The following is a 72,089-nucleotide window of genomic DNA, read 5'->3' on the forward strand; positions in this document are numbered from 1 at the left end:
TTGTTCCGATAAAATGACTTCTGCAAGCTATTATCATAATACACTGATGATATATTGATGCAAATACTCACATACAACATACTGATGATATATTGATGCAAATACTCACATACAACATACTGATGATATGCTGACACACTACTCGCATACGTAACCATTCTAAAAAAAATGCATTATAATACCTTGCAAATGGAATGTTATTCTTGCCATGAACTGGCTAGCACTGTCTTGCTAATATATAGTAGAATGATTCAATCACTGCAAAGATCAAGAATGGATTATTTTTAAAGTTTATTTACCTCTGGGGTATATTCTGTTTAGAATTCTGTTGGGTTGGGCTGTTTAGAATATATGCCAAGGAAACTTAAGCCACGATGCGTCAATATATCATGCAATAAGTTGCGCACGCTATGTGGTGGGTTAGTCAGGTTTTTTATCTCTGTTTTCAGGGATAAAAAACCAGAATTTCGGACAGGAAAAATCCAGAGAACTCTTGTCTAAGTGTCAATAACATGATACCACTAAACACAGCAGTCTTTTCGTAGTCTTTAACATGTAAACTTTTCTCATGTTAGTTGCTTACATGTCAAAAAAAAAAAAAAAAAAAATATATATATATATATATATCTATAAAAGTTCCTCCCATCAAACAGAAAGTATTATTTCTTCTGGCATTTAAAATTCTGTAAGCATTTATTCGCCGAGTGATTCAAAAGAAAAACCACTTCTTTTGTATCAATCTTCCAATGTTCATTCTCAACTCAACGTATTTAGCAAACAGTGCACTGGATAGATTCTTTCTAATGGCACAAATAAGGCAATGACTAGGTTACCTGGAAAGCTCTGGATTTTGTCATCATTAAATCTGAAGAACTGAATTCTTAAAAGCAGCGAAGTGGTGTTATCCACCACGATGCGAATGATAGATTATTATTTTTAGTCGAGACAGCTGGGTTATTGACTATTCCTATAACTGTCTAAATGGAAGCATGAACCATGCGTATTTTTGTGGCTCTTTTAGGGATCGAGCAGTGAGTGGTGAACGGAATTCCTGCAAATAATCATAACTCCACCATCAACCAATGGGCAAGCTTGCATTCTTGTTGTGAGCAGGAGATCCACTGTTGAATTCTCGCAGTATCATCACAAAATTGTATGGTAAATTTGCTAAGGTTATTCCACTCTGTCAACACTCAGTCGGTGTGAACAGCGCTGCTAATAATTGAGGAAGGATTCTTCTTTTCTTTTTCCTCGAAAAAATAAAATTTCAGTTTATGCTCTGGTAATCATTAAGTCACGTAGAGTCATACAACTTATATGTATTCCGAGCTTTCGCTAGCTGATGAAGAGTATTTCTTTGTGCAAGATATCGGGAGTGAGACAAGCTGAAACCAGAACTCGACATACTGTCAGGCATGCTTGAGTCCTTAGAGACTCGGGTTGATGTCCTGGAGTTTGGCATGTACGTAACATGCCAAATAACTCTGAGAAATAGGACAAAGATATCTTGATGCAGAATGAATGGGCTAATAAGTATGATTGGTTCATTACGGACGACTGCAACCTACCTCGTATGAAGTGAATATTCGAACCAGATATACACTGTATGGTAACAGGTTTATGACTAGATGATTGCTATTTCTCCCAACAAGTCTGAGAGAATACAATGGAGCCCTAATATCCTAGATCTGTTTCTTGCTAAGGAGCCTAACTGTAACAAAAAATTGACAGTGGACGAAAAACAGTAGACATTGACCATAAAATGTTTTTTTTTTTTTCTTTATCTAAAGAAACCTATGTGATGAAAGGTAAAAGCGAGGCGAGAGCTGCAATTTCAAGACAGAGAACTATAATGAAATGGGATATTTCTTGGGCTCAATTAACTAGAGTATGTTGTCAAATACAAATATGCTATGCGACATGTTCAAGGGATTTATCTTCGAAGCTACAAAAGTATTCGTATCAGTCGTCAAGTTTTGTAAGCGTAAGATGCCAACCTAGATGACAAGTGAGGTTAAGAATTTAATTGAACCAAAGAAACAAGCTTGTGGAATTTACAAATATGTAAATATTACAGGCGTGAATTCGATTTGTATGAGCATTATAAGAATATATGTAACAAAACCACTCATGGGCGAAAGCTGACTACGAGAAAACACTAAAGAAGAGAACTAAGAATAGAGATAAGGAATTCTTCTCATACGGGATAGATGAGAGCTATTCAATCATATTCTTTAACAGGCTTTAGCGGAAGGTCCAAAGACAGCTCAGCAAAAATGGCAAATGAGTTGAGCAGATACTTAAAGATATTTAGTATAAAGCAAGCTCGAATCTCTGTTAACGAATCAGATTGCTGTAAAATAAATGATATAATAAATGATCTCAGACAAGCGTTTGTTAGAAAAGCTGCTGAGGTTAAAGAAATGCATGACTCCAGGGGAAGACAATATATGGTCCGTTGTGCTTCCAACGGCTGCATGTGAGACTATCAAACTGTTGGAAGTGTTATTGTGAGCACTATTAGATTCCAGGTAGATTCCCTTGAAGTGAAGCAATGCTAATATCTCTGGTGGTACTAAAGACGAGTTGGATAACTATAAACCAATGAGTTTGGTTTCTGTGATAGGAAAGGTCGTCATTTATAGTTAAGGGACCATCATATTCAGGACCATCTCGACAAGAATGATGTCTTGAATAGATTCCCCATGGATATGTTAACGGAAGGTTATGCCCAACCAATAATGTGGTAAATTACTATAGTCATTAAACAGTTGGATGCAAAAACAAATTTTGACATACTTTATATACTTTACTTTAGTAAAGTTTTTGATACTGTATCCTCACGGAAGGCTACTATAAAAACAACTGGAAGAAGTTGAAGGGCCCTTACGAATTTGGATATATCCAAATATATCCGAATTTGGATATATCCAATTTTCAGTTTTCAGAGTGGACCAATGTAATAAGTGGGGTTTCTCAGGATTCTGTGTTCAGCACAGATTCCTAAGAAATTCTGTCATGTTTCTAATTTTCATAAACAATATTGATGAGGGTATACAAGGGAAGCTGTCAAAGTTTGCTGATGATCTGAAGGTTGTAAGGGTGGATAACAATTCGAGCAAGGCCATTTTGCTTCAGAACGATTTGGATCGGTTGCACATGTGGTCTGAAAAATGATAAGTAAATTTTGATTCTTTTAAATTTTTAATGGTATTCATTTGAGGAACAAAAATCCTAGAGGAACGTATAAGCTAGTGGGGGAGGAGGATTCAAGACATAAAAGTGATTCAGGATGAAAAGGACTTAGATATTACGATTCAGTCTGATACAAAATTTTCCATGCAGTGTAAACAGGTGGCTAGGAAGGCACATGGTATCAAATGGAATCTTATCCATGATTTATAGGACATTTACCAGTAGTAGGGTGAATATCGTCATTATCCGTCTATAAGATACGAAGGTTAAATTCTATGTATTTGGAATATTGTGAATTTGGAATGACTGCACCTAGAGGGTTCAAAGAAAAGTGACCAGATTACTGATAAGTGCAACTCAATACACATATTTGGAACAGCTTAGAGGATGTGACCCTTTGACAACTAAATATCTAAGACAGATTTGATTGAGATGTATCAGGCGCTGACGGGATTGAGTAAAATGAACAACGGATATATTCATTCTTCTTCGTATCTTCGTAGGTGAGACATGAACCAGGGGACACCTAAAAATCACGGGGAATAACATATGAGATTTCAAGAAGTTACCCACGGGCAGAGATTATCGAACACTGGAATATGTTGAAAGAGGCCATGAGATTGAATAAGCTCAAAGCGAATTTGAATGGTTACCTTGTGGGAATGGGAACAGAATGAACTTTCTGTTTTTATTATTATTTTATGGATGATTTATTTTTTGGCCGAGGTAGAAACATTCCGCTTCCTTGCACATGATTTGGCCTTAATAATGCTAATAAATAAATTTTCTGTTTATACTCCGGCACGACAACCAAGTCAGTAGAGTTTACAATAAATCGTCAATACATATATTTATCGTATTTAGTAGTCACGGGCTTGAATCCCGGTCCACTCAAGGAACGCGTGCTATGCATCCTCGCTCCTGACCACTGGGCTACGTCAGGCCTTTTACTAGTACAAAAAATAATAATTTACCTTCTTCTGAAGAAAGAACGAACTTTCGTGTCTTGAAATTACTTCTAGAATCTGCTTAGTTCTAGAACTCTAAAGTAGTATTCTTTTTGAAAAGGAATACTAATTTAGAGTTCTTGAGGGTGATAAAACTTGACACACACATTTAACCATTTCGTGCCTTTCTAAATTCAGAATTATTTTTTCATCAGATAAAGAAGTCTAAGTGGCAACAACAACAACAAGTCTATACACGTTTTAATTTGTTATATGTCGCATTATGCATCATGTTAATATTTATTTGCTGATTGCGATAATCGTTCATCAATCGCGTAGTGGCTGGAAACTTTTGATGTATATGAGATAGGGATGCCAGCCGAAAAAGGGAAGGGGAAGGTGGTGAACGTAAATCGTTGAATTCAATGATTAGCGACAGCGCAGATCAACCTCACGATCTTGGTATTTTATTAAGAAGTTCTACATTTTTTACCCGCGTAATTTGAACTTTTAACAGATCCTTGACCTGTAGTCAAACATGCGTAACAAATAAGAATAGAATTGATGAGCCGCGAATACTTATAGAGGCTGTTCATATATTCTGTAGAATAGGTGTACATGTATTGCTAATTGACTCTCTTTATTAAATACATACTAAGGAGATGTTTATTGACATTAGGCCTTCACGTTGGCGGTTAGAAAACACAATAATAGAACGTAAGCAAATACTCCTTAAGTCGGACTGTCGTGTCCACGTGCTCTGATGTCGCGTTAATCGTATTAAGCTTCTTTTTTTTTTTTTTTTTTTTTAATTCTGGTTGTCGACTTCTCTGTCGTAGCATTCAATCTGGCGTGACCGACACTAGACTCCCTAGAGCGACGCTAAACGACCTGCCAATTTTTTTCACAGCACAACCGTCAGTAAACATGTTGTAGAAGGGAGAGGGGAGGGAAGCAGCGCATGGAGTAATAGGAAAAGTGGAAAATTACCGGTTTGTCTCGTTGGCAGTTTGTTGGTGCGTTCATCGACGACATCGCAGAGCCTCGTTCTCGCTTGAGTTGCGGCCTACTTAGTCTGTCTGAAAATAATAGTCTCGCGCTTCAACGAGGTGTTCGCCTTTATCCCCCCCCATCCTAATTTTTTTTTTTCCTCTCTCTCTCTTTTTCCCCTTCTCGCGCTCTCCTCCCCGACTTGCTCCAGCCATTCTCCCTCTGATTCTTCGACTTTTGGTCACGGGGATTACTGCAGCAGGTTCGCCGTTTGACTTGTACGGTCGTAAGTGGGACAATTACGGACGTCAGGTCAAGGCATGATTACTAGACGCAGCATGGTGTCGAATGATGGAGAACATGTTGACTTTTTGCCACGGAATCCTGCAAAAGTATCGGACTGCGCGGCCCTGTTTGTTGATTTTGAATGAATTGGAAGTGATGACGTAATGGTTGAAAGCGAAGAGGCACTTTTGATTGACTGAAAGAAGAACTTGTCATTGCAAATAAACGACGGATGCTGGAATTCAAAGGCTTTCTGTGTGATCACAATCCTAATCGAATTTGATTAATTCAATTAGCCAAATAAACAATTATGTAGTAAACATTCTACTCTTAAAACTTCTAATTCAAAGAAGATAATGCATTATTCATATTTAAATTACAAATTTGGTTGTTGTATTTATAATGTTGTATAAAATAATCAGATATATTCTATGAAACTATAAAACATTGCTTAGAAGCGGAAGAAACTCCAGTTTCAAAGCTTTCTGTTTGTTAAACATTACTAGATGCAGTCTCCCTGAAGGACCTGTTTTCGAAATGAAGAAAAAGACAGAATATTGAAACATTCTGTCTCTTAATTTCAACTATCCTTCCTAATATTTACATAAAATTCTGCACGAAAATCTTTAGTGACATTAAATATCTTTTAACCCAAACTTGCGTCGATGACTTGTTGGCTTTCTTTCATTTGTATTTTTGAAGCATGCCAGTCTTGCAAATAATCATGGATATCTTGGACTGATATAGAAAGTGTTTCATCTAAAAGTGAAGTTGCAAAACGTGCGAAAAAATCTGAAGGAAATTGAAAATCTTATAAATTTGTTTGATGAGGGAGATGAATTAAACTCCCTCATCAAACAGGGCAGAAATAATAAAATTTTATTTTTGAGACGAAAACTTTTGCAACCCTCTCCTGAGACCGACTAAGTGGGCCATAAAATCTTAAAAAAGCCCATAAAACTTGTAATCGTAATCGCTGTGCTAAATAAACAAAGAATGAGTCAGCATGCAATCTGTACTGTAGTTATTTTCAAATACCGTCTTTACAACTGAACAGCTAGAGTCCAAATAGAGTCAAATGAGGAAGAACTGGTGTTCCATAATTCGCGATATCTCCCAGTTTTTAATTTATAGAAGTTTCAAAAGATGGTGGCCGGTACATCACCCCCAAGAAAATGACACACACTTGGGCGATAAGCGTACCAAAATCTATTGAATGTATTAAATCTATTGCATGTACTATTAATTTGATTTGGAGATGAGTTCAGTGGCCCAAAAATAGTTGAAAAGTGCTTCTCTAGACTACGTGAAACAAACGCAACTGAGTTTTTCCTAGATTAAGTGGAAGGAAAAGCAAAGTATTTAAGGAAAAGCAAACACAAGGATAGTGTAGGTCTCTCATACCCAAAATGCTACTGATGAGTCTGCCTAGTACTTAATTAGAGATAAGATTAATAGTACACAGATGCAGCTGTGAAGCCGTTAGGAAATTGGGGCCCATGGGAACAGGAAATAGGTAATATTTCATCCATTCATTCATTTCGGATGTCAGAAAGAGAAAGAGGTAAGAATGATGGACAAAGGTTCACGTTGTTTACGTTTCCATTAAAACGCTAACTCATAAATGACACTAGAAAAAATAGAAACCAGAAGTAGAATGTTCGAAATAACCGAATGTGGTACATGCGATAATAAAAACAGAAAAAATATGAATAAAAATGTTTTTCTCCATTCCGTAATTATATTTAAATTTTGGTTTTAATCTGTTGATTCGAAAATCAAAAGACACAAACAAAACAAGATGAAATTGATATTTATTTACACAATATAGACATATGTGTGAAAGGAAATAAACTTCTCAGAAATTTTACGTTACATACACTCATTCCACCCTATACCTGTCTGGCAGATACACACGTTGTAACGAATATATTCCATTTACCTATCTACAAGTGGCTAAGCTGATGTCTCAATGATTTGGAGCATAAATTACAGATGAATAGCAGATGGCACAAATCAACCAGAAGAATGCTTCATTTCAAGCAGCCATTCTCATTTAGTTTCTTTATCGAGATCGGTCTCTGTGATAACTTTTTTTAAACTGTCCTTTTTGGTCAAACTCAATATCCTTTCTGTACATTCCCTTTCTGTCTAAAAATCTCTTTCGCGCAAGATTTGCTGAGTTTTAATTGGACGACATTACAGAATTTAATTTATTTTTTATTCTTGAAACCAGGTGGAAGGACAAAAATTATGTTTCATTTGAGACATTTCCAAAATCTCGTTCAGATTCTTCAACGGAATGGTCGAATCGTTTTGTTTACACAAATACGCAGTCACGCTTTCCCCGGGCCGCTGATGATGGTGTGGCTTTTGGGATTACTCTACCTCGTGACGGATTTCTCGTATTGTTGGTGTTGGCTGCGAATTGCCATTCTGTTTACATGCACAGGGATAGGCACTACAATTTTCGGAGCATTTGGATTGACGGTCGAGCGTCCAGATGTAAGCCCTGCTTTAACGCGCTTCCACTTGGCCCTACGATTCTGAAACCAAATCTTTACTTGAACTTCGCTGAGTTTCAACGAGTGCGCTATTTGCGAGCGTTCCGTCAGCGACAGATACTTCTTGGAGTGGAACTCTTTCTCCAACTCTAGCAGCTGCTCGCTGGTGAATGCCGTCCTCCGCCGCCTGGCTTTCACACCACCCGCACCTTCCTTCGGCTGATCTTCGTCACCACTCTGCCTCGAGTCTTTGGGATCTGCGTCACCAGAGATACTGTCGGAGGGCGATACGGATCTGCTTCGGACATCGATGACCGTAACTTCGGGACTTGGATGGTCGTTGAACTCGTGGTGACTAGTCTTGGCGTCCCGGACTCTTGTCTTAGCACCTGCGAAATGGAATACACAAAGGATATTAACAAAGAAACGATATTCAGTAGTAAGTTAAGATTTCAAACAAACCAACAAAAATAGTTTCTTGCGTAATTTATCTATCTATATCTGTGAAGTCCATTATTTAGCTGGAATTTAAAACAAATTAGTTACATTTCAGGCGTGTTTGATTTTTTTCCTTAAATTTATTGATTTTTTTTTCTTTTTCTCTGATTAATGGAAGTGATTATTTTTTCATCAGATTCTTTAACGTTACATACATTCATTCCACCTGTCTGGCAGATACACACGTTGTTATCTCTTGATCAATTAATTACTAAGATTATAACTATGATTTCTTAATAAAACGTCAAAGTTCTAGAAACATAAGATGTTCAATTCAACTGTATAATATTTAGTGATCTTTTGACACCACCATCACGAGTTTTACACAATACACGCGAAGCAAGCTAATAATTTCATTTTTTCCATATGGAAAAAAAGAAATATCAATTTCTGGATTTATATTAGAACGATTTTTATTAAATTTGCCATGGATGGACAAGTATTTTTAAAAGGCTCAAATATCAAATTTTATGAAAATCCTATCACTGGAAGTCAAGTTGTTATATGCAAACGGACATTATCAAGACATTCGCAGATTTATATGCGAATGTCCCTAATCACAAATATCAGAACTATTCCGTTCTAGTTCGCGCATGCTAATTTCGCGAACAAAATTGTTGCTAGTGGCATTTTGATTTTGGTTGCCTTCGGAAGTAGTAGTTGTAGTAGGGTTTTGACAGTATCAGCGACTAAGCCCATATTTCTCCCTGTATATTGTCTGCAAATTGTGTGTGTGTGCTGTAGTCAGTTTTCATTTTCTGTCTGCTGTCAAAAAAACATGCAACCCTCGGCTCTCTGCGCGTGTAGCACAGTGGTATCGTCACGTCCTCCCCACATCGGTTGGAAAAGGCCCGGATTCGAATCTCATCGATGACGCGAGGAACTTTAATCGGCTTTTTTCACTCCGTGACTGAGTTAGTCGGTCTCTGGTGTAGATAGCAAGGTTCCCCCCCCCCCCAGAAACTGGGGTTTTTCGTCAGCAAAACAGGCAAATCGACCAGAGAACACACGAAATTTACAGAATTTACAGACATACCCATGGGTATATGAAATAACTTCCCTGGTGACCCTAACGTAATAGTTTTCTCTGCTATCTTGGCTGAAACCGACTAACTCAGCCACGTGAAAAAGGGCCTTGAAAATTCCTCATGTCATCGACGGGACTCGAACTAATGTCTTTTCCGCCCGGTGTGAGGAGACGGCGATTCTACCAACTGTGCTACTCACGAGGACATTGCCTTCGGTACCCACTCCAAATGTCACTCTGCAAATTATAATTTTGTGTATTAAAAATTTATAAATTACGGAGTTCTTATTTAAGTAAAATATCATGAAATTTGTAACTAAAAGGGGCATCTATTTATTTTGAATTTCAATGTTAAATTTGGGGCTTCTCTTGGGCATATTATAATATAAATTAGAATCGAGAAAGAATTTATGCTAGCAAATTCGGCAGAATTCAGGATTATAGTACACATCAAATAACAACAAAAAACATCGTGATACAATATAGTGTCACACATTAATATCCTAAAAAATATCACTGATATCTTAATAAAAAATAAAATAAAATAAATGATATTATTTTGACATTCTTTAGCAAAGTGCAGTTAAAACATTAGGTCACTGTATACCTTTATATTCCACTTTTATTTGGGCATACTGTATTTTACTTTTCAACTGATTTACAATTTTATAATTAAATTAGAGTCTTCTCGCCAAACCGATTATGGGCATATATTAAATAATAATAATAATGGTAACCGGACACAATCAACCATCCTATGCACTTGGTTCTAGCACCAGTCAGGGGGCAGGAAAAAATCACATAAAGGTAAAAAGTTGTTTTTTTTATAAATAATAATAATACAGACTGACACAATCCCATATTCTCTGGCTCAAGGAATCACCTATCTGAAGGCTAAAGACAAAGAAGACAACAAACCTGGTGAAGTATATATCGATCACCTGTCTTAGAACAATGTACAAAATCCTGACCAGCTGCATAACCAAGAGGATATTAGACCACTTGGAGAGCTAGAACATCATGCCCTAGCAGCAGATGGGATGTAAACAGATGAATAAGGATGCAAGGAGCAATTGATAATTGATGAGGAAGTTATGGACTAAATCTATAAGAAGCACTGCAACCTGTACAGGGCCTACATCGACTACCGCAAGGCCTTTGACTCCGTGCCCAATAGTTGGCTAATAGAGACAGTGAAGATCTACAAAGTCAATCCGGTACTGACACACTTCTCAGAATAAACGATGGCGAAATGGAAGATTACCATGAAGGTCGAAAACACCATGACAGGACCGTCGCCATCAAAAGAAGAACCATCCAGAGAGATGCCCTGAGCCTACTGTGTTTCTGCCATCATTCAACCCACTGTCCACTATGCTCAATAACAGCAAGTACGGGTATACTCTAAAATGAAGGAGGAAGACCCTGTACATCCTCTCTCACCTGATGTACATAGATGCCCATCAAATTCTATGCAGCAACCGAGAATCAACTTTAAGACCTATTCCGGATTAACAAAAACCGATGAAAATTCTTTCTGTCATCGACGGGACTCGAACTTGGGTCTTTTTCCACCCTTTGTGGAGCGGACGGCAATCTGAACTGTGCTACCCACGAGGACTTGTGTACTAGTTGCAGTGGAAACCGATTATTAAGAAATGCGCAGACTTTCAAAAATATTTCCTGTTAACCGAATATCATGGTAAAATTTTTGATGAGCGATTCGAAGCATGGAGAAAAAAAAAGGAAACTGGGCACATTACATAGGTGGGGATTAGTTCGTTTAAAATAATTAGTTTACCGGTAGATGCTGCGAAAATCCCAACTATCACAGTCGCGATAACAAGATGCACCTGCAAACTCTTCTCTTTCTAATCATTCTTTCTAGAGAGGATGGTAGTTCTACGAATTTGTGTATTGTGACCAAGATGCCTCCCTTCTTTCATGCAAAGATAGTAATTCCTGGAATTTGTTTATCATAACAAAGATTCCTGGTATAAAGGAAACCCCTTCCACGAATGCATGCGAGCTGCCATGAGATCGGAAGATCAGACATCTTAGTGGATTTCTGTAAGAATTCGTACAAACACATAGCTATCAACTTAGTCTGTAAGTCACATAGCCAATGAAGAGTGGATGACTGCGCGGAGGGTTATATGCGTGCTATCAACATTCTCGTTGTTATCACTGAGGTTCTCAATGAGTTAAATTCAGACTTAGGGCAATAATAAGTTTGTTTCTAATCTTTTTGATTATGTGAAGGCTTCAACAACTAGTAGATAACAATTTATTCCATTTTGCAGCATGTAAGATTCTTTCGGATGAATTAACGGAGTTTTTAAATATTCTGTGGTCAGAAAAGTAAAACAAAATCATTCACTGTCTATTAGAAGAATTTGACAGGCGCTTCTTAGATTTTATAAACCGTGAAAACGATCTAATTATTTTTCAAGATCCATTTACATATGATCCAGAGAATGCTCCTGTAAATATTCAATTGGAATTGATTAGGAGAGGACAATAGAGGACCGAAGCAAAGGCATCTTATAGTGATAAGAGTTCGGTGGATTTTTATAAATCACTATCACTAGAAGAATGTCCAGAAATACGAAATCACGGACATCGAATGGTTTCGTTATTTGGAAGTGCTTAATATCTGGGAAAAAACATTCTCTACTATGAACTTAAACAAGTCTAAATTAAGATCCAAATTAGCGGATAGTCATCTGGCATATGTTTTAAGATCCACACAACATCTTTAGAATCTAGGCTGATGGAAATAATCTCAAACAAAAATCAGTTCCCTAAATCACATGCCAATTTATGGAATCTTGTAACTTTTATACTTTTTTTTAACAATTCATAAATATTTCTTTGATATTATTTAAAATTTCGATCATTTAAATCAATATTACATTTAATTGTTTTTCATTTTGCTTTATAATTACCATAACATTTTGTGTGCTTAATTTAAAAAATACCATTCAAGCTTCCATGAGAAAATTTGATAATCTTTTGTACATTTTTTCCAATTATATCGAAATTTATTGAGAAGTGTTGTTTTCTAATATGCATGTTGTGTAATGTATATACATATCAGTGATATTACAGCATTTCATGAATCCTAGACAAATGCAAGTTGGATTGCATCAAGAATTAGTCGGCCGAAACTACCAGCTGAAAACCGGTGAAGAGATTGAAGCGATGATAGAGGGAGATACCTACAAATATCTGGGAATAATGCAGGCTCAACAGCTAGAACACAAGGAGATCAAGGCTCGCCACACTGAGAAATATCATCAGAGACTAAGAAACCTGCTAAAATCAAAGCTGAATAGCGGGAACATGGTCAGAGCCATAAATACCTATGCATTCTCACTACTAACATACTGGTTGGGGATCAAAGACTGGTCCAACATCGAACCGGAGATTATAAGATCGACCAGGATAATGATGACTAAGAGCAACCAAGACCATTGGAAGTCGGCTATCAAGAAACTGATCGTAGCCTGGAAAGAAGGAGCGTGGGATTGACAGACCTCACTGAACAACAGAAGTCGATTAAGAACTTGAGGGACTACTTCCAGGAAAGTACAGCGCCAATTTACCAACCTGGGTTTCGAAACTCAGGTTAAGGTGTAGTGTGACATGGGAGGGAAAGGAGCATGTGAAATGCTTAATGGTACAATAGTTTTAAAACTTAAGTTTTAGAAGAATTTATAAAAGGTGCAGAAATTTTAAAATGGTTGAAACTGCGATATGAGAAACTGTATACAAATATTACAAATATTTTAAATAAATAACAATATATTTCTCCATTAGGGCGGTGTTTCTTATTTAAATTGCATAGCGCCATACCGAGATAACTCGTGGTGAAGTGCCTCCACAATATGAGATTGATGCACTAACTAGTGGAATTTGCTCGCTCAATACTACCTGGAAAATGGGACTAAGCCTTACTTGCATAATTGTTTTTTTAGGTTCTGTAGCATGGGGCCTTTGCTCCAAAATTTTGCGAGCTTTTAAAACCTCAACAAATCCATCAAGCATTTCACATATTGTTGATTTTTCTGATCACTGTTGTCGCCAAGTCATTCATCATCCAGAAATACAGTACCATCCCTTCAACATCATTTTTCCTATGACGTTGGAGGGATGGTACTGTATTTCTCTTTGTCTCCAGATGAAATAACGTCTAGAATCTGTTTGTAGGCTAAAACGAGATTCATCAAAGAACAGAACTGTACCTCATTTGTCAGGGTTCCAAGTCACATGTTCATGTGGCCAGTTTCGACGAGCTCTGCGGTGGTTTGAGGTTAATGGGATACAAGCCACTGGCTTCCTTGAGTAGAGTGCACTTGAATTGAGTCTTCTTAACACAGTCCGGTTGGAAATGTTTTCACCTGTGGCCGCAGCAACCTCAAGAGACAGTTGATGACAGGGCATCGTAGGGTTTCGCCTAGCTGTTACAGCCAGGCCAGATAGCGGCCTGTTCTGGTTGACGCAGTCCTCAGGCGACCTTGGCCAACTCTTCTTGTAATGGTTTCTGTTTCCTGAAACTACTTTCATAATGCTGAGACGACACTGTGTGACACATTAAGCCAACGTGCCATCTTCGCCTGCTACTGTCCGGCGTCAAGTCGTCCAACGGCCAGCCATCTCAAAGAATCATCTAAACGACGATGACTTGCCGTCCTGAGTACTGGAGATGTGGCTGTCCCACTGAGCAAGCCAAAAGACGGGAATGAAGTGATGTCGCAACCCGTGTTTTTATTGGCCTGAATAATTTGCATAATGTGTGCCTCTGTAAGGCAATAGATCGATTTCTATTGGATACTCGGAATTTGCATGCCAGGATGTCTATTATATGAAATATTCGCCTCTGACGACTCTGTTCACAATAAAATATTAATGAAAAATATTTCTTTCTGTTAATTTGTCGAGCAGTGTACTTCTCTTGTCGTGTGCTGATTAGAACAATGAATGACAATATCGCAGATGAGATGCATCAAAAACGAAATGTTGTTGGTTTGCGCTTAAATGTTATTGATTTTTGCTCCTTTTTTGTTATAAATAATGAATTATTAGTATTTGCTAAAGAACTTGAAATGATGCACATCGTACATTAATTGACTTGTATTATTACAAATCAAAACAGCTTATGGGAAATGGCATACATTATGTTCATTAATTAAAGTTCAGAAAGCAATATCAATGTCTCATTTTGAAATGTCCTGGCAATATGAGATCGATATACTTAGCACCAAACTCAGTTTGCTTAGTGCTGCGTACAAACTGAAGCTATGTCCTATCCGCATAAAACAATAAAAAAAAAACCTTAATATAAACGCTTTAATGTCTATATTAAGCTCAGGGGGCATAGCTTCAATTTGAGGAAGGATGATAGGACAGATGTGTGGAAATCCACACATCTATCAGCCTTCAGCCAGCAGGTACTTAATTGGTGGAGAAAACTTCCATCTGGTTCTGTGGTAGCGAGTAGTTTGAATAAATTTAAGGATTAGAGAAATTATTATTAGAGGGGATAGAGAGATGACGTTTGTATTATTTTCCATTACTAATACTAACAATGAATTTGTAAAACTCCTCGTGGTTGTTTCAGTGTATAATAAGATTTTTTTGAGCAACCATCAACAACCGCAGTTCGAATAGAATGACGGCTCGTTCGTTGGACTGGCAAATTTTCAATAACGCAGCCTTTTGTGTTCTCATTATTGGTTCGTTCAAGGTTTGCTCAGGTCAGCTATCGACCTTCACGGGTCAGGTTCAGCTAACTGAACTGATTCAACAGCTTTTCCAAGTTAAGTCAGTTGATTTAATTAACTCCATTAATCTAATTAGCCCAACCTAATTTGAGCAATCTAAGCCCAAATTACGTTATGTAATTCAATCTGTTTTGATCGCTTGCAATTCCAATCAATGTAATCAACTGGAATTTGCATAATGTACACCCATATAGCCGAACCAGGTTGTTCCAGGGGTGCCCACTGATGTGGAAATAAAATGATATTAATAATAATAAAAATTTATGCTTAGATTACTTAGGTTAGGTTCAGTTAATTAGATTAAATGAATTTTGGTCAGACAGCAACGAAGGAATTTCAAGGAAAATGAACACACGTGTATGTACGCTACTTTGGACTATCATCTCTTATTTGCAACAAATGCCAACGTCTCAACGAGCCGGATACTGCAATACGTGAGCAGTGCATCTTTTGTAGAGATCGACTGAAACATGAAAGAGCTGTCAATTGTTTTCTGTTGCAGCAGAAAATGTGGCAATGCTTATAAAGGTTTATTAATGATACCACTATATCATTTTTCGGAAGAATATTTTCCAGAAGATTGTTATTTTCGAACGCTAATTATCATTACCACTCAGATCAATTTGCACTACTGAATAAACACAAAGCGATACAATAACTGGAACAACTTTGGTGTGTGACATCATGTTGACTGCGCGATTATATTTTTAACGTGTCGTTATACAATGCACGCGCACGCATTAAAAACGACCATACAAGAAGATGCAAAGGTTAAAGGAGGAGGACAGAAATGGTAAAAAAAAATTGATAAAAAATGCTCAGTTCCAATTCATTTATGGCTAAATCAGGTTACCATCTGCTCCATGTTTGCCACGCAGCTGGTCAATTGCCGATTCCAAATCATCCAGGAAATACATTTTTTGCAACTAATAGCCAGCACGTCTACAACATTCCCTCTCCCCACAATTAGAACTGCTACTGTTGAGGTAATCTACTATTAATATCTTCGCCACTCGAAGTATCTATCTCTATGTTGTTGTTATCTATCTTCACCATAAGTTTGTAAGTCTTCGCCACAAAAAAAAAAAAAAAAAAAAAAAAAAAAAAGCAGAAACATCTACACTAAGTGGCCACTTTATTAGGTACATTGGTCCTTTTATGTATATATGGTTATTCCTTTCAAGGGAATGGATTTTGCTGGTATATACAACTGAGGCCCAACGAATGGTACCAGCAAGCGGATCCATCTCTGTATTCATGTAGAGGCTGGAGTTGAATTAGCTTGCTGTCTAGAGGCCATTTTTATTTTCATTTAGTCTATGGTTGAATAAATAAAAAGATTAAAATGAAAATGACTTCCACATAGCAAGTGACTCCAACCCTACATGCATATAAAGGCGGGAGTCGCTTGCTGGTACTTTTGATTGGGTCCCAGTGGTACAGAATGTTATCCCTTGAAAAGTTATTGCTGTGCACCGTAGGAATTGCAGTACTACCTATGAGTGCAGAATTAAGTTCACTAAGAACAGTACGAGCACTGTTGTGGCCCGCCTGCTCGTGGCGTGAGCGGGTACTGGGACGCAGCTGCTTAGTGGTAGCAAAGTGGCCAGAAACAATTAAATAGCACAAGACACACACTTCATAAGCATGGCATTACTACTACAATACTTCTGGGAAATTTATAGTTACGTATCATTGAAGCGTACCACAGCGGAGTTGAACTAATGTTCACGAACTGCCTGACGTAAGACATAACGCATGACCATACCCTTTTTATGAAATCGAGCGCTCCTTTAGTAGTAGCATCACGTGTTTGTTTATGCGATATAAAGCAGGTTGACAGATATGTAGGGATGCTGTTTATGTGGACGCGTGTTGATATGAGTATCTCGCAAACAGCACGTACGATTATAAATAAATAAATAAATAAATGAATATTTATTTGTCCTACCAAATGTAAATATAGTGATGCATTGGGGAAATTTGTCTTATATATCGAGATTGGCCCAGTCAATAACATCCAACCAATTGTTATCCTGTAGTCGGAAACAATTCATCGATGCGAGAGGCCAACGGAACTCACAAGATTTATTTATTTATTCAGTTTTAATTCCTGTACAGCGTATGCGCTAGGAGGGCAACAGAAAGGCTACAGTCAATTAAATAACAACCCAGTGCAATACTTGTAACCAAAGAGGCATTTCAGAATCCACAAGTCGTCGAAGTTTGTAAGGGATGGGGGTTTCGCATCCGACAACCGAACCGAGTTCGTCTGCTGTCAGCAAAAATCAAGAAGGTGCGGTTAGAGTGAGCTAACAAACACGAACAGTGGTACTGTGAAGGATTGAAAAAAAAAACGCTGCCTGGTTTGACGAATCCCGGTTCCTGTTGTTTCATCTGATAGACTACAATATGATGAAAACAGCGTGAATCCGCAGACCCACCCTGCCAGGTGTTAACAATTCCCCGGTGTGGTGCACATTCGTTCGACCCCTTGATACCAGTGGAGCAATATTTGGACGTCGCAGTTTATCTGTAAATTGCTTCCGATCAGTGGGCATCCCTTCTTGCCTGCGATATATCTGTCTGTGAAAGGTTCTTAAAACAAGATAATTATCCATGCCAAAACGCCAGAACTCTACAGAACTGCTTCCAGGAACATGAGAATGAATTCAGCTTACTGCGGTGACCTCTTCAGTCACTAAATCTCAATCACTGAGCATCTATGAAACAAGATGGAACGAGTTCTTCGGAGTGAAGATCGCAACCATTGAATTTGTAACAACTGTAGGAAGCAATTAAGTCAACATGGACCAGCATCACTGTGGCACGCCTTCGACACCTCGTTGCTATTAGGTAAGTGTATCTAATAAAATGTCCAATCAGTGTATATATATATATATATATATATATATATATATATATATATATATACACTGATAGTAAATTTTTCACTCTGCTAGAGAGAACAAGAGGTGTTAAGCTTTCGTGGAATTGAATTAAAGACAGAAATGTATAATCATTGAAGGTAGGATAATATCGGTCACGTGACTCCGGAAGACTTAAGTGGTCTTCTATAGCATGGACTGGAATATTATTCAAAGCAAACAACAATCGTATCTCACCGGCATCTTAATGCGACTCTTACTTTTACTGATATCTGGCATTTCCTTCACGCTTTTATAGTTATTTCTTATTTTAGCTCGTCATTCTTTACCTGTCGAAGAGTTATCTTTCGTTCGGAATAGTTTGGAACGGATCATTAATCAAATAATAATTCTAAAATTGAGTAATTTATATAAATGGGGCAGACCCTTTCCACTGGAGTGAAATGGAGCTGATATAGGGCTCGTGTATAAGCACGCGAAGCAAGATTTCGGTAACAGAAAAATAAGTAACGAACGCGCTTAGCCTTCAAAATTAATTTTATGACACGATGACCAAATATAATTAATGTAATCCTGCACGCGATGAACTTTCTTTCCCATGTTTAAATGAATTACCTCTTTACACTCTAGGACTACCACACCGGGTAGTGGAGTTTTACAATGTATAATTAAAATGTGACATTGCATCTATATACACTGACTTTTTTTTTGTCTGTATCCCCCCTCCCACCTCTCTATTGACGGACCAGAAGGAATTGCACGTATTGTATTGAGTTCAGCAACCTCCACTTACGATATTTGATAGATGCATGTACACCGTGGTTGTTTTTAGGCAGATATCCAGCATACAGCTCGTTAGCATCTGGCTGTGTGTATTATATTTGTACGAGTGTTTGTTTACAAGCGTATTTGCATGTTGCGCAGGCTGAAAAACCCTGCTCCCTCCACCTGGGATTGGCAAATGACAGCTGAAGCTGACAGCAAATGAAATGGGGAAAAAAAGCAGTTTTTATGAATTTCTGGTTGTATCCGCCGGGATTCGAACCCAGCTCTCTTTAAATGAGTGAATTGTAGCAATCAAATTATTGTCATGGACAACCTATAGTATATATAGTAAAGATTTAGAAATGGGTAGTAATCAATATTTGCGGTATACCATAAGTATCCTGAAGGTTTCAAGATTTTAAAAAATTAAATAATTTTATTATAAGCGTAAGCACCGGAATTCCGTTTTATTTTAAACATTTCTTTTTATTTTTATGATATTTTTTAAATTGTGATTTGTAATGCGGGGCTCTAAATCTATGTTGCAATAATGTAACTGAAGGGTTCGTAAAGTGATGCTCATTTATTCGAATATTTATCATGGTGTAGAAAGTGTTTGAATAGTTCATTTCTTGACGGAAATTTGTGCATTACCAAGGAAACTCTTTGCGAAAGCGAAGCCAAACTTCCCCTTCGCAATAAGTTTCCCTGGTACTGATCACTAATATCAAACAAATGGTATTACCAAAATGTTAATCTGCCATTTTAGTTAAAATATTTGTTTGAAATCTTTTAATATGCCTTTTAGTTAAAAAAAAAAAAAAAAAAAAATGTTTGCAATGTTAGGGTAATTCATTCTATTTCAGACAGCTCTCTTTTATCTTCTTCTGTATGCAAACTTTTCGCTGCTGTCTACTCTCTGTCAGAGACCTTTCTCAGATTGAGCTTTTATATCCATAACTTAAATAGAATGTCATAGTAAGCGTCTCATCTTTTTGATAAATTGAATATTAATCTTTAAACGATGGCATTTGCTCGAAAGTAGGGCAATACCAGGGTGACTCAATGTGAATGCAAAGTTTGTTCTGTTGTGATCCAGCACACAGACCATCTACACGTACCTGTTGGACGCAGAATCACGAAAAACGACAAGATAGTCCTCCTTACTTCTTAATAAATAAAGCTTCGCATATTAAAAGATGGAAAAACGAATTAAAAAGTTAACATTTTCCGCCGAAGAAAAGATACACTTGGATTGTGGATTTCCAAGCCGGAATGCGTTTTGATCTGGCAAGGAAAAAAAAAAAAAAATGGTTTGCCCATTTCAGTATTTTTGACGTTAAAAACGTTTTTACTGGCGTTATTCCAAAAAAATTTGTAACGAAAAACCGTCATGCGAAAAGCATTACGGAAGTGACGTCAGCTTCGCGCCAGAAGCGAATTATTGTAACTTGTATTGTTGCAATCATACTTGTATGATTGCAACAATAATTTATCTTCTACTGAACCAAATTTAATTAAATTTTGCACGGAGCTTCATCTTAGCTCTGTACTAGAGAAAAAACTTTCAAACCTCTGAAAATTGCAGTAGTTTTTCCCGGGTAGTGTAAAATATGAACATGTGATCAAGGAAATTTTCTCACGTAATAAACGGGATAATATGGACGTATAGCGTATCGTTGGAAAGCTAAGGAATTTAGAAATATTAAGGTTTTAAGATACTTTCGGAAACTGGAAAATGCGTTAATTCGAAGACGCATCTGGTTTCAAGTCACCTGGTGTTTTCAAATTGAATGTAATTATTTTCTTTACAATTAAACTGAGGCTGGAAAAGAGTTGTGCACATTTATGAAAACATTCTTCAACTTGGACATGCCATCAGATCTTTTGATAAATACTACACGTAATGGAACAACTATAGATGGTGTATTTCTAAAACCTCTTCAATGTAAAAATTAGATATCCTAATTTAGTCATCACACACCAATACTTTCAGTAACCGATATGTAATTATTGTATTGATCAAGGTTTTGTTTATCTGAACCGCGTTAAAAAAAACAGAAACAAATAGTCTACGCAAAAGAAAATATCGGACGTTTTTGTTGTAATCTTTTTTAAGTGTACAATTTTTTTTCACCGGTTCTGATTACGGTCTGCACGTATTTTTGTCTTCAGTACACTGTATTTTAAACTAGACTCTGAAAATTATCAGTACTGATTATCTTTCAATGTACGAATATTAAAGTAAAAGGTCCCCTTTATGTTTTCGTTTCCTGGAATTTAGGCAATTTTTTGTTGTACCCCAGAAAAGCGCAAATAAGGGATTTTACTGGATAAACGCAAGGCCTAACTTTCAATGTAAAAGGCAAAAACGAAAGCGGCAAGAAGTTGCCTTCCTCTAATCCCTTTTTATATAAATAAACTTTCTGTTTATGTTCCGTGATTATAGACCCAAGAATATCGTCTTATTTGGTGAGATCATGTGTAATTCGAACACGCGATGTGAGCAACTCTATACGTTAAAGCTGATCAATCGGCTACAGTCAGGCCTTATGAATTTAATTCATGTATGCCCCTCTATCTCTCCCCTCTTTTAATTTACGTGCAGAATTAAAGTTTCTACGCATAAATGGTAGATCTTTTCGTCGCCTAAAAAACAGATCCAAAATCATACGAAAACAAACCTAAAAGATTACTTTCAAATATCCTCGAATAAACGCCATAAACTTTTTAACTAAAATTCTGCGGACCTTGAACCTTGAGAGAGAGACTTTATTACACTCTTCTAATTGATTACGAAAACAGAAGCCATGATATACTTTTGTAGAACCCGAAAAGGACTATTTATCGTTTCAGCAAATAAAGATATCTTTTTTCATCTCGGCAAATAACGAGTGTACTTTAATAAGTAAAAGTTAAGTTTGTTTCCTGCAATATGTACTCCAAATTTAATTTGGCTAAGAATCAATGGTCGGAACAACAAAGGATTGCTCAATTAAACCTAATACCCCAAATTTGTACAACGTTAGAACATCGAAAAGCATCAAGCGGTACTCAGTACTTTTTTTTCTTTCTTGATTTTGTAAACTAGGTAGACTAAACAACATATAAATGCGACGATTATAATAGTTATTAAGAGTCTGTGTACACTTTCCACATTGTAAGAAAGAGAGAGAAATGTCACTCGAAATTTCATTTCAGAAATTTTCAGGAATTATAACTTAACCCTTGACAATTTATTATGATCTCATTACTAACGTTCTAATAATTTACAAGAACGTTACGAAAATTCCGTATTTGAAATTAAGATTTACAGATATTACTCTCCTTCTAAACCGTATTGTCAAACACAGAACAGCACTGAGCTTTATAGATTTATTACCAACATTCCACTAAACATATCGTAACAGCATCATGAAGATGATGTCATTTCTGAGCAATTAGAAAAGAACCAATATTTATCTTTGAAAGCTTATCTGCGGTCTGTTTACTTTCCTCTGTTGGTACTTGGGTCAAAGATGACTTTTCTTTGACTTACAACGGGCAATTCTCCTTTTGTGCGCCCGACATGTATTTTATTGCCTTCCAGAAAATTCCTTATGCAGGTGTGTAAACTTTGTGTACATATTATAACTTGAATGGTGTGGGTGCTTTTATGGCACTGAAATAACTTCATAAATGTGAGATTGATGTGTTCCCATCAATAAATGCTAACTTATCTTCATTTTACTGCATTCAGGAACTGCGATTCGTATCTCGCGGTCAGCTTTCTTCTATTGCATATTAGTTGTTCAGATCTACGAAAAATTGTTCGCCAGTTGTGAAAAATTTGTATGTTATCGAATTTCATGTGGGATTTAAAATACGCTTGATATATACCCAATTGTAGAGAAGAATACAGCTTTAATCATAAACTATATTTAATTGTTTTGTAGGAGATTGAGTCCTAGTACAAATGCAAGCGCGTTACTAGTACAGTTCTACAGAACATTATGCTCAAACTCTGATTTATTTATCTTAAAACAGCAGCGAGGACTCGACTAATTTGGGCAGTTTCGTATAATGCCAACTTCCGAGGCAGCTGATATCAATCAACCTCCCACAATTATACTGGATGGCCCGTTGATAATTAAATTCTATGATTATTAAAAGATTTTAAATTTCTTTAGATGATTAACTTTAATTTATGCTAAATTAAATATACATTACTGTTGTCGAATCAACACAGATCGAAAAAGCACAAGGGATGACAAATTACCAAGTCGCTCCCCGAGTTACGAACATCAGGTGGGTGTTCATAACTCGGAGGCAATGGTGTAAATCAGTACACCATCATGTTTAAGGGAAAAGCTCTGTATGATCAATATTACAACGTTTTCACGGATGAACAAGCTTCAAATATTTATTATTTTTTTTGATCTAGCAAAAAAACAAAATTTGCTGTATCGATTTAAGAAACTAGTTACAAATGCTCTCCAGGTAATTGAATTTTCGAGTTACCCTAACGCAAACCGGATATGATTGGTTGGCTATTCCTCGTCAGGCAACAAAATTTCTTCCATGAAATGATGCTGTGGATAGTTTATCGTCCGTACTAAGCGTCCATCATACGGTACATTTGTCGAAAGTCGTACCAATCTTTGTAAGACACAAACCCCAATGATCGAGAACGATTCTGAAATAAAGAATTTGCAACTGTGAACTACTAGTCGCCATGCTGAATTTTTTAGACCCCAGGCGATCATGTTTGTCGAGCCCTGTCCATTACAATATTTCGAATAGAAATAATATCTTTCTGTTGATAGTCGTGTTCACAACAACAAATTTCCAATATCTATTAAAACAGATTAAAAAAGCACTTTAAATGAATGAGTTTGCATCCATATTTTGACTTATTTCCTCGTTTATTCAACATTTGTAGGTTTTATCGAAGTACACTCACACACCCTTGGGTGTAATGGTTGTAGAACAGAGGTTCCCAAACTTTTATGCCTTGTGCCCCCTTAAAACATTTCCTACATTCCACGCGCCCCTCCCATCTTTCAGAACAAGTGCAAATAAAGATTTGACGTAAACTTTATACATACTTTTATAAATTAATACATTTAATCTCAAAGACAAAAAAAGTTTCGTACCTGGATTAGCTAGTGGTTTGTCCATATTTCGTTAAAAAAAAACCCTGCTTCATAAAAGTAAACACGCGTTCCCCAAAACAACCTAGTGCACCCTCCCCAGGTGGGAGACGCGCCCCACGCTTTGAGAAGTCCTGATGTAGAATGAATTCAATAAAAGAGAAGCCTAATCACTGCTGGCGAAATTTGACTATTTGCTAACCTGGAATGAGTATTGCATTGGAAAATGCTGTTATCTGTTGTTATGAAGCTGTTCATGGAACTGCCAAAGACAAGACAATCAGCCATTACATGTAAAATAATTAAATAAATAACTTATTTATTTATATATATAAATAAATAAAGTGAATATACAGAGTAGGTTTGAGTTGTATAGAATTTTCACTAAGGAAGTTAAGGTTAGGAGACGTTAGTAAGTCGTATCTGTAAAATGCTATTTGTTTTATGATCAGATTTTCAGAAACAAAAATCTAGAATTCATTTTTATTAGTGTCATTTGAAGGTATCTTACAAACTATTGAATACGAGTCAACAAAAGCCTGAACTGTGCGTGTAGTAACTATACTAAGTTCACTGCACAGTTCAGGCTTTTGTTAACTCGTATTCAATAGTTTAAGATTAAAGTAAAGCACTTACTCGGTGACGCATTTTTATCTGTTAGGATTAAAGTTAGAATGAACAGAATATAAGAGCACGCTAAGTTTTCTACAAGATGCGTGAATTTCATCTTGTGAAGCAAGTTATCTCTGATGGTGTTTGGTTATCCACCGATGAAAAGATGATCTGTAAATCGGCAGTATAGGCAATGGCACGCGTTACGCTTCTCTTTATTTGAAGTGCAATTCCGAGACAATTTCACAATTGGGTTGATGCATCTTGCAACAAACTTAACTCTTTCATAGTTACATACGGAACTGAGGGTTTTGCCTACTGATGTACAATGTTTAATCGCTCTGGGGGAAGGTGTACGTTAAGGGCCAAAGCAGTTAAGGCCATGGGGCGTCACTATAGTGTGTGTAACAGCGGCATTCTTCGATCAACTTTCGTTGATTTTTGTACGAAAAATACAGCCCTTATATCACTGAAAGTTTTGGTCGAAATTTACTTGAGTAATCTGCAAAAATGGTATTGTACATGTATTGAGAGGGAAGGGGAGGAAGTTGTTGAGAGATGTAATTGAAGAGGAGGTAAGGAGAGGGAAAGAATTGGAATGTAGGATGATTTGTTAGATAAATGTGGTAAGTATCACGAGCTGAAGACGACTAGTGACAGTGAGGTATGGACTTTTGATCGAGTCCTGGCTGTTATGGTCATTACGTATATCTTCCTGTATATGTCCCATGTTGGTATATGTTCCCAGCCATATACAAAGAACATACGATGATGAACCCATGAAATACTTCTGGCTTTGTTTCTAGGCGTAAAAGAACCACAAACTAAATGGATTATTAGGTTTATTAAGCGTCTTTTATTACAAAGCAATTTATAGACACAGTACTGTATATAAACAAGTGACCTAGTGAGGTAACACAGATAAGGTTTAAAATACTGCCTTGTAATATTTACTCATATTTTTAATTAGATAATAAAAGCGTTCCTTTGAGATTAGGATTATAGGCCTTGTAGCGAATGATGATTAAATTTGGAAATAATGTTTTTGAAAATATATTGCATTCAAATTTATTTGAGAATGCGCGTTATAAATGTTAACATTGGTACCATGGGTAGCATCAAACCTACTGATATATATCCTTGGTTGCACATTTAGTATACATCGACAACAGAGATCATTTAATTTACCTGTAGATATGCTAGATCTGTGATCGCCTAGCTTGTGATATTTCTTTCTTTATAAAAATCAAAAAATAAGGTTCCAGTTTAACATTCAGCGGATAGTTTATTTAATCATCGACTTCATTTCCTGGTGATATGCTTTTTATTATTTATTTCTCTCATTATAGCGCTTCGTTCAATTTTTCTGTCAGAAAAATCAATGAATATTTATAATTAATAATAAAAAAACTGCATTTTATCAAGTATACTTAAAATAGTAAATTCCACAAGAAAATCTAAACTCTTTTTATCCAGTACACAACTGGTTCGACTTTTACCATCGTGCTTGTAATACTCTCAGTTAAAACGTCAGTGAACTTTCGCACAAAGTATCATTTAACTTCGTGTTTAAAATATTAACTCCTTAAATTCTGGTTAATATCATAAACTTTATTGCTAGTTGAGACTGTGGAGCAGCTTTAGTTTTTTATTATATTATAATCGTGCTTTCATTTTCTTTATTTCAAATTAATGGTTAAATTTTGATTCTTATCTATTAGAGCCCAAACGATATAAATTAAGCCAGCTCTGGCGTACTAATGATATCCCGAGGCCTCAGTAGACACTTTTGTTTTGTTTGAGGCTATAACCCATCTAATGAATATGCAATTATCAATATAAGATGTGTTTTTATTCATTTACATGAACACTACTCCATTATTTGTGAAGTGCTTTGAATGTAATGAATAAAATTATTTTATGCATATACGTTTCTGTTAACCTTATTAATGACTCGGTTACACTGTGCTAAAACTTCATCTTGCAATTATCTGTTTTGAATTGACAATTTTTATGAAAATACTAAAAGGCCAAACTATCTTAAGCATTTTTTTTTAATTCGCATTAGCATATATTCATAATACACTTATTGTCTGAATGCCGTCCGTATGTACCAACTCAACTTCCATTGGACAGATTTTCACGAAATTTCGTATTTAGACCTTTAAGAGATTCCAAATTTCATTAAAATCATACCAATAGAAATTCAGCAATTATTACTTTTTCCATACCTACGAGTATCAATAGTCTATAATATAGACTATTGATACTCGTACAACGTATATGTAGCTGAATCACTGGATATTATGTTTGTTGCTATGCATTGGTTGAATAATGTGGTGGATGTGCAGAAACGAAATGTTCGCGTTTGTGTCCTTGCTTTTTGTCCGTTTTTTATTATTATTATTTTTTTGTTTGTTATAAATCATGAATTATTACTAGACGCTGACGCGCCTGAAATGTGATACACTACGTACATTAAGTAACTTGTTTACCATTCTACTGGACTAAGGAAAGAAAGCCCCACGTATATGCATATCTAGTTAAAATAATTTTCTCCTTCTTTATTTCAGTCTTCACCTCAGCCAGTTACAGAGATAAAAAAAACAAAAAACTAATTCTTGGAAGCCGCGCCTTTAAAGCAGTAAACAAACCTGCCCTCTGGCGTATATTAATAAGACGTACCGTTTTTCCAATTTTAATTAGTCGTATAATTAGTGTGAAATTAATGTGGACAATGTTAATTATCCTAATTTTAATGATAATCGAAGTGAAAGTTAACAGAATCAAGTGTTTTTATTAATATGTTAAAATTAACGGTTAAAAATAAAGACATGACAGTTAAGAATGCTATCAAAACTAAGATGACATTTAAAATTAAAAGTTATTACTGAGACAGGTCCTGTCACCGTGGCGTACCCAGGGTTTTCCTTGAGGGTGAGTGAGGGTGACAAAATAGGCGCCATGCAAAGGTCAAGGGATTATTTCAGAGCCATTTCACATCAACACTTTTTTAAGACCACATTTTTTAATGCGTTTTTAAGACCACAAACGTTTAAGAGCGCATCTATTTAAGTTGTAATATATATAATGTTGCTTTATTCAACAACAAAAATACGCTTTAGTTAAGGCTAACAAAATGCAAGCTTATGTTTGTTTGAGAAATTTACCTGTTGTTATATTCAACACCAAAAAATAAATAAAACAGCCTTGGCTCACAAAACGCATTTAATATGTTATACAGTTCCTTACTAGGATATCGGCAGCCGAAACCACTAATGGCTGACTACCTCAATACTTTCAACCTCCAAATCAACCCCCTAAAATCGGCACAAATAATTTATTCACTAAAGGGCAGCCCAACAACGTTGAAGCCTGTGCTTAATGGCTCCTCAGTTCCAAGTGTTCAAACGCACAAAGATCTGGGGGTCGTTTTCGACTCCAAACTACCTTTCAACGATCACGTAAACCTCATACAGTCGAGGCTGAATTCACTACGCTGGGTCGCCAAACAACAGCTGCTCCACACCTGGTAAAAAGATACATCGAATCAATCCTTTACCCGACAATACTGTATGCTTCAGAGATATGGGCCTCGGCTGCGGAATCCGACATTAAAAGGATATTATCTGCCGAATTCTGGCTTCTAAAATGGGCTAACAGCAAACTCCACCTTCTCCCAGCTCTCATCAGGTTAACGCATTTAGCAGATGCCCTTCAACTACGCAGGCTCCGATCTTACATTGGAGAAAGAAGGCTACTGTTCACCATCAAGATGGCCACCGCTAAAATTACAGAGCCGAACTTCTGGGATCACTGCACTTGGCGCATTCCTTCCCCTTATCTCAGGTCTTCAGCACAGCTGCTAGCAAATCATAACCGGCAGATTCCTACTAAAGCAAATGCTGCCCTCACTGCAAGCCATCGACGGGGACCCCAAGATGTGGTCAACAATAAAAAAATACAGGAAGGGAATCCTCGTCGAACTGAAAATGTAAAACTGCTTTGTTGCCTTCCAATAATCTGATGTAACATATATGTTTATCTCATGTGTATCTCTTTTGTAAATATGTATTGTAAACCCCTGAAACCACCATGCCGGGACTGGACTAATTGTATGTATATCATGCTGCAATTAAAGATTCTATTCTATTCTAAATCGGCCGTTAAAAGTTAATCTTTTGAGTCTTAGAGAAATTTCTTGCATCTTGGTTTCATTGTCGCGAAATGATCTGTCACATTGCTGTAGTCAACCTTACTGGCTAATTCCTTTTCAATGGAAAGGATCGCTAGTACTGAGAGTCTGTCTTTTGTCATGGTAAAGCGTAAGTAATTCTTAATCAGTTTTAGACGGCTAAAAGATCTTTTTGCAGAAGCGGTGCTTGCGGGTATGGCGTAAAATATTTGATAAAAAAGTGTGGTTACATTTGGATAACTTGAGAGCAAATCATTGGTAGGTATAAATTACAACATTGTTGTGATAATAAGTTCTTCAAAATTTGTTTCACTACTCATCTCTTTCATCAGGGCTCTAAAGAAAAAATATTCCTGAATAATTTCACTTTGGTCATCAAGGTCATTGGCATATTCCTTTGCTATAAATTCTAACCTACTGACATTACTCTCATCATCAAAATGCTTGGGATCCAGTACACTAAAGTTTGAAGCCACATCAAGGAAATTTTTGAACCTCTCCTGTGTACTGCTGATTACTGTATCCAAAGGCATCAAGTAAAATTCTACCATAAATCGTTTTGTACTATCTGATATTCTGTCTTCTGCAATTTCATAATGGAATCTCTTTCGTCCTCTTTGGAATTTGTATGTGGAAGCTACTCACACTTTGAAGTAAGTTCAATGGCTTCCTGCTCAATTTCCTTAAAATGACTTTCGTCATTATTTCGCATGGCTTTTAAATCATTGTCAAACACCTTAATTAGGTGAGAGGCTGTCATGATGTCTATGCTTTCTGTAAATAGTTGGATAAAGTAAGTGATTTGTTTAAGAGTTCTTTCCATACCATAAGAAAAATCACAAATTTGTATGTTTTAACTATTGTATCCCCATCTAATATTCGTTGCAGGGCAACAACAATAGCTGGTAAGCTTTGTACAACTGCCTCTACTGCAGATTTCTTGTAGTATCAGATAGTTTCTTTAATGTTAATGCAAAAGACTAACTGGCTACGTTGCTCCTCCCGAAGCACAGATTGACGAGGCAAACTTCCAGAAAAATAAGTGTGCAAGCCTTCTAGAATTCCAAAGTACAACCGACTGTGAAGATTGCAATTTACTGAGTCACCTAAGATGAGATTTAAATTATGAGTGCAGCAATGCGTATAAAGCGCATGAGGGGTTTCTTTTACTATTATTTGAAGACCTGATATTTGACCAGCCATGGTGCTGGCTCCATCATATGCCTGGCCATAACACATTGTGATTGATAGCCCTAGGTCGTTTAAAGCAGCAAGAAGAATACTAAATGAATCTTGAGCACTTTCCCCAGGCAGATCAAGAAATCGAACAAAGCGCTCCACAATATCATCTGTTTCTGTCACATATCGAAGTGATAAGGAAAACTGATCAGTTCTGCTTACATCAGTGGTTGAGTCAACTATAACAGAAAAGTATTTAACAACTTGGACTTCATTCACTATCAGTTTTGTGAGCTCAGCTGCCAGAGCGAGTATCAAATCATTTTAAATATTTAGGCTCAAACATGTTGCGTTTCGTTCACTTTGCAATATATACTGACTAAGTGATGTGACATGTTTAGCTAGTAGTTTGATGGGCTCTAAGAAATTCCCCTCATTTGCACTTGGGCAACCTAACCCTCTGTATTCGGGATGACCCCGAAATGCTAAGCCTTTTTTTGCCAAAAAAACAGAACTGCATCAATGATACTTGTTAAAACCAGTCTGTTCTTTCCTGTTTCTTTCTTCTCTGCTGTCATGAGATTGGCAAAGACAATTTAATCACGGAAAAAGCGAAATTTTATTAGAAAGAAATCCTTTTCTGCTTTTCGGTGCGTCTCATTTCGTTCATGTTTTTCAATTTTGTATACTCCCTTGGAAAAAAAAAATAACAACCAACTTTTGGGTTACCACAAGGATCCAACCTATTCGAGGAGTTTGTAAACAACCAGCAATAAAAGCAAAACATAGCATTGGCTGTTGATGAATAGATAAGCTACTGCCTCGCACTCACGACCACTTTTCGCATGCTTTTTTTGATACCACCGTGGTACGAAATGACGACCAGCTGCATCCTTTGCAAAATTTTTTGAAAATTGTCCTTGAGACCTGGCTGGCAAGGACCTGCATTTAAAAGTGCTCGCACAAGAGACGGTGTGATTGGTTTATCACAAAACAAATGAGGGTCTGTCGGATAATCTAATTCAATATTAATAAGTTCAGAGAAGAATCCAGTTTTTGCTTGATGCTCTGCATGAGAAATATCAATGTCGGCTATTAATAGCGGTACATCTGTTTCATTTTTATCATCACTTCTTTCAATAGTATAATCCTGAATGTCGACACTTTTACTGTAATTTTTATCACTACAATTTTTTATTATTATTATTATTATTATTATTATTAATATCAATTTATTTCCGAAGAAATGTCCTTTTACAGCTATGCAGCTAGAGGACATGAATTATATACAGAGAAAAAACATAAAATACAGACATATGCATTGCATTGCATACAGAGCCAGATACAATATACGGCTTTAAACAGCCACTGGTGTAGATACAAAAACATAAAGTTACAATAAGTACAAAAACATAAAGTTACAACAAGTACAAAAACATAAAGTTACAACAAATAAAAGTGCATCCGGATACATCGAAGCGTGGATATTGCGGTATCACAGAGAGTCCACCTAGAGCATGACTAAGGCGTACATGTCTGCAAGAATGGAAGATCTGTAGGTTCTGTCCTTGCAAAGTTTCTCAGCGTCTATGGCTAATCTGTTAAATATTTGGAAGGAGTTGTGTGGAAACATGTTGTCCAAGGAGGACATGCTACGCAGCTTCGATCTGTATGGGGAGGTGTTGGACTGGCATCTTCTCCTGTCGGACGGTCTGGCGATGATATCCCAAATATCGGGTGACCTCAGTTTTCCGGATAGAAGCTGAGAGAGGGTAAGAAGGTTCCTAGAGATGATGTGATACCTCCAAGGAAGCGTATTAAGATTGGTGACCAGAACAGATTTTGAGATTGTAGGTGTTAGCCCGGCAACCCTATTTAGCCATTTCAAGATCCAGAATTCCAGGGAGAGGAACCTGGCTTGGTATGATGAGGGTGCTGAGGACCATATAGTCGAGGCATATAATGGAATTGGGAAAATACAACGAAGAATGTATTTGATGATAAGGTCCGGGTTATGGAAGTTGGAGATCTCTTGTTTTACTGCCCATAAAGCCGAATATGTTTTCGTTCGAGTGGCATTAACGTGAGGCAAGAAGGTGAGGTCTTTGTCCCAGATGATACCCAAATCTTTATGTTGGGTGACTTTTTTAACTGGAGAATTCGCAATAATGATGTCCACATCGTTGGTATTTTTCTTCTTGGTGATAGAGAGTTGTGCAGTTTTCTCTTTATTAATGGAGAGCCCAATCGCATGAAGGTAGTTTTCCAGTTCATGTAGCTGTCGGTTGGAGCTCACAGTGATAGACTGGAGAGTCTGGGGGCATTTTGTGATGACGAAAAACTTAATATCATCTGCGTAGGTGGTAAAATTAGTACGGTTTGATAGGAAGGGTTCTAAAGATGCCGCGAAGAGGGCGGCAGAGAGAACGCCCCCTTGGGGAAGCCCTCTGGAGCAGAGAATGTGGTGATTATGGTTTTGATTTCTGATCCATAGGATCCTGGACTGAAGGAGTTTCCTAAGGAGAACTAAGATGTTGCCAGAGATTTTGAAATAGTTGCACAGTATGGTACATAATGCATGGGTGGACAGATTGTCAAAGGCCGCCTTAATGTCGAGAAACACAATATCCAGTTGCTCTTTGTTGCTTAAGGTACTTTCAATTCTGAACAGTGTGTCCAAGAGGTTGGTGATCGTGGAACGTCCAGATAGTACACTATGGAGGTATGGAGGTTTGTGGCCGAACATTTTTTTGTTGAAATACTCTCATCAATGCGATTGGCTTCATCTGCAGTTTGTATATCTTTCTCCTCTTCATTCCTATTGATTTCCGCTTCCGTGACTTTAGTAGGACGAAAGGTGTCTAAGCGCTGACATTTAGCTGCTGCTTTTTCAATTTTTTCTTGTTCCTTTATCTTTATTCTATCCCATCCAGATAGCTTTTTTTTTTATTGCTCATCCTGTAAATTCTTGTTTAAAATTTTATCCCATAAAAATTAAAATTTCAATGGCTTAAAAACTTTTTTGGACACAGTCTCACACAAGATGCAGTTTCAACGGCTCACGGTCGACAACTAATTTTTTTTATAACATTCATGCTCAAGTTTGTTTCGAAAAAACCTTTACCGATTTTCGAAGTTAAATCAACGCCATCTATTGCAATATTTTTAAAGAAAAGTTTAAATCAATTTTTGCGTGACATTTCGAAGAGTATATAAATACAGTGTTTATAAATACAGGCAGTCCTCTACTTACGAACGTTTTAAGGTTCAATTCAAAGATCGAGCAAATCTATATAACATCAAAGTGAAGCAGCAAATCTATATAATTGGTGATGCGCCGACGGAATTGCTGCTGAAAAATTTACCAAAATACTCGCTGATATCATTGAAGCTGGAGATTACCAGCCACAACAGATATTCATTGTGGACAAAACTTTGTGACAGACTTTCAACTTACAAACAGGGGCCGCTCTTCGGTATCACTGCTGAACTGCAGCGCGCCCAGCTTTTCAAATCTAAATATACAGTCAATAGAATTATATGAAATTTTGTGAAGAACAGTGCAAAGCAATGAATAATTTTATTAATAGGTGCCGCATATAGTAACTCATCCTCTATTTCCAATAATCAAAAAATTAATAATAAATAAATGAATAAATAATTTCTTTATTTAATACAAGTATTAAAGAGAGCCCGTGCCATCCAAACCCAACCATAGCCTAAGGCCTTTGGTTCATGGGAAAACAACTATTTCCAATAATCTTTTAATAATAAACAAATAAAAACACGAAATAGTTTTAAACGTTGAAGTTTAACTGTAGGCGGAACTGTGCGCTAGACGTAATGCAAACGTTTTGGTGTCTGTTTGTAATATGGTCTATATCCCTGTCAAGAAATTGTGCACCCATCCATAGGCATCATTTAAGGCAAAAATGTTGCAAGGGGAGAATTTGCTCCCCCTGCACTCTCCCCCTGGGTACGCCACTGAGGACCAGTATAGCCTTTCTACAGCATACCGGTCCATGCTGCCAGTTATCATCTATATACATACATATAATATTTTACAAACACTAAAGATTTATTATTTATTAGTTTGCATTTTAAACTGGTCAGGCCATTGATTAAGTTTATATGATTATTGCACATGCTAATTGGCCTATGAGTTTGCATTCTTATGACAGCATGTACCTTATTTGATATATTGGAATACTAGTCTGTAAGACTGAAAATGAAACGCTTTTCCTTTATCATACAACTCTGAGTGTGTTTCATTATTTATAATGTTTATTTCCAAGTCAAGGTATGTGGATCTCGTGTGGTTGTTGTTATTGGTACAATTTGTGGCCGAAATCGCTCAGTTGTAAGAGCATTAGACAGATCTAAAGGTTCCTGGTTCGATCCGGGTTTCGGCAGGAAGGGTTTTCTTACTCTTTCATATTCTGTAATGATGCACAGGAAATGTTTTCCTTCCTTCTGCAATAGCTATGGCTGGAGGATTCCAGTGGTGTCATCATGGGCAATCTCCGCAGCTGTTCTCTTTTCACACATGGCTTCTGTCCGATCGATTTCTCCTATGGCCGATGCTTTCGCGCGTCCAGAATCTGGATGTCGACCTAAAAGGTTTACCCAGGATCGTGTATAGAGACGAAGAATACTCTGTGGCCGTCGGAAAATTCCACCACTGTCTTCTGCTGCAGCCTAATAACATATGTCTTAGCGCTCTCTTAAGAAATAACCACATCTTCAAGAGTCTAGTCCAAGAACTCTCATAATACTGCTCCTCTGATCAGAACCTGACTGGAGAGTTCCTCTAATCCTGATTAATTCAGGCACATCTTCCAGCCCTCGTGGATAGCATAGATGGTAGAACCACTGTCCTCCCCACACTGGGGGTAGAAAAGACCAGAGTTCGAATCCCGTCAATGACGCGAGGAATTTTTATGGATCTTTTTCACAACGTGACTAAGTTAGTCGGTCGGTCTCAGACGAGGATAGAATGGTTTTTTTTTTTTTTCTCCTGGAAAATCGGGTTTTTCGTCCAACGAACAGCAAATCGATGAGGATTCGCACTATATAACTACGAAGGTACTAGTTTATTAAAACAGCATTAATAATGCACTTCTGTACCAACTTCGATAGTTGAACATTTCCGAGTGGTTTAGCAAATCATATTGTAGTTGGCTGATTGTTTCTTGAAGTTTGAGTAGAGGACCCATAGTTCAATACTAGTCTTCAAAAAATCATAATAAACATTCTCGTTACAATAAAATATTCTTGTAGTCCCAATATCGAACCCATAACTGAAACTTCAGATTTCTTGGAATTTCTAAAGTTCATTAACCTCTGTGAAATATGCGATAAATGCCTTATATATGAGTATTTCGCCATTCACCGTAATATTCCGTCCACGAACGAATAAACATCAGAAATTCCTCTTTTCGTTAAATAACTTAAAAATAGAGAATACTGAGGTTAATGCATGATAAGTTACAGCTCTTTTTTTCATACTCTCAAAATGAAATACTCCTACTATAAGTTCTGAGAGTAACCTTTACTATCGGTTCTATCATAATAAACACTCTTGTCATAATGCCAAAGAGGATAGTAGAGGTGTTTCGAACTTGCACTGAACACAGTTTAGATCGCTTTCTTTCTTACTGTGTGTGAAAGAGCCGTTCTTTCCGTCTCTGGGTTCGAGTTGAGCCAAACAATTATTTGGCCTTGGGAAAGAGTTGCATGTTGTCTCTTTTTATCTATTTAGAAGCTGCGTTTTTCATCCAGATAAATCGACAAAAGGATCATACGTGCAAGTACTGAACAGACAGTAGTACTGCACCATCCATATTTAAGAGGAAGAAATGCCTGTAGATGGCAAAGCATCACTGAAATCGAATGCCAGGGGATTGGGAAAGGATTCAAAGAAAACTAACTTCAGTTTCATTGTGAATATGAAGAACTCGAGTAAAGGTTAAAAGATGTAAGGGAGCCAAGTTCTGCAAAAAATAAAAAAAAAAAAAAATGAAACCGACTACGATAAAAAGCCCATAGAAATTCTTCGAGTTCCTTAGCGAAATATTTTCCAACTTTGGTAGGCGTCGGAAATCTAACTGAAGCCTTTTCCATATGGTATGAGAGAAGAGACGCTTTGTGGAATGAAGTCCCAAAATGTCATCTGCTGCAGAGTCTCATTTGGTCTGCACGAGTAGCACAGTGGTTATAATCACCGTCCTTCTCACGTCCAGTGGAAAAAGGCCTGGGTTCGAGTCCTATCAATGACACAAGGAACTTTTATGGGCTTTTTTCATTCCTTCGCTAGGTGAGGTAGATTTTCACAAGGTTAGATGAGGTAATTGAGGGGGTGGCCCTCGATTACCTAATAAGACACTTCCCGATTTCCTCCGAAAATCGTATATTCGAAAATTTATGGGAGATGAGTAGTTCATTCAATCAGGTTATTCTCTAACAGATATTATCAAGTATGTCCACTTACCTGAATTCATTTTATCAATGCAAGTTTGTTTTATGAGAATAGAAAAGCTTACCTAGTTGTCGATATCGTAACAGGTGTTCGCCACAATACAGACAATACCGTAATAACACAAACGAATGGCGTACTCTCATACTATTCATTCAATACCCACACACACACACAACAGAGAGAGAGAGAGAGTGGTTTAGGTTATAAACCAGTCTTTACTAGGAATTCAAGAAGGGTCGATCTAAAAGTATCAAGCACCAGCTTAGTGAAAAGACTGAGGGGTGTAGAGAGGATAACAAAGGCGCATTACATACATGTAAAGAAACTTTGCTCGCTAATTTGCCCTCATATTATCACTTTGTTTTTGTGGTTGCTAGACTGTGGCGTTGCACCTCGTTGCGGATGTCAAGGTGAACGAGTTGAGCCGATTAAGGTATTAGGGAGAGTTACGTGACGAAAGGGGAGGGAGGGAGGTCAAATAATAAATTATTTTGCACGATATAACGATGGAAAGCGGCATACAAATTTCGAAAGAGTGAATGTACGTGAAACAGTGCAGCAGCAGCATATAGAGCGCTGAACTGTTCACGGACAGTGTGTCGGGTACAATTTCTTCTGCATCCCATACGCACCCAAACATGGATTTGGAAAAAAAAAAAACCACATAATTATGCACATCAACCTTATTCATGTCAGGATTAAGAGTTGAGCTGTTTTCATTGTTCTTTTGGGATGAAAAACTTGAGAAAATGGTACACTGATGCCAAGATCAGTTAATTGACCTTGCTTGGAATGGTCTCATTAGATTTTTCGGATCATGTAGAGATTTCGAATCCGAATTTTTCTTCCAAAGGTGCAAGTGATGTAGTCACTGACCTGTATAGAGATTAAAAACATTAGGGAACAAGGTATGTTTAAACCTTTTCCTCCTAATGAAATGGGGTTCTTTTCAATATTAGAAACTAAACAAGATTATTATCTATTTAGGCTGTTTTTCGACATGGCGGCTGTCAGAGTAGGAGCCACTTGTAAGCACGAGGATTGTCAGGCTTTACAAGTCTTATAGGTAACACCTGAATTAAAAAGGTTAGAGCCATGAAACACCTTTTTGTATTCAGGCTTTCCCCAAGTGCACCTCTGATCGGATTTCATAAATATTAAAAAGCATTTGGATGTTTCAATCCAAGTTGAAAAACTGATCACAAGAAAACTCTTCTATGCATTTCTTAAAATTCATGCAAATATTTACGAAAGTGTGCATAGCTGTGCTTTGGCCGGAAGAATCTTTATTACCTTTCTTTTACGCACTTTTCTAAAAATATAAACCGCAATCGATCATGTGATTCACTTCAAACACATAAAGTAGGACTACATAACATCTGATTGACTAAACAAGTCTCTCTCTCTCTAGTGCATCCCGTCCAGCATTCCAGTTAGACTATCCATTCGACAATCCTCCCTGCCTCCTAGATATGCAAGCCGTTGGTATTAATGTATTCTTCGTAGCGATCCCCTTTGGATTTTCTACCAAAAATCGAGAAACATTAGAAAAAATTGGACACCCTTGAAATTCTCATGCCCCAATCTTATAATATTCTGTGCATCGCAGAAACTGGCTGAAGAACGCCGAAGAGTCGTGAAGTATTGGATTGCCTGCTCGATACGAAGCTTTTTCAAATCGTGGAACCGCTGCAGAGAAGAAAATACCAATCCTAGTTCATTCAGAATGCTATACACCTGTGGAATGCTGAACTTAATTCTGATAAATATGAAGCATTAGGACTAAATTGGTGACATCACATTTCTAGATCCCCCCCCCCAAGAAGGCAATTTTTGATATGTTTTCAGTCATTTCCTGGGATGCCATTGAACAATGTAATGCAGATCAGTGCATTTAACTACTTAACAGATATCTAAACTGCGCAATATGGTCTAAGTCGCTAATGACCCTAAACTCGACAACAACTGATGCCTGAATTTAGTCATCCACACCTGAGCATCTAAAAACATCATCATAAATTCAAGATCAAATGCTTTGTGCATTCCACAGCTAACACACACTGACAGACTCGAACATCATCTCCATTCGATTTGGAAACAAACCAGACACCGACAGGATGGGATTTATTTTTCTGAAGCAAGAGCGGTATTCAACAAAGGAAAATCATGTTCTGTAGAAAACCTTAGCAAAAGGCAAAGCCTCATACAACATCCCCGGCAGCCTTCCAAGCCAGCTGAACCCAGCAGACTGACTACAATACAGCACAATATTTCCTAGCCATGAACTATACTGAGACTTCCCCATTGGTGAATTAAGGCTGCCTAGATATTCTAGCCAGAAAATACATTCCCAGATCACGTCATTTAAAGCCAGCAATAGCCTTACAGTAGCAACAGCTACTGCATGTACAGATCTTAAAGAGTATCAGAGCGCATTCGTTTATTCTCTTGTAAAAATATCTACAATAAGATTTTAAAGGAGAATTCCTTCCCACCACAGATGGAACTCATTAGTTGTTCCCCTACCAAATATTCTAGTACCAAAAGAAGAAAAGCACTTTAAACTTACAGCAAAAGCCACGGCCCTTAAAAAATTGAAGAAAATTCTTCCCCCATTCTTATTATACTGATGCTTCCTCAACTACTATAAATTCATTCTTCTTTCCCTCAGAGACCAACAGTAGGAAACCTTCTTGCACTAAACCCCTAAAGCTTTTGAAGCTAAGGTAGAAAATGCAGTGGTTTACCTGGACGCCCAATCAGCTTTCAATGCAGTTAACATCCCTGGGCATCTTAAATTTAGCTCATTGTATTTATCTTTATTATTTTATTACGTGTATCTTTTTATATCTATCTGTATATCTTCATTTCTATTTATTCTTATAATTAGTCGACTTTAATTTAACTTACTTATTTTATTTTTCTATCACCTTTTACTGCCTTAATGTATTTATTTTTATTTAATTTAAAAGTAAATTTCCTTAAATAAAACCACCACTTTTCAAGTTTCTGGAATGCACAGAGATATTCATTCTCTTACGATTTCCTCATCGCTTTTACAGAGCCAGTTCTACAACCGGAACAAATTCCTTCAGTTTTTCGTACTATACGTGAGCATCAAGTTTTGTCTAACCATGCCCATGAAAAGAAGCAAAAAGGAGAAATGGCATTTCCTGCCTAAGTGTTAACTTTGACTGCAGATTTATTCACAATACAAATAAGGTCGCTATGTCAATGCCAAATGCGGACACTCGCATTGTGCATCTCCAGGATGCCCGTTTGATTTTTAAATTTCGTATAGGCTGCTGACATCACACTTAGTAACAAAAGAACGCATTCCAGACTTAAGTTTACGAGCATTAACAAGGACGCCTTCTCCTTGAGGAATGCTGTAGGTACTTAGGTGTGATGTTTAGCTGGGAGCACCATTCGAATCAAATTGCACGAAGGTGAATTAATTGTGTCAAGTTTATGCACTCGGAATATTGATGGAACTGGTGTGAGATCAAGCGTTCAAAATGAGCTTGTTTGCTAGCGATCTGTCGAGGGGGGGGACTGTAATGCCGGTTCATGGACGAGTTTCTACTCTATGGACAGGATATGTCATTGCATGCTACCGATGTAGCACCACAGGTCAACCAAGCGTACTTTGTTTGCTGTGCAACTTAAATATCACCAACGTTACTAGTTAAAGCTGCACAAGAATTTAAGAAAAGTTTAGCTACCACAGATGTATTAGTATTCACTGAGTGAGGTCGCAGAGAGTGTTAATGACATTGCGATTCAAAGAGATGTACATCATTTAATAATTTATTAGGAAGGGGGGTTCAGAAATGAATGGAAAAGAATGGTGAATACAAAGGATGATTACATTTCTCAGTTTATAATGATGCGTAAGAGCCAGTCACGCGCTTCTGTAATTCGAACAGAGCATTGTCATGAAAGATTCAGTTCGGAATCTTTCATTATAATGCTAAGTTATAAGTACATAAAGATGAGAGTGAATCTATCATATTACACTGAGATACACATGCATAAGAAGTGGAAGTAATTACGAAAGTAAATAAAATATTTGATAAAAGGCTTTATTTACTATGATGAAAACTTTCCCAGCTGCTGCGTTTCTATCCACTGTTAACGGAAATGCCATTCTTTAAATTAAATATAGATAATTTGAATAATATGGCAGAGTTAAAAAGATAGTCAAATTATTCATTGTCTGGCGTGAACCTGAAAACAAATTCGTGTACTAAGAACTGCTGCACAGTAACCAACTTTTAAGGTGAACTCAGTCGAAGAAGGTAGTCACATAGAACACAAAGAATATAATGCATATTGCTGTGAGATTACTGAGTTTGACGTAGAAGCTTGAAACTGGATAACAGAATTCCCGGTTAGTAGAAAACCCACAAGATTTGTTGTAAGCATTTCAACGTGTTTTATTCTGTCCGCTAGTTATAAACTCTGGAAAGCGTTTAAAGAAACGTTTCTTGAATGATGAAATACGCACTTCCAATTATGATATTCATCAGTTGCCATTAGTTGTTTGGGAAAGAGAAATTGTCCTATATTACAAAATAGAGTTCTTTATGATGGCACCGTAATGAAGGTGCCAGGCCTTCCAATACACTGAAATTCTTCTACACTCATTCGTCGACTTTTAAACTTTTGTACCTATTTGTGAACTTTTCTTTAGGCAGCACAAACATTTAAATAAGAATTACTGAAAGCTGTTTGATGTTGGTGTATTTCTGTAAGGGAGATGCCCGAATCGCCAAATACATTTACATACTTTTCGTATCGCTTTATCGCATTCTGGAAATCCACAGCGGAAAAATTCGTCAGCTGCTATCGTAACCATTCACGTACGTTATTCCCGACCCCCATTTTGTCAGAAAAACACTGGCCATCAAGCTGTTGCCAAGCTGACCAAACAAATGGAAAATCGCTAGGGTGAAAGTTCCTGGCTATAGGGAAGATGATCAAGAAGTTTCGACTCCAAATCATTAATGGGCTGTTGATTGGACGCTAGTACTCCAAGTCTGAGTCGCCCAGCCCGTTTTTCAAATTGAGTCCTAAGTGAATACTGCAATGCAGTATTCACGATGTCACCATGGTTTGAAAATTAACAAGAGCATCGTGAGAGTTCAGAAAAATTCACTATTAATTTCCTGAGTTGTGACTTGCTTACTGATGACCCGAGATTGTATTCACTTTTTATATGATCTAATATCTGGGAATCTAGGCTACATCCTATAATGAGTGCGTGTTAAATAAATAAATAGTAATGAATCAAGGTTATGTTGGAGGAGCGATGACTGAATAATCCATGTATGACTACGCCCGATGAAAGAACGTTCTTGTAATACTTCAGCCTGTATTCGACAAAGGCATACAAATTGAATGTTACTAGGAAGCATGATATGGGCGTCATCTACTATGGTAGTCACTGGTTTTTTCAAGGTAATATCACAAATCGGCGATGCGTTGAAACCATATTTAGACCTGTACTCTTACCATTTTTCTAAACCTTTTATTCCAGTAGGACAATGTTCAACCGGCGTCTCCGTAGCCAGCAGCAGCAGTGCGTAGCACACGCTTCTTGATTAGACCGGGGTTCGAGCCCGTCACCACCGAATACGGAGGATTCGGAAAGGTCAGGGAATGACCACCGCATATTCCTAGAGCAATATGGCCTTAGTTGCTAATGCTCCTAATAACAAACAATGTTCGACCCCACCGTTCTAATATTAAAGATAATTTTTATCTTTAATATTAGAACGAATGCGTTCTGATTGTTATTAAATGGAAAAAAAAAAAAAAAAAAAAAAAAGGAGGGGGATGTTTTGTGGTATTTGATTGTGAGAGTGCCAAAATTCATGATTTTGTTTTTTTAATATTTAGTTTTAGAATATAAGCAATAACTTGATGTAAACAAGAACGGTAAGACTTTCAAATAACAGTAGACTAATTTTCAGCGCAAGGTATACTGCTGTTAATCAATACTATTTGTATAGATAAATAAATGTGTACTTTAAGGTAGGAGAATTTTTCAGGCTCTGTGTATGTAACGGAATCTCACACAAACGACAGAGGTAACATAGGCTAAAGTTAAATCTCACAAGTGACTTTACCCTGACTTGGCTTGGCCTCCAAACGGAACTCTAACTTCCTGACTTATGCAAACCCCTACTCGAGTAGGAACACATGCTCATACTACTACTGCATATAGTGCATAGTGTTAGGGGTCAGGCGCCTGATGTTTCCCACATCTGCGGATACTACTACTGTAGTGAAGGGATCATCACATCTGCAAACCCCACCTGGGATGATAGAATCTTCTTGTTGGCACTGGAGTGTGGAATGGTACTCCAGCTGGTGAGTCCACTCAAAGAGGGATAACCCCTTTTTGCAAGCCCCGGCAGGGGTAGGATATACAGGTGGCACTAAGTCATGGGGCTGGATTTCTTCTTGCAAATCCCTTTTCGGGTAGGATTCATTGCTGATACTGTACTACAATGTGGGATATTATTGCGAATTGGCCTCAAATGACGCTCACATGGAAAATATATTTTTAAATATATTTTATTTTATTTATTTATTCAATTTTATTTTATTATTTATTTATTTTTTACTTGATTTCTGTACAGAAAGCTCAGGCGACTCTGGAGGGGACTAGCCAGAGAATGACAGTCCATACTGCCTGGCTCACCTCCTCGCGGTGATAGTCGGACAACGTGAGGTCCCACTAGGGGCCCTGAGACTAAGTAGCCAGAAGAACAACAAAACAACTGTACACAAACCACACAATACTCGCACTTGCATTCACAGAGATTTGTTTACTTCACAAGAGTACCGATGGAGCAGTTGTGGGAAACCCTTGACACTATGACTATGTACGTAACATCAATCAATAAAAACAGCGATGATGGATAAAGGATTTTTATCATCAGCGATGTCGATATTTGATACCTAATATCGCCAGCGACTAACTTGAGGTTTCAGTTCTTAAAGGAACAAAAAAAAAAAAAAAAAAAAAATGTTTACGAAGAATAGGAATATAGTTTATTTTTTGTACAAACAGAATTATACTGTTTTCTAGCTCTTGTAGGATGTAGATCTCCTCATAAATTACTTAATTTTAATTTTTCATTTAATTATTAAATTTTAAACTTTTTTTAACTGTTATAACTTAAGGAACAGATGCCATGGTAGGTTGTGCCCATCTGTTTAACTGATCGCAGTACCAGAATATTTTACTGTGATGCTTAACAGAGAATTTTCATGTTAAAGGAATTTAAACGGTTTGTTTATCATTACAAAATGAATAAATTGAAATAGGTTAAAGTGTAAACATTTTATTTTTGTTTAAACCTTGTATTAAGAGTATCATATCACTAATTTGCGGACTTCGTAACTTTGCAGGTAACTACAGTACACTGGTGGACAAAATTAATGTGACAATTATGATAAACAGAATAACGCGTTTGTTCCGAGGTATATAAATGAATATTGGTACAAAGATGCTCTATCGTTACTGTTAAATGTACGAATAAAAGAGAAAATTTGGGCCAGAAACAAAAATTATGATCATCATAACATGAAGTGAAAAATTATACGTTTCGGCAAACATGCTTAAAAGAAATTGAAATGGCATGTGATCGCTTCTGACCATTCAAAGTACTCACACAGAGACAGAGTCGGTCCTTGGATGTGGTCGCCAGCTTGCAATTCATTTCATAAACATTCGTTGGGATTTAGGTCTGATTTTGGTAATCACTTCGTTAGTTGGAAATATTTGATTTCCAACCTCTTGCATCAATTGAAAACAAATATCGACTCCTCTAAACAAGAAAATTAGGATCAGAAGCACTATAAAACTTCGCACATATGACTCGAAGATCTCTTCTCCACTTTTGTGCAGTGAGGGATCTTCCATCGAATACATAAACACGAGTAGAATCATTGAAGTGATGCCCACCGTCATATTTTCTTCACTCTTGCTGCCTTTTGCCTTTTTAAAAAGAGAAAATACTACACTATTCCTTCAAATCAAGGAAAACCTTGATATGGAGGAATGATGGTATCGTATTTCTTCTTATTTTGGTATCAACGTCGTCTGATATCTGAAGTCTTGATTTAAAAGTAAATACCCCTCCGAATAGAGTACAGAGACTTTTTACTTCTTGCTCCTTCTAATAATAATAATAATAAAAAAAATGTTTTTGTTTATACTCCGGCACGACCACCAGGTCAGTGGAGTTTACAATAAATCATCGATACAAATGTTAATCGTATTTAGCAGTCACGTAGTTGAACCCCGGTCTACTCAAAGAGCGTGTGACCACTCGGCTACGTCAGGCCTCATACATTGGCGACTCCAATTGAGACGGACATGGATCATTAGACTCTTGGCACAGAAGTCTCTCTCGTTGCCACCGTTTTCCTGAAAATTGTCACTGCGGAGGCAGCTAACAGCTGGTGTGGTGCCATTTCGCTATTCTGTATTGTCAAGTTATAAGAGAGCAATCGTCTACGATTGAAATAACTCTTGGGTTTCCTTTTCCTGTCCTCTTAGAAATGGTTTCTGTCTCTTGAAATTGTCCTTAAAGCGTTGCCACTGCCTTTCTCGACACATGTAGTCACCTTTATTTCCACCTGAACTTGCATCTGTCCTGTTTCATTTCTTCCTACGATCTACCATTATAGACAGTTTTTGAACCAATTTCATCCTTCTCGTACGTTTATTGTGCTGCCTGAGCAATTCCAACATTTGTTAGAATGTTGTGATGTGTCCAGTTTATATGAAAATAGTAGTGCCCAAAGTAGGTACACTAACTTTTATGTCTGTTAGTGAGAAAATCATTTATTTTTGTGATAGGTCAGTACACTTAAATGCTTAGCACATTTCTCTCAGTAATATCAGTGATGAGGGGTCCTTGAAAGCTATTGGGAAACCTCCATCTCCCTAGGCCAAGGAGTATCACACTCAGACATGCACGCGGGCTACACCAACTGCTTTCAGGAGTGGTAGGCAGCACCAGTGTGTCATTAATTAAAGGAATTACTAAATATTTTCAGGTATTAGCCCTAACACAAAAACGCGCGATCTTCTGACTAGCAGCACTTCTGAATGTTGGTAAAATCGTGAATTTTATCGAAATTTTTAAAATTTAGTGTGTCCCGTTTAAATATTGTAATTTACTATTATTTAATTTTATTTATTTATTTAAGCTCTACATCACACAAAGATCCGTATTACAATGCAAGTCATAAAGAGAGAAAAGTGTTGACATCATGTTTGACACTCATGCCCAAGACATCCTTGTCCTGCCCCTATCCATCTGCCAGTAAATTCGTGTAATTGGCAATCTTAAGAAATCACATCCAAGAAATGGTGCAAATTGGTCACTTTTAGTAATTTGGGCAGCCACATTTGAGGCGAACGTTAATTTCGATTGGATGTTCAGATTGTGTGTAAAATTATGTATACCGTATTAATATATTTGCACCTTAATTTACTATTATAATTGAAATACTTGTGGCTGCAGCGTGGGATGGTGTCAGTGCATAGGCCTCTAAATGATATCTCCGGACCAGTACCATAAAAAGAAAGAAAAAAAAAAAAAAAAAAAACAGATTCCATTACCTTGCTTTATTTTGCAAAGAAAAAATAACCACCTAGATTGTGTTTGTATCTTTTGTCTCATTTCAGCTCGTACCAACCTGGGCTGCATACTGTTTGGGTTTTTTGCCATTTCCTCTAAAGCATTGAAACCCAAAATGAGAAAACCATTTTGATTTTGTAGAAATGCAACTTCAAATTATTTTTTCTAAAGACAAAAAGTTGGAGGGCGTTGGTCTTGAGATCAATTTCCCCTGATGACTAGATGGACTTTTTATAGGCATATTTGCAAGCTGGTTGAAACCCGACTTACAGAGATAATAACGTTGTGTTTTAGCTTTAATGGTATCTGACTGTTGTAAGAAATAAAACAAAATAAAACTTCCGATGAGTTCAATGCCAGACAAACAAAAATTTATGTATTCCATTCGTGATGATGACGTCACACGAGAATAGCAGATTACCCAAAAATATTGTTTTATAACAGCGAGACACCACAGTCTCGCATGTAAAAAATCTCCGTTTCTTGCCCGTTGAGAAACATTTCCTACTTATTAATATGTCAGTTTTAAAAAAGTATTAAAATCCAAAATGAGAAAACCATTTTGATTTTGTACAAATGCGGCTTCAAATTTAATTTTTTTAAATTACACAGAGAATATTTAAATTGAATTAGGAGCGAATTAATTAAAATTGACTAAATTGACTAAAATTACTCTAAATAATCCCTTCTTTAAAAAATATCTAACAATGTGCTGCCTTTTAAAGATAAAAGCACGTGTATTGATACTTTTTTTGTTTTTAATGAAAAGTTAACTACAGATGTTCAGTATGCATTGCTAAGCTGATGGAAGTACTGTTGGATCCTGGTGCTGTATGCAGAAGTTGCATGACTGCAGTGACTTCCGTTTTAACATAAATATCCAAAAGTGGAAAAAAAATAATTGCTTAAAATGCGTTCCAAATTTGTTTATTTTACTCTCTTTGACCATTTATCTTCTACACTGATATTAACATAAATTCTTTCTCAAACAGGGTTTTTACTCACCATTGATTCCACGTGCTATCCCCGCACTGGTCACATTCTGTAAAAAGTCCGATGTCACAGACGGGTGGAAGTAATGGGGGAATCCAGTGCTGTCATTTTCGTCCGGAGAAGGAGGATTTCGCATGGCAGCCCTGTTGGTGTTGGACAGCAGTCCCGACGCTGCCAAACTAGCTAACGGAAAACCTGAAGACGCCGATATCACCGCACCGAAAGTGGCCGCATATCCTGCCTGGGAAACAGAGGTCGCAGATGACGGCTGGCCGGCCAGCATTTCTGGAGGGGGACCACCGAAGGGAGATATCGACTGGGGGAAGGGGAAGCCAGAATAAAGTTCTGACCTGGGTAGGAACAAGTAGCCATTGTAAAACACGGGGAACGGTGCATTTGGCGACGCGTTCACTGCAGGAGGAGATATTAGGGAGTCTATGTTGAAGGAGGAATGAGCGGCGATGCGTTGCATCAGTGTTCAACGCAGTCGGGAGAACCCTCAAAGCAAACAGTCCGCCAGCGTTCACTGAGGTCAGCACGAACTGTGTATGTGTGTGCGTGTTGCTGTCTCTGTTTCTCTCTCGAGCTGGCCGATCCCGCTTCCTCATGCGTACACGCGCCAGTCCCACTGGGCAGAATGACAGTCGGTTGCGAAGCGAGCCCCGCACATGGCGCGACTCCTATTAACGGCGGCTGGAAATTGACGGGTGGAAACAACGAAGTCCATCCGTCTTACTTAAATTGCACCTTCCCTCCAGATAAGCCTTTCGCCTGTCACCCAGAGTTCGGGTGCTGTCACGTGAACCGCCAGTTCCCGCCTCCGATTGGACAGAAGGCGTCAAGTTACCGCCGCCGGCTCGGAAGCGTTGGTCGCGCACCCTCGAAAGAAAGCGCCGTCATTGGACAGAAAGTGTAACACCAACGTGTTGATATTGAAGTTTCGGTCGGTGTGTGGCGTTTGGCAAAGACCTCCCCACCTAGTTAAATCAACAAACCACAAACATTTACACAAAATTGGTACAACGTGTGGTTACTGCTTTCTACAGCAGTTCCCTGGAAAATTACCCCAGAATATTTCCCCCACTCCTTCCAGCAGTATATAGCCAGAGGGCTGGCGAGGCTACGACTGAATAATTCATTACTGTACCAAGAAGAAAGGAACTATTAATACTTTTCAAGTTTTTCACTTTCGAGTTCGATTTTTTTTACTTTCACGTAGTCTCAAGGAGAAGGAACAATATTTATGCTTAACATTAGGTCTAGCAAAGCACCGAAGTTTGCCCAGTTAGTTGAGCCTAGATTCACTGATATTTATTAATACATAGAACCAGTCTATTGGTGACATTTGAAATAGATTTCAGTTAGTTCAGCATTGTCTGTACTGTGTGCTATGGACATCTACCCACAAGGAGTGGGTATTTCCACTTGTTTAACATTAGGTCTAGCAAAGCACCGAAGTTTGCCCAGTTAGTTGAGCCTAGATTCACTGATATTTATTAATACATAGAACCAGTCTATTGGTGACATTTGAAATAGATTTCAGTTAGTCTGTACTGTGTGCTATGGACATCTACCCACAAGGAGTGGGTATTTCCACTTGTTTAATCATCACTAATGGTATTCAAATATCGCATCTTCAAGGTCTACGGCCATCTGGGTGAAATCCATGCTGGATGCAAAAGCAGGATTAATCTACACCTTTCAGTGCTTTCTGAATAAGCCGGTTGCAATTCACTAGTACTGTATTAGCATTCGCTATACACAAGACTCGAAGTGGAAAGTTTACAAAAGAGAATGTTGTAATAATCAAGAATATTTATTGTATTGTATAGTTACCATAGTATATACAATATCCCATCACAGCTGTCCAGCTAGAGGTTTTATAAATTAACAATATGTTCTACACGCTTTGACGAATATAACGTCAATTTTTATGAATACCTTATACGTATACAAAATAAGACCATATACTGTATAGTATATTAAATGAAAAGTGTGGTGTTCAGAAACTATATACAGGTACAGTGAACAAGACAGATCAAGCTGTTGCATGTGCGCTAGTTTTCAAATTAATTCGTTGATTGCAGTCACTTCCAATAAGGCAAATTCCCTGCTTGCTGTTGAAGCACCGTTTTCAGAATGCAAACTCGCTCACTTTTAAATAAGGTTTGAAAATGGTACAATTAAGGAAACAATCACATAATCTCTGCAAGGATAGTCCTGTATTTGCTCTCCTTCAAAACGCCTTTAAGATTCACATTAAGGCCTTGTGTTGCCTGAAGTATTTGAGGAGGCAGGAATCGGTCTGCAAAATGGAGGCGATTCAGATTTTACCAGAGGAATGGAAAGGCCTTTAGTGTGTGAAGAGGATCCTCCAGTGGCATAATCCTATCATCATCTTTACTGTGGCGCACAGTCTTTTCGAGTAGATTTTAGTGTAGCCTTGTGTACTTCAGGTTCTGTGTTAACTCTGTGGTTCGATTTGAGGTGACAGCTTGTGCTTGGAGGTCAGCCATTTCAGAAGCCAATGCTCATTTGCAAAAAGAGGTCGTAGGGTTGTAGGGGCAGCAAAAGCCCAAATTCCTGAGAGATAGAACAGTACTGGTTGAATCATCCTGTAAATATATTTGAGTGAACGTTTCCCGATCTGTGACACGAAGCTTGTTATTTGATTTTTAGGAGCATTAGCAACTAAGGCCATATTGCTCCGGGATAAGCGGTGGTCATTCCCTGACCTTTCCGCATCCTCCGTATTTGGTGGTGACGGGCTCGAACCCCGGTCTAATCAAGAAGCGTGTGCTACGCACTGCTGCTCCTTCCCACCTGGCTACGGAGGCGCCATGACACGAAGCAGATGTTGCTTTGCAGTCCAAATCAGTAGACTAAATCTTCCAAGAATGGACTACAATTGGGCATGAAAGTTAAGTTTTGGATTAATATTACTCCCAGATCCTTATGTCGAATCACTTGAGGAATAGCAACGCTGTTGAGAGATGGCTATATCTGTGAAGATTGTTTTTTGAGGGAGAAAATTATGATGGCAGATTTGGGAGGGTTCATATTCAGTGAGAATTGTGCAAGGTAACCTGCGAAGTTTCTGAGAACTTTGTTTATTCTATTGGGAAGTTGATGATCATGCGTTTGACTGATAGTAGTAACGAATTTGATGCCGTCAGCATAGCATAAGCACTCTTCTCTATAAAGGGAAGATTAGTGCAGCGAACAAAAGCCCAGAGAGAACTCCGCCTTGGAGAAAGCCAGCAGTGACTTAGAGAATGAAGGACTGGCATCTAGCAGAAAAGTGTACATCTCTGGTGGTCAGGATTGATCGGAGGAATTTCGGGGCACACTTTAACCTGAAAGAACCTTTCCACTTGCTGGAGAATAGCCTTAATATTAACTGCGTCAAATGTCGATTGTATATCAAGATACACAGCAGCAATTTCAGAATTATTATCAAAGCTTGCAGAATTTGAGTATGCTGATATGAGGCTGGTGTCTATAGATCTGTGTGATAGATCTCAGGGAATGGTATGGTAACCGTTTTTCAGGCTGCATATCTCAAAATGGTGTTAAGCCATTTCGTGAGCAGGTCAACAGCCAAAGCTTCAGGACAAGTTGTTAACACATTCCATGGAATTGCAGAGGCAGCAAAAATACAGTACACTTTTGGATGTTCAAGTATTTATTACTAACACTGATTTTACTGTACTTGGGAAATGGCTGGCTGAAATTCATAAAGGGCGCTAGGAGAAGTAATGTCACTGGTACGTGGTCTGAATAAAAATGTTTCTGGAGGGAGTAACAGATTAGTGTGATATGAGTCAAAGATGAGGTTCAGCTGACTGGAGCCCGGGTTGGGAATTCTGTGACACTTTCCATTCCAATTACCTCAAGATCCTGCATTAGCATTTTTCTGAAATAGATTGCCAAATAAATAACTAGGAAAGGTTAAAGTCCCCACAAATCAAGCGTAAGCATTTGATGAATTTGGTTTACGAACCAGTTGGTGGCATCTAGGATAAGAGGTTGGTCTAGTGGTGGAGGAATATTAATCTAATAAATATCAATATTCACGTTGCTAAACTTGATCGTAATCTGTAAGGCTTCGAAGCATTGGTCTTGGCTAGACTACTGACTAATTACAGTAAAGCAGTTTAACTTATATAATATACCTCCTCCTCTTCTATCAGATTGAGATGCAAATACTGTAGCATATTGCCCAGCTTTAGCCACCTCAATGGTTTTTTTCAGTCTAGTGTACCAACCATGCTTTCGTAATACACGTAATATCAAAGTGCTGTGATAAGAGGATCTGCTCAAGGATATGAAATTTATTTCAAAGGCTCTGAGCATTTTGATAAAAGATAACCAATGGATTTTGAGGTGTTATACAAATTCTAGTTGCTGTTTACGTCTAATATTGCTGTTATTTCGAAGACGACGACGAACTGAAGTGATACCCTTTATATTTCTGCCACTGAATGAATGCTGTTTCATAAATTTTATTAGTAGTGCTGATAAATTAGAATCACCTTAATGGTGCTGGTAACCTTGGCAAAAATGCGTTCTGAATGAGTCGGATTAGTTCAAGCTTCACATTTTTAATTATCAAATACAGATTATCAGTCGTTACTGAGCCACAAGTACTTGGAGGGAATTGATTAAACAGATCGGTCCTCTGAAATCGGCAATGCTTACGAGAATCTCAATCTTGTGACACCTGGTTCTCGGTTTGGGTTGAATTTTCATATACACGGGTGCCCTCCTCAAAGGAGGTGCGTATATGTGATAGGGACTCATCCCAACTAGTGACATATGCATGTCATTATTACCTTTGTATATTACTTTTGATTGAAGGAGAACTATAGAATACAACTTCTTGGAAACACATTTTGTTTGAACGAATTTCATTATTAGGCATGATATAACTGTTCACATTTCCATTTTCAGGTAATATCGTATTTAGTTTAGTCCCTCCAGCTTCATATGATTCCATCACTAGCTTTTGGGCTTTGTCTCCCTTGCATCTTTAGTCTCAGATCCAATACTTACTCTTGTGATACAATTCTTCGCTCTACATATGGAACAAACAAAAATTCTCTGACTGACGAAGATGAGGCATCTTAGATAACGATTTTACAGCTAAACAGCATTCACATAGGGTATTTTTACAGGTGGAGCACATTATAACGGAATGGGCTTTTGTCAAACATCTTACAGGTAAATATTGCTGGCAGGGTCGGACTTATTATTTTGTTTAATGGTGCCTCTAAATCAGAAGTAATTTCGTTATATAGGCGATGCAGCGCTTTAATAAAAGCGTAAAAGAATAGAGCTGCTTTAACGATCAGAAAAAGGAGCAGTACAAGCACCGATCCCTGAGAATTCCGCTTCTAACCCTAGTTCATTCTGTAGAGTAATCATCATTAATTACAACATTTGCTTCCTGCTGTATAGCCATCCAGTAATCCAGCTATGGATTTTACATAGCATGTTTCAACTTATATAAAAATATCTCGAGCAGAACCAAACAAATAACTTAAAATTAATGCCTTGCATCTAATTCATAGTGATACTGTCATAATTGTTTATCAGATTAGTTAAAGAAGATATTTCCTTTACATGATCCTGCAGACTTCTCGTGAGGAAACTATCCTATCTACAGTGATCGAGAAAAACTAGCAGAATGGTAGAAAACGTGATGTAACTCGTGCAGCTTGCGATGAAGCTGGACAAAATTTGGTATGGTGGTGGCGTACCATAGAATAACGATAAAATGAGGACACAGCGGAAAACTTTGAACAACTATAAGGGTTGTATAAGAATTTCCAAAAAGGAAACATAGAGAACTCGATACAAGGTGCCCGAAAATATGGTCACATGACATCAGTCTGGCGTATGATCCCCTCCAACTGCTAAACAGGCCTGATAGTAGTGAACCATGTTCGATATAAGGGTGTCTATAAGATTCGTGGCAACAAATCCCATTCTTCGACCAGTGCCGACCTTAGCTCACCAAAGTGACCGAGGAGCGGGCTGTCGGCCTGCAATGCGACGCCCAAGGGCGTCCCAAACATGGTCGATCGGTTTTAAGTATGATGATCGTGCTGCCCACGGCAGTCGTTCGATATCTTTAGTGTCAAGATATTTTTTCACCACTTGAACTCTATGTGCAGTGGCGTTGTCGTGCATGAAAAGAAAATCTGGGCCAACCGCACCATCTAAAGAGTTTCCAATAAGGTTCGAGGATCTGTTCTCAGTACCTCTACGCAGTTGCAGTACCCCTATCAAAAACATGAAGAGGTGAGTGGCCGTTGATCATTATTCCGCCCCACACGAAAATACCGTCTTATTCGTAAGTATCCCTTTCTCTGATGTTGTAGAGATAGAACCGCATTCCTCGTTGTCTCCCGATGAAATAACGTCTAGAATCTGTTTGTAGGTTAAAACGGGACTCAGTACAGAACTCGATCCCATTTCTCAGTCACATGTTCATAGCACCAGTTTCGACGAGCTCTGCGGTAGTTTAAAATTAATGGGATACAAACCACTGGCTTCCTTGCTTCGTGTAAACTTGAATCGAGCCTTCTTAACACAGTCCGGTTGGAAATGATTTCACCTGTGGCTGGAGCAACCTCAAGAGACAGTTGATGACAGGACATCGTAGGGTTCCTTCTTGCTGTTAGAGCCAGAAAACGGTCTGGTTGACGTGGATCTCAGGTGACCTTGGCTAGCTCTTCTTGTAATGTTTTCTCTCCAGAAACTGCTTCCGTAGGAGCGCCTCCGTAGCCAGGTGGGAAGGAGCAGCAGTGCGTAGCACACGCTTCTTGATTAGACCGGGGTTCGAGCCCGTCACCACCAAATACGGAGGATGCGGAAAGGTCAATGGAATGACCACCGCATATTCCCGGAGCAATATGGCCTTAGTTGCTAATACTCCTAAAAACCAAACAACAACAACAGCTTCCGTAGTGCCGAGACTGCGTGACACATTAAGTCAACGTGCCACCTCCGCTTGAGATTGCCCGGCTTCAAGTCAACGGCTGGCCATTTCAAAGAATCAACTAACGACGATGAGTAGTCATCATAAGTACTGGAGATGTGGCTATCCCACTGAGCGAGCCAAAACCGGGAATGAAGTGATGTGGTCACAGCTCGTTGTTTTTATAGGTGAAAAATTTCCATAATGTGCGGCTCTGTAAGGTGGTAGATCGATTTCTATTGGATACTCTGAATTCTCATGTCTCGATGCCTATTATATCAAATATGCGCCTTCGGCGACACTCTTCACGAAAAACATTTTGTTCTGTGAATTTTTTCGAGCAGTGTACATGCTTCTATATTGCACTCAGTAAATTTTTCTCTTCATACTCCTAACGAGCACATAAGAGGGGGGGTTCACAAAATAGAGAAATACAAGAACATTATCGTATTTAGTAGTGACACGGGTTGTACCACGGTCACTCAAAGCGCGTGTACTTCTGCACTTTTTTTGCTTGACTACTCAGCTATCATTCCCACCGTGACTTTTTTTTTTTAATACTGAAGTCAGACTAATAGGTCTGTATTTACAAATTTCGCCCTTTGACCCATCTTTATCGATTACCTCTGAAACTAAGGAAGCTTTCATAACTAACCTTAATGTTTGTTTGTTGTAGGGTTTTAGATGCAAGAGCGATTTAGGATATATTGCACCTTATATGTTATCAGTAAATTTCGAGTGTTCTGTGGTCAATTTTTCTGCTTGCTGTACAAAAAACTATAGTTTATGGGAGGAAAAAACACCACAACCCTCGCTTGAGACCAATTAACTCACCCACGTTGTAAAAATTCTCCTTAAATTCCCCACGTCATCGGCTGGTTTGGAACTGAGGTCTTTGCCACTCGGTGTGGGGAGAACCTAACCTTAATTCATTCCATACATAAGTGCTACAGGTTAAACAAAGATGACGATTGCACGTGTCTAAATTATATGCACCAAAGAGAAATTATTTCGATGAAATAATTTTCTAATGTTCATTACATGCCTGTGATCCGAGCTAGGAGCGTTAATCATCCTTCAACAAAAGAGCAAATAATATGAACATCCTACTCAATATTGTTATTTCCAGATATTTACATGCTAGAGTAAGTGCTGTTCGATGAAGGAATTATCCAGCGTTAACTGGAGTATGGTTAAAAAATAAGCAATGGGTAGAGTATAAGTAGTAAATACCGTAGAATATTCGTTCCGCTTAGCCTAGACTTCATCTAAGGAAAAAAAATTATAAAAAGCCAATTACAATGTTTAAATCTTGAATTAAAATGTAACAGCATCCATTCTTCTGTGTCTTAACATCAATTCATACTCTCAGGTTAGTTCAAAGGTCGTTCACGTAACAATTTTTATACCACGGGATTGATCAACATAAAAAATACTGCATGTAAACTTTTGTCTCATAAATCCTGTATAATCTAAATATAAATAAGTTGACATGGTCTCCATAAAAATGAAAATAAAATAAAATAAAGGAAATACATAACAGCAATGTGTTTCCTTTTTTGAAGCGCCGGCATTCATATTTTCAAAAATTGTATTTCTGCTGTTGATTGTATGAAAACAAAACGTCAACGGGTGCTCCTGACTTCTTAACGTAAACTTTGAGGTTTTTAGTGGTGATACCAAAGGAGTATTCATGCATCATCAGAATGTGGTTGATAAAACCTTCTCCTCAAAAGCCGTAACTCAAATTTCTCCTCAGAGGCTTCTCCTTACAGCAATCTGGTTGCTTGCATTTCTTTAACTCAACGAACAAAAGATTTGAGAACCGGGGGTATTTTATCTAATTGAAATATAATATATAAATAAGCAAATATAAATTTATTGTCCTCAAGGGCAGCAAAGCGCACATGACCACTGTCCTTTCCCACACTGGCTGGAAAAAGCCCGGGTTCGATTCCGGTCAATGACGAGAGGAATTTTTTGTGGGCTTTTTTTTCACAACTTGGCTGAATCAGACGGTCTCACGAGAGTGTTGCATAATTTTTCTCTCGGAAACTCTGGTTTTTCGTCCATCAAACAGATAAATCGACCGCAGAACACGTAATTTCCAGAAGTATTATATATACAACACAATATGGTCTGATGTGCCAAAAAACCCAACATCAATAATTTTTTTCAGTAATAGACAACAGGGTACAAATTTTCAATGTTTAAAATACATTTATTAAAATCATGGGCTTATTAAAAACATACCATGATAACGAAAAGCAAGACAACTGATTAAGATGTCATTTTTCATGTTGGACATAGCCTCTTTCTGTACATAACTTTGAAAAAACTGTGTTTGCTACTTCGGGCATCTATTTTATGTTGTGGAGGCACCAAGTAATAAACCCAGTTTGCTCATAGTTGTGTCAACAGAGAGCCTACGACCGACATGTACAAGATGTGAGCTGGTGTATTGTGGATATTTCGTCACTAGGTTGTGGTCTTTTCAATGCCTACCTCTCCACCGATGAGACTCCAATTAGGGTCGAACCCCTGCTTTGAGTAGACTTGTTAATCAGAAGCTAAACTGAGGTTGTGAGCTCGACCGCTAATCAAAAGAATGGACCCTAGATTCCGGTTAATGACATACACTTTAAGTAAAAAGCAATATATTTATCCATTGGAGCAGTGCCTTTTATTTAGAGTAGTGCAATACCACGTAGCTCGTAGTGACTACACAATATGAGAACAATTCACTAAGTGGTAAACCCAGTTGCTCATAACGATGAGAAGAAAGAAGCTGTGCCCCACATGTACAATGACTTCATATAGATTTCATAGTTTGATGATTTGACTATGTCCGCCAAGGAAGTTAACACAATGGCCTTAATATTAGTTCTCAGCAGAAAGAACTTTTAAGTGTGTTCTGAGCAAACTTCAAAGAACAGAACAAAATATGAAAAACTTATTGTTACCTATGGACAAGGATATTGATATTTATTTAAAAATGTATGCAGGGGACTGGCTTTAGGGTTGAGTGACACGGGCGCTATGTGATTGGAACGCATCGAACATAAAATTTCAAAATAAAAATTTATACCTTAAGTGGTACTCGATGAAAAATCGCAATTACATTGTGAAAGCCAAAAGGTGTTTAAACTTATTCATGGGGACGCTGGTATTAGGCTTTAAGCACACTGACTAGTAGGTAGGTTAATGGACTTCAAAGTTCTAATTCTATTACTGTATGCCGCACCATTTCATTTTAAGTAAATATTGTGAGTATGATGATGTAAGATCCGACAGTAGATACTCAACTGTAACGTCTTTGTCTAAGAGTTGCTTGGAATATTTCTCTTGGTACAGAAATAACGGGTTTTTAAATCCTCTTAATGCAAAAGAGATTGCCAGATCTCTGAAGTCGACTTCTAAAAGCATAAACGAAAACTGTTTTAAGCTACAATGGACACCGGTCATATTCCCCAAGAGCAGTATGCGCAGCTTGAAACTCATAAACTGTGGGGATTTTTATATTTACCACAAAAAATTGTCAGAATAATAGTTAGCCCCTCGTTGATTGTATTTACAAGTCCGTTTATATCATAACGCTTTCCATTCTCATGAGTAGCGACGCGACCATTCTGATATAAACGGAGTACACCTTTGCTACGTGACGTTTGTGACGAGCTGAGAAATCTTCGCTTGTTCTACTTAGAGACCATGACACAATCTGAGCGACATCTTCGGAATATATAAGTGACGCTACCTATTTTAATGATCTTAAGGCAATGGTTGCCTGTGTAGAAAGAAGTTTGGCAGAAATGAATCTAATTAAAACCTACCTTAGGTTCACAATGGAAGACAAGATGCTAGCATGATTGTCGATGTTATCAGATGAAAATGGGTTTAATGGTAAGCTCGACTTGACATCGATCGTGATGAATTTCTGTGGGACAAAGGCTCGAAAGGTAAATTTTATTTGTTTTTAAACGTGTGTGTTTTGTTTTGTTTTGTTTCTTGTTAATTTTATAACTAAATATAGTGATTTTCAAATAATTATAATTTAGTTAATAAAACATGTTTTTTGTTGTCAAATAATCTTTATTTCCCTGAGACAGTTTTTTATTATTTGTCAACAAATAAAGAAATTTATTCGCCCCGGGTACTATTAACCTAGGGACAGCCCTGTTAATATATTAACATTTTAATTATATTATTGATATATCAAAGTAAAAATATTATTAATATTAATGCAAAATCTACGAATACTGAGTGGACAATTGATTATGTTATTAGTGAGATCATCAATGTCTTCAATAGAATTGAATAATTGCATCTCCATATTGTTGAGAACCTGGCTAAGCAGCCACCAGTCAGCCCCCCTGAAATTGGATCTTGGAGATCTAGACTGTAGTTGAAGTTATTAACAATCGCAATGAAGTTAAAGCTGAATGGAAAATGACCAGCGTGCAATATAGGGAGCATGAAATTTTACAGAGGAACATGAATACAACAATCTGTCATCGATAGGACGTACTGTATTGTGCCTTCCTAGCCGCCTGGTTACATTGCATGGCAAACTTCATGTTTGATTCTATGATAATTTGGTAATTTGGAGAGTAGGATCATTCTATGATCATACTCTCCAAATTACTCCTGGGATTTTGTTTTAAAGGTGCATTTAGTGGCTTCAGACCTTAGTTGCCATTTTTTTATCATATTTATAAAATATTCAATTTCTTTTAAAGCAACACAGCCTGGCTCTGGTCGTTATTTAACCTCTCATACTGCAGACCATCAGCAAACTTTCCTAGCTTCTTTGTACTCCCTCATTTTATTATTTGATAAATAGGTAATTCTGTTTGAAAGTACAATAATAAAATATTATATTTTATTATCCCATTAAAGTAATTAAAATTAAATGTAATTAATTACCATAGACACTGAGTTTGATTTCTGTGGCGAGAAGGGTCATGGACTTTGTGGTTAAGGATGAATTGCCGTAACACCTCGATAAGAGTGAAGTCCTAAAAGGCTCAGAGATCTCTTTATATCTAATGACTGCCAGATGTATTCGTGAGAGAAAGTCTTGCCTAACCAGTCTGGATAATTTTACTATGATGAGGCCATAAAACAGTTAGATGCAAGAAGGGTCCTAGCGCACCTTCAGAGTGGATTAGCACAGCAAGTGGAAACCCACTTGCTGTGCTAATCCACTATGAAGAGTGTCCATTTATGACTACCTTCTGTCTCCTGTCCTTGTGCTGTCTGTGATCTAACTAACGATCTCCCCTTTAATCCTAACTAATTCCAATTTATACAATACCCTCTCTTGGAAACTGATTCAAAAATTTTACTAAAAATCTAGGTGTAAGATGGCGTCCATCTTGAGAATTGATAGTCTGCATCGTGGTTCGTCATTAACATCTCCCATTCACTGGTAAAAAAAAAATCTTTCTGTTAATTAAGCTTGGTTAACTAAATTATCGTTTGTAGAATTCCCGAAGAAAGGTGCTAGCAGTGGACTAATCAATTCTTTCATTTTGCAATGCTAGTACCAAATGAAAGTGTCTAAACATGCGCTGCATCGGAAACTTTTAATCCATAAAGACGATAAAATTTGGTCTCTTTATAGTATAGTTTCATTTATACTGTACCACACGCTTTTTGACTTTACAGTTTTCTTTATTAAGAATTAGCCCTCCAAAAACTCCTGAATAAAATTAGGTAACTGCAATGTGTGGTTATGAATGTTTTAAGCTTTGTACCCCACAGATTAAATACTCACTCGTGATGCCCGAAACCTGACATCGATAATAAAGGTTAAACGATGACAGGAAAAACTGAAAGGGGACTTCAAGTGGGATTACTCCCCTGAATGAAAGTGTATTGGGGTTATGAAAAACTGTTTGCTTATATATAGCGTCTGCTCACAATGTAGCTCGTTGCCTGTCACTTAGGGGTTGCTGGAGGCCACGGATATTTCCTGAAGAAATGTTTATTTTGCCAGCATCGATGACACCTGGAGCAATTGGCAACTTTGCAAGCAGACTGGGCGGTGTTCGGTGGTGAACAGAATACGCCTGACCTGTGCTCCAGAGTCACTCGCTCACCACTCACGACAGCTGTGTTGTAAAACTTCGGTTAATGACGGTGAGCAGAGAAGGGGAGGGGGAGGAAGTATTTTAGAAGAAAGGGAGCAGAAAGCTGAGAAGCCTAGCTATGATTATCACCTCGAGTGTTAGTATTACAACAGCAATTTTTACGTCACGTTACACGCACGCATCTAATGCGTGCATGTGTGAAAATTACAAGCGTTGCCGGCCTCGTAATTACCTTTATCTAGGGATGCGATCTGCTCGTGACACGAGGTCGGCTTGGAGGCGCGAAGAGATAAAATGTTTGGCCTTTCTCTTCTTCCCTCCCTCCTAGAAGGTGCTTACTGGTTATTAGACAGCATGAGGAATATGGTTAGGGGATGAGGGAGGGATAAAGACAAATAGCGAAACCATCCCGAACTTCTATCACTGGTTGTAATTGGAAGGGTTCTGAAAACGGTGCTAAACCCACATACTGTCCGCATCATTTGTGACTTCTGATTTATTCTCCGTTATCCCTTAAAATAATTTATCAAAAAAAGGAATGAAGAAATCTCTACTTGAGACTCTTTAAAATCAGGAATATCTAATAATAGATGTTCAGGAATTTTACGAAGAGTTCAATATTATTTTAAAGTTTATTAATTCAGTAAAAACTTCCCTGATAATTTTGTGAGTGAAAGACTGCTGTTTGAGGACGATAATCCTATCGAAAATTACCTCCAGACTTAGTTGTGTTTAAAAATATTACAGTAATTTGATACTGTAAATTAGAAGTGCTGAGTGTAAGGGACATTGTTTCAATACAGCAATCGATCAGCTAAAATAAGGATAATTTTGCATGGAGTTTGGTACTGTTTTAAGGCGTATTCATATGCGCCTATTGTCTTTGCCATGTCTGTCCATCTTTCTCTCAGTCCACCCCCATGTAACAACTCGACTCCCAGTTGGGCGAAGATTTTTTACTGGTCAGAGATATACAGATCTACCTGCATATTAAGAACATGAAAACTAGGGTGTATAAAAAGGGAAAGTTTTTCATGCTTGTAATTGTGTAAGTGGATTATTACAGAAGTTTTGGAATGATTCTCCAAAACTTTTTTGTTGTGAATTTTTCAAAAAGAATCATCCCAGATGATGCGAAACAGGTGAGATTGCTGAAACAAGTCCTCAAACGCAGCGTGAAATTATACGCATTTGATTTTACAGAAGGTGGCATCTGAATAAACATTCATATCCATCATATATGAAGTTAGGAATCTCACGCTGTTTCGCCTTGACCTTGCCAACATGGATATTATGAATTTCATTCAGCTGAGCAGAATCACTAGATCAGCTAATTATTCTCTGATTTTTGGATAATTCTGAATCTCTCCTCCATCAACGAGTATTCCACCTCTCTTGGACTACGAAGTGAATAGATCTCGCTAAACCCGTGATTCTTTTTCTTTTCATAGTAGTTATTTCTTTTATTTTTTTCTTTCCTCCTGTACCACTAAGTAAACTTTATAATTTTACAGCCTGGAACCTCTTTATTTCTTTGTATTACTGTAGGATTTAGTTGTTAAACTAATTTATCGGTTGTGTCCACTGTTCCACTCTTAGATACACTGTTTTCGGTTACCTGTATTCAAAGAAGGGCAATCATATTGGTGCAGGCACTAATTGTTGTCCCTTCGCGGAACACAGTAATATCTATTTGCCCGGATAAGGGCCGTCACACGGCGAGGCATTGAGCCCATTAGTTCACGAAAGCGTTCCACAGGTAATTCCATCCATGCTTGCTGTACCACTGTCCATAATTCCGTCGAATTCCTGGGTGGAGGATCCAAAGCTAGAACGGACCTTTCCACAGCATCCTAAGATGCTCCACAGGGTTCATGTCCGGTGAACCACCTCCCACGCTACTGTCGCTGTCCGGTTGACTGAAACAATGAGAGACAGACGTCGACGGCCACGTCCATCCACCACCTTTCTCCGTCCACAGTTCTGTCCACGGTGAGATTTTATTCCGGAAATGGCGTATTCCCGATACACTCTTGACACTGTCGAACAGGAATAGTGCAATTTCTGTACCACTTCCACGATAGAGTGATCCATGCGTGGGGCACCCATTATCATCCCTCTTTCAAAGTCGGTTGACTCACGACATGTATCCATACTGACATTGAATTACCGTCTATGTGAATGCAGTGTACCTATACGCTAATGATCCTTAAATATCACTCCCTGGAGAGTTCACATAGCATCCAGGAATATTTTTCTTCTTTCTCAAATGCTTACCGGTGTGATTGACGCTTCCAGTCTTCGAGGACTTATCTCTACTCCAGTGGTCTCAAACTCAAATTGCATGCGGGCCGAATGCACGATCTGAAAGCAGCTGGCGGGCCGGAATTTTTTTTTTTTAAAAATGAGAGTGAATATAAGCACTGTATTTACAAAAAATACATAATTGAAATGTATTTGCGGGCCGTGAAAAATTGCTTCAGGGGCCGGATGCGGCCCGCGGGCCGCCAGTTTGAGACCACTGCTCTACTCCACGTGCTGGACGCAGTAATGACAACCCCTACCTACCGTTACATTCTATACTGTCCAACCTGTGATGTCTGAAGAATTTCTTCCCAAACAACGTAGTTAACCTTTTCAATTCATTGGCAGTAGACTCTGTGAAATACTCCAAAAGCAAGCAGTACAGCCTGAAGAGTCTCTCTGAAAATAATATTGTAAATATACGCACTTTTGGGAATATTGTAATTCTTGCATTTTTGTACACCTTTTTAGCTGGTCAGCTGTGTATAAGGGTGAAAGCAAACACTTGCTACATTAATAAACGGATTTAATAATAATAATATATACCTGCCAAGCCGTGGGTTCGTCCACTAGCGAGAGGGGTTGAGCGTCGCGTTTCCCAGGAACCAGATATCGCATGAATTCTTTTCAGCGTACATTATTTACACAAGTGAACAAACACAGAAATACAAAGTTAAGCTACATTACGAAGTTAATGTTACATAAAATAACGAGAAATGTTTTTTTTTTTTTTTTTTAAAGTAATCTATATATTTATTACGGAAGGCCTTTTCTTTCGACAGTCAGTGTGAACGATAGGCTTAACCGATCGGGCTGGAAGCGGTATCAAATTGAAGCTATTTCTTCTTAGGTATGCACAAAGTTGTTAAAATTTAAAAATTCCGAATAGTTTTATTTTACGGAAGGGCCAGTTTTGTAGTACAAACGAAATAATTGTTCAGCATTCACTTCATAGATTGAGTCACAGGAAGATGTTAACTGTTAAACAGTTGTCTAAGTTGATAAGGCTTTTCTTTTTTCTGATTAACAATTTGCACGTTCGCACAATCGTGTCCTCTTTTCCTAAAATAAAATAATAATAATAATAATAATACTCTGCTACCAGTTGTGAAATTGCCTGCCTTAAAAGAAAGAACTAATCGTTATTCCATTGCGCTGTTCGCTCACTATATGTTCCCACGTTGCGCACGCGAGCTCATTCACTCATCGCCATTCGTTACGTTTAATACTATTAAAACGTTCAGAAGTCATCATATTATCGTTATCAACTTTGAGTTTATTTGTTTTTTAACGTTGGGCCGCAACATAATTGTCACGGTACATTTTTACACTTCCAGATTTGGAAGTGTAAGGGATGAACAGAGCGAGAAGTTAAACAAGACAATAAAACACATGGAGATGAGGTACCAGGGGAGTTGAAATGTCAACGTCAGGGCTGATATTTGCTAAATACTGAAAAGGTACCTGTACAGTAGAAGCATCTGCAAGAAAACGAAGGAAACGAAACAATAATAATGAAAGTTTGATCGAGTTTTTATAGTGAAAGGTGAGTTTTTAGTGTACTTTTTAATATTCCGCGCTTTTCAGTAGTATTTATAGCGATGACAATGATTTGTCGGAAAATATCAGGCAATAAACACAACAAAACACGGTCTACTTTTCTTTAGGACAGCTAGAGAAAAACTCTGCTACCAATTGCCAAATTTTCGAAATGGGTACTGCTAGTAGTATTTAAAACGAAACAGGACTAAAAGTTGGGCAGAACGTAAAATGACATCGGCAGACTAGGAATGGCATTTGCATAACTGTCCTTTACAAACAGAAAGATAGGCCAAGATATCATTGCGATATGACTTGTCAATCGACCAAAAGGTCAATGTCGACGACGTTGAGGGTGTCGAGAGTTACATTTGGGAAGTGTCACTTGAAATTCTGTAACCTCTGGATCCTTGAACACAAGGAGGAAGGTATTGTGGAAAACGACAACCAACCATGTTCCAGACTTTCTTGTGATCATGTTTAGATGAGCACCCATGAAGGAATGTCTTTATTTTTAGCGTATGGGCTCTGCGGACGTGTATTGAAGGTTGAAGCAGAATGCAGATTAGACCTCGTGTAGACTGGTTAGACCACCAGTTAGCCCACGTTAGCTCCCAGAATTTTAGACCCCATAGTTTCTTGAGGCTGGTGGGAGGTGCGGCATACCAAACTTCCACTGCATAGGAAAATACACTACTGAAGTAAATTGCGAGGTATTTCTTGATTACTTGCTTATTGTGCGTTTTGCACAGATCTATTTTCATTCCCCAGAAGGCTCGCAAGGCTTTGGAATACTGGGCTTTAATTTGAGGTTTATAAGTGAGGTTTGCATCAAGGATTACTCCTAGGAGTTTGTGGGATCAGAACATTTCCTGCTAATTGCAGAAGTAAGGATGATGCAGTACCAATAGACGTCATCCGACTTGGAGTAAAGATGAGATATCTTGACTTCTCAGGATTAACTAACAGGCCAAAAATTAGACATATTGACAGCATGTGTTTCGGTAGCTGTTTACCGTTTCTGAGGAGGTTTGTCGTGTTGTGAATCACAAACATGGCGTTAACATGATGACAAGTAGAACACAATATCATCAGCATACGATATGCCTTGGTTTTCATAAAAATAATTATAGTTATAATATTAATTAATCAATATACTTTAAATTTTATAATAATTATTTATATAATTATTAATATATTATCCAATGAGATGGTATTTTTATAAAAAAAGAAAGGCTTTTATAACAATTGATTTGGATAATAACAATTCTTGCACATTAAGCAGTGAATCTCATTCAGATTCAAAGGAGATCCATATTTCGAGGCCTCCTTGGATAATAACGATTGTCATATTTTTAAAATAAATTAGGCTGTTCTAAGTACTGTATTTCTCTTTATTCAGGCCTACAAGGAGATAGGGCCACACTCGATTTGCATGTTTTGCTGGACGAAAAAACCGAGTTTCGGGCGGGGGTGGGTGAAAGAATCCTTGCTATCTACGTGTGAGACCGACTAACTCATTCACGGTGTGAAAAAAGTCCCCATAAAAGTTCCTTGCGTTATTGACGGGATTTGAACCCGGTTTTTCCCCCAGGTGGGATAAACCGGGTTCAAATGTTGGGATTGTCGTTTGTCAAATCTTGATCAAATAGATAGCCACCCGGCCTTCCACCCATATACTACTTATTCCTTGCTGTGACACTTCCTGAACCTTATCTGGCTAGTTTAATCAACTACAACGATAACACCAAGTCAACTTATGACCAAATAACAAATAGATGAAATGACCATTTAGCCTCGCTGCCGGATAGGCGTCTCCACTCCCTATCACGAGTTTCCGTCCCCACCACGAGGGAGTAGGTCCGATCTAGAAAACACAAAAATCTGACGTCTCATCAGGCAAATAATAGAACGACAAAGTTAGTGTCTAATTCAATCTAACCAAGAATTGAATTAGTCACTAACTTTGTTGTTCTATTAATATATACGCACAAGGTAATATATTATTAACAAGGATGTTCATCCCTGTCAACATAATCGAGTTGGTGGTTGCCATCAGTAGCCACCGTACTCTCTACTATCTATTTGTCTTAGGTAGTAATCCTTAATTTTTAATAGAACTGCACCAACAGTTCTGACTCTTACAAGTGACACTTCATAGTATCAGTAGGAGAGCCACACACGACCCACGTTTCTGATCACTCGGTATGGCATAGAAGCTCCGCAGCCATTCGCGGACGCCACCTTTGTTATATCTGAGTACGATTAGGCAACTGAAGGACGGAGGCCCTTAACCGCCCATTACAGCAGATAAAATGCAACTAATCGCAGTAGTCTGTTCTTCGTCGAAGAATGTCTACAGCTTTTGTGTATTCCGAACAGCTCCTGTCCACTGCCACGTGAGCGGAAAGGGACTTCCTCCGCCAACAGTTAGCACACTTTGGCGGTTTCATAAGTTTGGAACACTCTTTAAACACCAAATGGGACATTGAAAAAAAAAAAAAAAAAAAAAAATTCAAATTAGTTTATTAGAGACACCCAGAATTTCTTCTATGTACCCGTTTTATATAATGTGTCTGTAAATTGCTGTGTTCTCTGATCGATTTGCCTGTTTTGCTGGACGAAAAAACCAGAGTTTCTGGGGTGGGGGGGGAATCTTGCTATCTACTCCTGAGACTGACTAACTGAGCCATGGAATGAAAAAAAGTCTAAGTTTCTCGTGTCATCGACGGGATTCGAACCACCTACTGAGATGTGTTCATGTTAGAAAGCCTTTCTAATTTTGTAGTGCCTCCTAGGCCGCGGCCCATATGCACCAGATGCATCGAAACCCTAAAATTTTGTAAATAAATCTTTTTCTAATTAGTTTTCTAGAAAAGCATACAAAATTAACATAAGTTTATTTAATTATTAACAAAAACTCCTTAACATGAATTCTATAGTTGCCACTCAGCCTCTCACCGCTTGGGCAGAGAACAAACATCACAAGTGATGATGCACAGTGATACCACTGTGCTACCCGCCCAAGTGGTTCGAGTTTCCGTCCCTTCCTCGAGGAGGCTGGCTCTACTATCTTGCGTCACTCAGTAGCCGCTCACTCCTCTTAAACACTATTCAAGAATTCCATGAACAGGAGAAACCAACTTTTATTTTTAAAAATTTCCTGTAAAGTATCCTCCTGCAGAGTCAGAGTTCCCCTTTCCAACTTACTTATTAAGCCCAAGTAAATATGACATCAGTCGCGTCATCGATGGGATTCGAACCCCGGTGTGGGGAGGACGGTGACGATACCACTGTGCCTACACGCGCAGACAACCTAATGAGATAGACGAAAATGAAAATAAAAGGCTAGAAAAACAAAAAAAAAAAAAGATGAGGAGGAATTCCGTACAAGCAAGCCCCTGCCAGCAATAATCAAGCCTCAGAGCTGTTCTGAGAACTAGCTGTGAGGCGGGACAGCAGTAACCGAGCAGTGTCATCATCACTGCTGTCTGAAGACAGCAGAAATGATGGAGAGAAAGTTCAGAAAAGATTCGGCAGATATAATTGTAGCTCAGCAGCACATGGCAGTGTAGATTTGTAGTCTAGGTAATTTCTTCAGCTTGAGAGATGGAAGCCGGAACAGAGGAATTACTGGAGTCTCGAGAAAGCGTAATCTGTTTACGTCGGGTAAATGTCTTCGGAATGGGAGAATTCACGTGTGCCTCTCTCATAGTTAGTGTGTGTGTGTGAATTTTAAGCGCCAAAGCAACTAAGACTACGACTCGTTAGTATATTGGATCTTTATATTGCACTTGCTGTGTTAGGGTAACTAAGAGTAAGAACAGGTGCATGTATACTTTGCATATACACCAATGCTAGGAGTTTATTAAATAAATTTGATGAATTTGAAGTGCTGATCAAAGCAGATAGCGTTGGGATATCAGAGACGTGGTGTCACAGATAGAAGCAGTGCAGAAGTGGAATTTGGGGAGTACAATGCGTACAGAAAGGATAGACAGGGCAGGAAGGGAGGAGGGGTTATGCTGTTACTTAAGAAACACATAAAATCTAAGGAAGTGCATCCAGTTGACATAGATGGACAGTGTAATATTGAGTCAGTTGCGTGTGACATAACACTGGAAAATGAGTATTGTGTTATAGGACTAATGACTCTGATGCGTATAACGAACAGTCGTGCAGAGAAATAGAATAGCCCAGGAAATTAGAATGTCATGTAAAGGGAGATTTTAACTTTCCAGGTATTGACTGGAACTTGTGGGTTGGTCACTTGCACGCTAGCAAGACTTTTGTGGATTTATTTGAGGATTGTTTTCTACAGCAACATGTTCGAGGGGCAAGCAGAGGGAGTAATACTTTGATCTGATTATCAGCAGGGATTATTCATGAATTAGGAATTCTCAGATAAAGGAACCACTAGGTGAGTGATCACAGTGTACTGATGTGGAATTTACGTAAAGATGTAACTACTATTACTGCTAAAGGGAAGGGTTTTGTTTTCATAAAGGTGACTACAGTGGTATCAGGCAGATTTTGAATTCTATACAGTAGGATCAACTGATGTTAAAAACAGTGAATTCTAAAGGGGAGGCCTTCAGGAAATTAGCCTTGGAAGCTACTAGACTTTTCATACCAACTAAGAAATACTGTTCAAGATTTAGACCTAAATGTCAGATGAACCAATGAGACTCATGGAAGAGAAAAAAAATGTGTGGGATGCATATAAATTATCAGGTGACACAGAAGCCTATGGCAGATATAAGCTAGTCTGTAATCAAGTCACAAAGGAGGTTACTCAAGCGAAGTCTGATTATGAGAAATCCTTGGCAACGGATGCAAAGAAAAACAACAAAGACTTCTTTACTTATGTAAACTATAGAAAGAAGGGGATGCATTAAATTGGTCTACTTGATGTTGATGGTTCGACTGTTGATGATCCTGCTCAGATGGCTAACCAACTGAATGAGTATTTTGCATCTACATTCACATATGAGGAATTCTGTAAGGAAGAGGAGGTTATTATTTGGTTTTTAGGAGCATTAGCAACTAAGGCCATATTGCTCCGGGATATGTGATGGTAATTCCCTGACCTTTCCGCATCCTCCGTATTTGGTGGTGAAGGAAGGGTAGGACAGAAGTTTACTAAACTCTAACAGGGAGCTAAATGATTTTGTAATAATCGAGAGCAAAGTGGATCAGAAATTGTTGAAGTTAAAGATAAAAAGGCACCTGGGGCAGATAGAATCTATCCAGTTGTAGTAGTAGTGGCATGTGATGCAAGAAAGAAAGTGTGAGCTTATGCAGCATCAGCCAAAAAAAAAAAAAAATCGCACCATTCCCTCCAAATGCATGTTCAGTTCCTCCTTAAATTTATTCAACCTATCAACCTCCACAACGACAGATGGAAGTTTGTTCCAGCGATTAACCACCCGCTGGCTAAAGGCAAATTTCCGCACATCTATTCTACATCTGTCCTTTCTTAATTTGAATTTATGCCCCCTTAGGTTCGTAATCTGAACAAGTGGATCCCATCAGAATTCAGCGTGCTCAACCCATTCAAGGCCTTATACACCTCAATCAGATCACCGCGCAAGTGCCTGGTCTCCAGCCACTGCAATTTACAGAACTTAAGTCTCTCTTGGTAAAAGAATCCATTCATTCCCCTCACCAATCTTGCTGCCCTTCTCTGTACATGCTCAAGCAAATCTACATCCTTCCTAAAATGATGCCTCCAGAACTGTACGCAGTACTCAAGGCGTGGCTTGACCATTGCCTTATACAGAGAGGCAATCACTTCCTTTTCCCTGCTGGCAAAATTCCTATATATCATTGGCAAAACCCCATGACCTGTCTTGGCAACCTGTCTGCATTGCTCAGAAAACTTTACATCTGACTGCACAATTACTCCCAGGTCTTTTTCATTTTCTACCACCTTAAGTATAGTACCACACAGTTGGTACGTTCCTCTGGTGTTACTTCTACCCATATGCAGTACTTTGCATTTGTCAAGTTTAAACTTCAGTTGCCACTTCTTATCCCAAATTTTCTATATCCTGTTGCAGTGGCACACTGCCATTACTGTCATTAACAACCCTGCCAACCTTTGCATCATCTGCAAACTTCGACACTAAGCCTGATATACCTTTATCAATATCATTGATAAATATACAAAACAACAGTGGACCCAAAACCGAACCCTGTGGAACTCCACTAATAACATTAGTCCACGAAGAGCAGCACCCATTAATTACCACCCTCTGTCTTCTCCCACTCAACCATCCTTTTATCCATTGTAGCAACTTACCCTTAATACCATTCTGCTCAAATTTGTACAATATTCTTCCATGCGCAACAGTGTCAAAAGCTTTCCTGAAATCCAAATATATGATATCAAAATTATTATTTGCATCCAGTTCCTTTGTAACCACATCATAATATCCTATCAAATTTGTCAGACAAGACTTTCCCTTAACAAACCCATGCTGTGTCTGAATTATTGCTGCACTCTTGTCTAGATGATCCTGCAATGCATCTTTAACCAGTGACTCCATTATTTTACCCGGAACAGAAGTTATACTAACTGGTCTGTAATTACTCGTGTCACCCTTCGATCCCTCTTTGTGAATTGGGGATACATTTGCACATCTCCAGTCCGTGGGAACCTCCCCTGTGTCCAAGGACGCTCTCATAATTATGGCTAAGGGTTTGCTTACTTCCTTTGCCGCCTCCTTTAATATAACTGGATAGATCCCATCCACCCCAGGTGCCTTTCTTATGTTTAACTTTAACAATTTCTCCTCCACTTTGCTCTCAGTTATTACAAAATCATTAAACACTCTGCTAAAATTTGATAACCTTCTGCCATATTCAAACCTAAATAACTCCTCATGTGTGAATGTAGATGCAAAATACTCATTCAGTTTGTTTGCTAGCTGAGCAGGATCATCAACAGTCGAGCCATCGATATCAAGTGGACCAATCAGATCCATCCCCTTCCTTTTAGAGTTCACATAAGTAAAAAAACCCTTGCTGTTTTTCTTAGCATCCTTTGCCAAAGATTTCTCGTAATCTGCCTTCGCCTGCCTAACCTCCTTTGTGACCTGATTACAGACTAGCTTATATCTGCCATAGGCTTCTGAGTCGCTTGATAATTTCTATGCATTCCATGCATTTTTCTTCTCTGTCACGAGTCTCATTAGTTCATTTGATAACCATTTAGGCCTACACCTTGAACAATATTTCTTAATAGGTATGAAACGTTTAGTAGCATCCACGATTAATTCCTTGAATGCTTCCCACTTAGAATTTACTGTTGGTAACATCGTCAGTTGATCCCACTGTACAGTATTTAAAAAATGTCTGAGACCACTGTACTCAACTTTACGGAAGCAAAAACCCTTTCCTTTACCCCTGATGGTAATTATATCTTTAAGTAAATCGCACATCAGTACACTGTGATCACTGCCACCTAGTGGTTCCTTTATTTGCAAATTCTTAATACACGCATGATCACTGCTGATAACCAGATCAAGAGTATTACTCTCTCTGGTTACCTCCCGAACATGCTTACGTAGAAAACAATCATCCAATAAATCCACAAACGTCTTACTAGTGTGTGAGTTACCAACCAACAAGTTCCAGTCAAAATCTGGGAAGTTAAAATCCCCCATTATAAGACATTCTGATTTACTAACCCACTCTATTTCTCTGTACAATTGTTCATTGTACTCATTCGAGTCATTAGGCCTGTAACACACTCCTACTCTTATTTTTGCTTTCGCAGTGCTTATGTCACACCAGGCCTCCGTAGCCGAGTGGGCAGGAGCGGGAGTGCAGTAGCACACGCTCTTTGAGTAGACCGGGGTTCAAGCCCCTGACTGCTGAATATGGTCGATCTGCCAACCCGCCCTGGACCAGCGTGGCAGATTATGGTCCATTTCCCTCAACATGAATTGTTGAGGAGGCTTCCATCCTGCAGTGGGTTGATAATGGCTGCACTTTACTTTTTATGTCACACCAAACTGACT

General features: G+C 38.0%; 1 protein-coding gene across 1 annotated transcript; it reads right to left on the bottom strand.

Annotated features, from left to right (window-relative positions):
- Window positions 1-7,355: 7,355 nt before the first annotated feature.
- LOC150089817 (uncharacterized) lies at window positions 7,356-47,802 on the bottom strand. The gene is made up of 2 exons (XM_090368837.1): window positions 47,155-47,802; window positions 7,356-8,310 (listed from the first exon to the last, which is right to left on the bottom strand). The coding sequence occupies exons 1-2, from the start codon at window positions 47,612-47,614 to the stop codon at window positions 7,802-7,804; spliced, it is 969 nt and encodes a 322-aa protein (XP_090224963.1). The 5' UTR covers window positions 47,615-47,802; the 3' UTR covers window positions 7,356-7,801.
- Window positions 47,803-72,089: the final 24,287 nt, after the last annotated feature.

The sequence above is a fragment of the Mastigoproctus giganteus genome, chromosome 2, assembly GCF_048544385.1.
Source record: "Mastigoproctus giganteus isolate SK-2022 chromosome 2, ASM4854438v1, whole genome shotgun sequence".
Lineage (NCBI taxonomy): Eukaryota > Metazoa > Arthropoda > Arachnida > Uropygi > Thelyphonidae > Mastigoproctus > Mastigoproctus giganteus.

Coding starts and splice junctions, on each gene's coding strand:
- LOC150089817 (XM_090368837.1), bottom strand. CDS start 47,614: ATGCAACGCATCGCCGCTCATTCCTCCTTCAACATAGACTCCCTAATA. Junction 8,311..47,154: donor GATAGCACGTGGAATCAATG/GTGAGTAAAAAC, acceptor TCCATTTCGCAG/GTGCTAAGACAAGAGTCCGG.